Genomic DNA, 72,089 nt, shown 5'->3' with positions numbered 1-72,089 from the left:
GCATTGTTCAGCCCATCAGTTGCAATTATCTCTTATTGCTGCCGCAAGAGAAGTATCTGAGGTTCATGATTTCTTCAAAGATTTAATTTTTATTGTGAATGTTGTTAGTTCTTCTTCCAAGCGTCATGATGAGTTACAGGATAGTCAAGTAGCTGAGTTGGAGCACCTGATTGAAATTGAGGAGGTTGATACTGGAAAAGGGATGAATCAAATTGGTACATTGCAACGTCCTGGAGATACTAGATGGAGTTCACATTTTAAATCAATTTGCAGTTTACTAAGAATGTTCAATGCGACACGTACAATACTTGAGAAAATAGCCATTGATCGTCGAGCCACATATTCACAACGAGGGGATGCTAATTATGCTCTTAAAAAATTATTAGCATTTGATTTTGTATTCATTTTGCATATGATGCAAGAACTCATGGCGTTCACAGATTTACTTTGTCGAGCCTTACAACGAAAATCACAAGATATTTTGCATGCTATGGATTTACTTGTTGATACAAAATCCTCAATTCAAGATCTCAGAGATGAAGGTTGAAAAGATCTTTTGGACAAAGTACTCTCATTTTGCAACAGACATGGCACTCTAGTCCCAGATATGCAAGCTAGTTATTCTGATTTAATACGATCTCGACGTAACAAAGATAACATATCAGTGGAGCATCATTATAAAATTGATGTGTTTACAACTACTATGGATCAGCAATTGTAACAAGGCTAGTAGTCTTGGTAGGGGTTAGCCCTTGGGCTGACTTAATTTCCCAATCAAAAAAAAAAAAATGTATGAAATATATCTCATCAGAGTGCTTTTATTATATAGATTGTCTTTCTGGAGAAGCAGCTGACGGTCTTGTGTCGTATAGTGATTACATTTCAGAGACAAAAATTGATCATACGTATGCTTTTGTGGTAAGACTGCTGCTGCTCCAATGTTGTATGTTTGAAGCTGCTATTAGTATATATATATGCATTGACATTTCTGTATATTAATAATAGTTTGGCGAGCTTGCTGATGGAGACCTTAAATGTAGAAATATGCCTTGAATCATTGTGCATCGAAGTTGTTCGACAAAATGCGTCAAATAACGTCTTCGGGGTTCCGCCCGATCGGGTCGGGCGAGGCCGCCCGATCGGGCCCGCAACAGGAAGAAACTGAAGTGAAAGAGCTTTCGCCCGATGGCATCGGGCTCTCGCCTCGGGCGAAGTACCGAATTACGACTCGGGCGACTTCGCCCGACCGGCGCGCAACGAACTGGGAGGAAGTAAATTACCGCCCGATCGGGCGGCTGCCCGGTTAACGCGTTTTCGCGTTTTTCTGACGGGATATAAATTCTGTTTATATTCTAGGGTCTTACTACGAAATACATTCTTTTCTCTCTGTAATCTGTTCTTCTCATATAATAAAATATTCTCCCTCTCTCTGCCGTGGATGTAGCCAAATTGGTGAACCACGTAAATCTGTTGTCTGTTTTAGTTTTTGCATTCATAATTTGTTTCTCTCTCACGTCCGTTATAACAAATTGGTATCAAGAGCTTTGGTGATCGATCTGTGTGAGAAAGATGTCTGGGATGAATGTCAAAATTGATAAATTTACTGGGAGGAATAGTTTTTAGTCTGTGGCAAATCAAGATGCGGGCTTTACTGAAGCAACAGGGGTTGTGGGCACCGTTGGCCAAGAAGGCAACGGATTCGTTACCGCTGAGATGGAAATTCTGGAGAGAAAGCACATTCAACAATTATGTTGTGTCTGTCTGACGACATAATTACTGAAGTTGCGGAGCAGGACACTGCTGCTGGTCTGTGGTTGCAGTTAGAGAGCTTGTACATGACGAAATCTCTAACCAACAAGTTGCTTTTGAAGCAACGTCTGTTCAGCCTGCGTATGCAGGAAGGTACGTCTTTAAGAGATCATTTAGATAAATTAAATACCATCTTACTAGATCTGCGAAATATTGATGTTAAAGTAGATGATGAGGATGCTGCTTTAATTCTGTTGGTATCTTTGCCTATGTCATATGAGAATTTTGTGGATTCATTTATTGTTGGTAAAGATAGTCTGTCGTTAGAAGAAGTAAGATCTGCTCTGCATACTAGAGAAGTCCGTCACCAGGCTTCTGGGTCTAGTACAGAAAATCAGGCATCTGGATTAGTAGTTACTGGAGGGAAGGGACAAAAGAAATCTGGTAAAAAGAAAACGAACTTTAAAAATTCGAATTCTAAGGGTCCTAAAACTACTGATATCTGTAATTACTGTAAGGAGAAGGGGCATTGGAAGAATGAGTGTCCTAAGAAAAAGAAACAGCAGGATAAAAGTGAAGGTTCTGCTGCTTTGGCAGAAACTGGAGGTGATTCTGAGGAAGATCTGGCCCTAGTAGTTAATAGCCAGTCACATTGTAGGGATGTGTGGGTTCTTGATTCTGGGGCATCGTATCATATTAGTCCATGCAGGGAGTGGTTTTCAACTTACAAGCAGATAGATGGAGGCAATGTTTCTATGGCTAACAGTGCTGCCTGCAAAGTAGTTGGGATAGGCTCTATAAGGGTGAGGACTCATGATGGTACACTCTGTACCTTGAACGAAGTTAGGCATGTTCCATTAATGACAAAGAATCTGATATCTCTGAGTCTTCTAGATAGTAAGGGGTTCAGTTTTCAAGGTGAAGGTGGAGCTATGAGTGTCTACAAGGGTTCAAAGGTGGTTCTGAAAGGTATTAAAGTTGGTACCTTATATATTCTTCAGGGGTCTACTATGACAGATTCTGCTGCTGTTGCATCATCTGAGATTCACAAGGAGGAGTTGACCAAGTTGTGGCATATGAGACTTGGGCACATGGGTGAAAGAGGGATGCAAATTCTGTCAAAAAGGGATCTTCTATGTGGGCACAAGGTGCAGAGCCTAGAGTTTTGTGAACACTGTGTGTTTGGGAAGCTTCATCGCAGCAAGTTTCCAAAGGCGGTTCATACAACTAAAGGTACACTTGATTATATTCACTCTGATTGTTGGGGACCTTCCCGAGTTGCATCTATTGGAGGTCACAGGTATTTTGTGTCTATGATTGATGATTATTCAAGAATGACTTGGGTGATTATGATGAAGCATAAAAGTGATGCTTTCAAGAATTTCAAACAGTGGAAGGTTTTAGTGGAAAATCAAGTTGAAAGGAAGATCAAAAGGCTGCGAACTGATAATGGTCTGGAGTTCTGTTGGTCTGAGTTCGATGAGTTCTGCAAAAATGAAGGGATTGCTCGCCATCATACTGTTAGAAACACGCCACAACAGAATGGAGTTGCAGAACGCATGAATCAGACACTTCTGGAGAGGGCAAGGTGCATGCTCTCAAATGCTGGGATGGCTAGGAGGTTTTGGGCAGAAGCTGTAAGCACAGCTTGCTATCTGATCAATCGGGGACCCCACACAGGTATTGACTGCAAGACACCTTATGAGGTGTGGTCTGGTAAGCCTGCAGATTACTCTTTGTTGAGAATTTTTGGTTCTACTGTCTATTATCATGTAAATGAGGGAAAATTAGAACCTAGAGCTAAGAAGGGTAGATTTGTTGGTTTTGGGATTGGGGTTAAGGGCTATAGAGTATGGTCACCTTCTGAAAATCGTGTCATACTTAGTAGGAATGTAATATTTGATGAAAATTCCATGCTTAACCCTTCTGTAAAGTCTACTGTGGAGTCCGTCAGTGGAGATGTTGATAAACAGGTGGAGCTGCAAGTCACTCAGGCTGAGAGTGAATCACAGCACCAAGGTGGAGAAGATCAACATGAAGAAGAGCCATCTGAAATTCATCAACCAAGCATAGCACTTGATAGAGCTAGAAGAGTTGGTGTGGGGCCTCCAAAGAGGTATGGTTTTGAAGATATGGTGGCCTATGCACTTCAGGTTGCTGAGGAGGTGGAGGTTGAAAATCATGAGCCATCCACCTATAAGGAAGCTGTTTCTGGAAGTGAGTCTACTTTATGGCTTGCTGCAATGGGAGATGAGATGGAGTCTCTCGATAAAAATCAGACTTGGGAGTTAGTAAACGTCCTAGGAAAGGAAGATTGTGACATGCAAATGGGTCTTCAAGAAGAAAGAGGGGTCTTCACCTACTGAGGGGGTTAATATAAAGCTGGGTTGTTGCAAGAGGGTTCACACAAAGGGAAGGGGTAGATTATAATGAGATTTTCTCACCAGTAGTCAGACATACTTCCATCAGGGTGCTACTAGCAATGGTTGCACATCAGGATCTTGAACTTGAGCAACTAGATGTGAAAACAGCTTTCCTACATGGGGAGTTGGAAGAAGAGATTTATATGACACAACCAGATGGGTTCCAAGTTCCGGGAAAAGAAGACTATGTTTGCAGATTGAAGAAGTCCTTGTATGGGCTAAAGCAGTCTCCTAGGCAGTGGTATAAGCGGTTTGACAGCTACATGATTGAGTTGGGCTACAACAGGAGTGAGTATGATTGCTGTGTGTACCATAACAAGTTGAGTGATGGTTCTTTCATATATCTGGTTCTGTATGTAGATGATATGCTTATAGCTGCTAAGGCTAAGTCTGATATTCAGAGGTTGAAGGGTCTTCTCAGTGCTGAGTTTGAGATGAAAGATTTGGGTGCTGCAAAGAAGATTTTGGGGATGGAGATCTATAGGGAAAGAAGTCAGAAGAAACTTTTCTTACTCAGAAAGGTTATATTCAGAAGATTCTATCAAGGTTTGGCATGACAACTGCAAAGCCTATAGACACTCCAAGTGCTTCAAATAATCATTTGTCTGTGGCTTTTGCACCCAAAACTGCTGAGGAGAAGGAGTACATGAGTCGGGTTCCTTATGCTAGTGCAGTAGGGAGTTTGATGTACGCTATGGTTTGCACTAGGCCGGATCTTGCACATGCAGTCAGTGTAGTTAGTAGGTTCATGGGTGATCCTGGTAAGGAGCATTGGCAGGCAGTCAAGAGGATTTTTAGGTACCTAAGAGGTACTTCTGATGTTGGTCTCATTTATGGGAATGATACCCAGTGTTTAGTCACTGGTTATTCGGATTCTGATTATGCTGGAGATGTTGACAGTAGGAGGTCAATGACTGGTTATGTATTTACTCTTGGTGGTTCTGTCGTTAGTTGGAAGGCAACTTTGCAGGCTACAGTTACTTTGTCTACTACTGAAGCAGAGTACATGCAGTTGACAGCAGCTGCTAAAGAGGGAATATGGCTAAAGGGACTAGTTAGTGATCTTGGGTTGCATCATGATCAGGCTACTGTTTACTGTGACAGTCTGAGTGCAATATGTTTAGCTAAGGATCAAGTCCATCATGAGAGGACTAAACATATTGATGTGAGATACCATTTCCTAAGGAGTGAGACTAGGATTAAGGTGAAAAAGGTAGGAACTGCTGATAATCCTGCTGACATGTTCACCAAGCCGGTTCCGCAGAGTAAGTTTCAACATTGTTTGGACTTACTCAATGTTCGTGATTGTTAATTGCCCTCCTTGGGCAATTCTGGGGTCCTTAGGGACTAATCTGGTCTGGTTGTCTTTTGGGACAAATCTGGTGTTTGGGAGATTCTGGGCGTTGTGATCAATGCATCTGTTTTTGGGTTATTATGAGAGGATTCAAGTCAAGGTGGAGATTTGTAGAAATATGCCTTGAATCATTGTGCATCGAAGTTGTTCGACAAAATGCGTCAAAAACGTCTTCGGGTCCGCCCGATCGGGTCGGCGAGGCCGCCCGATCGGGCCCGCAACGAGAAAGACTGAAGTGAAAGAAGTTCGCCCGATGGCATCGGGCTCTTCCCCGATCGGGCGAAGTACCGAATTACGACTCGGGCGACTTCGCCCGACCGGGCGCGCAACGAAACTGGGAGAAGTAAATTACCGCCCGATCGGGCGGGTTCGCCACATCATGGGCGGCTGCCCGGTTAACGCGTTTTCGCGTTTTTCTGACGGATATAATAACTCTGTTTATATTCTAGGTTTCTTACTAACGAAATACATTCTTTCTCTCTGTAATCTGTTCTTCTCATATAATAAATATATTTCCCTCTCTGCCGTGGATGTAGCCAAATTGGTGAACCACGTAAATCTGTTGTCTGTTTTATCGCTTTTTGCATTCATAATTTGTTTCTCTCTCACGTCCGTTATAACATTAAAGAACTCATAGATGAAAGAGTGAAAGGTATGTATATAATTACGTACTGATAAGTTTCAATTGAGTGAAAATCTGTTGTGTCTCCCTTTCATTCATCAATCAAACCATATATATACTGTATACAATTTAAGAGTTCTAAAAGATAGAGATAAGAGATAAAGATGAAAGACTAAAGACTAAAGACTCCTAGTTCTATCTCCAATAATTAATAAACTACACAATACCAACTAATTAATATCTCTATCTTAAGAGTGTTTTTTTAACCTGCCTGAAATGAAATGTATGCATTTAGTGTATGTGTTTGTTAGTTGTATTAATAATGCATTAATGTATTTATAGTCATGTCTCTTCAAGATTTTATGATGAACTCAGATTTTTTTACCTTCTAAACTCTCTAGTTGCCGCCCTTTCCCCGGAAGAACTCTTAAGATATGAGCTTAAAATGAAAGAAAGTCGTCCATCAAGCTGCAGATATTTATGTTGGCTCTGTTTGGGGAAGCATTTTAGCTTACCTTAAATGATAAGGTGCTAACACATTTTACGTGCTAAAATGATTAGTAGTATTTTGGGAGCACCTAAAATAAAATTTCAGGTGGCTAAAATGACTTAAATGATAAGTTAAAAAATTTACCTTTTCAAAACCAGGTGACTGAAATTTTGGAGAATCTTTCCAAAATCTTGACAACAACTAATTTTGCTAAAAATTATCAACTTAATCAACTAATTTTGCCAAAACAGTTAAACTAATCAATTACCTTATCAGTTTTAGCACCTTAATTATCAGTTTCACCTTTATCTTATCAGTTTCTTATCACTTTCAGTTTATTTTCAGCTTGTATTAACCTTATAAGCTCTTCTGATTTCTAATTTCTTTTTTTTATCGAAACTATTTATTACTTCAGAAACTAAATAGATGAGAGTGAATCTAATGTTAATAAATATATATTGTTATTGATTCAATATTATTTACCAAGCCAGAATGATCTAGATCTACGAATTTTGTTCTTGCAGTTTCTGGTTATTCTTTGATGGCGCACACTTCTGCCTATCAGATTTGCATCGCATTGGGAAACAAATGGAACGTCTAACTTTCAAGTGATATGGACTGCAGCACTATTCTAGTAATGGAGCTAGCTAGGAATTTTCCTGTTATTACTACTCTTTAGCATTATGCTTAGGACAGACATTTCACTATTTCAGTAGTATGGCATGTTATGTACGAGGTTCATAACTTGATAGATGTTTCTCTGTTGGAAATTTAAAGTAGTAGCTAATCAGGCTTAGCTAGCACATTATCTCTTTTGCAAGACAACATCGCTAAAGTTGGCTAGCTATTTGCAAGAAGATTTCATTGCCAGCTCGGCTGCAATCTGCATGCATGTCTCTCCTGAGATTACCCATTTGTCATTTGTGTGGACTTAATCTTTTACACTCGATAGATCTCTTGAATTGGTATTTGGTAATACTGACAGCATTTTTAGGTTCATGCCTCACCCGGTTTGGCATGAAATATTCCGAGCTAATGACCTGCTTATAGGCTGCTATCGGAGTTTCGTTTGATGGGTTCAAAGGCGAGAGTCTATACTACTCGTACTTCAAGCCGTCAGGGTCAGGGGGGATTTGGGGAGGACGGGTATTGGTATTATTGTCAGATAGAGAGATTATGCACATAATGGGCCTCTTCTGTTCACCTTAAAGGTATCATAAGATCTAATAAGCAAAAAATAAGGTTGGATAAATTTCAATAAGTAAAAATAAGGTCTAATAAGGTTTGAGAAGTTCTAATAAGCAAACATATATAAAATTTGCAAATATCAGATAAGTTGAGTTCAGATAATAATAATAATAATAATAATAATAATAATAATAATAATAATAATAATAATAATAATAATATTCAGCTTTATTTTTTAGATAAAACATTGATTATTTTAAATACTATTATCCGTATATAAATTTTGGATGATGAAAGGGCTATGTATAAGGTGCTTAAAATGGAAATAAAATTTTAAATCAAGCATTTATTACCTAAATTGATGTGAAAATGTGTCTTGAATTTTTAAACTGTTTCCATTTAAAGAAATGTATTTAATGCTTATATGTAGCCCTAAGGGCTACATATAACATTACCCATCAATTTTTCATATATTTGTTCAAATTTTCTCCTTATTAAATTTTCTCTACATTGTTCTTTACGTTCAACAATTGGAATACGTTTTGGGTATTTGAAAGAAAGATGGGAATTTTTGAAAATGATGTCATCGATCTAGAGTAGGACACATATCAATTGGCTGTAATCGTTACTTGTTGTACACTTCATAATTTGATTTTATTGGATAAGTTAGGGATATCAATGTTGCTAGATGTTGACCAAATGGAACTAAAAGTTGATCTTCACTTGTTTGGAAAACCAAGATGAAATGCTATGAGCAAAGTCGGATATCTCATAACCAAAGATATTTGAAGATCACTAGGGAATGAAATAGTGGAGGAAACAAATGAAGAGGGTGAAATAGATTGTGATGATCAAGATGAATAGTGTTACTCACTTACCTGATATGAAGTATTATCATTTATCATTAGTATTAGTACTATTTGTATTATTATTAGTGTTGTTCTTGTTATTATTAATTACTATCATTTTCATTTTTAATTAAATTTTTTTTGTCCCAAACTCTCTTTAACTTTCAAGTTTTTGCTAGAAACTACCTTATAAAAAAAATTGTAGTCCCAAACTACCTTATTTTTACGATTTTGTTGTTGACAGCTACCTTATGCCGTTTTTCGGTGTTGACTTTTGTTTTTTCGGTTCCAAATTGTGGAAAAAATAAAATTACCTTTGTGGAAATTGCTTGAGATTCGATGAGACTCAGATGATATTGAGGAGGGTGATTGTTTTAATTTTTGTTCTAGTAAAAGAGGAATTTAATGGTGGATTGGTGGTACAAATTATCACAGATATATGAGAGAGAGAGCGTGCACACAAGAAAATGGGAAATTATGGTGGGAAAAAATAAAAAAGGGTTTGAAGAGACCAAGTGATGTAACATGACATAAAAAAAATCGAAAAAAACAAAAGTCAACGTCGGAAACCGTGATAAGGTAGTGTTAACAACAAAATGGTAAAAGTAAGGTATTTTGGGACAACAATTTTTTTATAAGGTAGTTTCTCGCAAAAACTTGAAAGTTAGAGGTAATTTTGGACAAAAAATCCTTAAAATTATAATAACGATGTCATTGATAACAATAAATAGTGAAGAATAATAATGACAATAGTAGTACTTGTATTAGTTGTAGTAATATAGTTAATATTAATAAAAATAATAAATAATAATAATAATAATAATAATAATAATAATAATAATAATAATAATAATAATAATAATAATAATAATAATAATAATAATAATAATAGTGATAATAGTAAATACTACTAATAATAGTAATATTAACACCACCACCAACAACAACAAAAACAATAATAAGGTGAAAGAGGCCTAATAAGGTCTAATAAAGTGAAATAAGGTTTAATAAGTTCAAATAAGCTTAAATAAATTGAATAGAATATGACCAATGTCATTCTTACAAGAGTTTTAACTTTGCTTCATAATAATAAAAGAGTATTTCTGAAAAGAGAGAATTATCATGGTGTTACATCAATAATGACCTGCGATATCGATGAAACTTTGAATAAAAATAGGAACGATGATCAATCCAATTCCCAGAAAAAGCCATGGCACACTCACCATATACCCCAACTCCTGATTGTCCAACTCTAGACGTGCACCAGTCTAAATTTTATTACTATCCACGCTACACTTTACATGATTTACCAATTATTATTTGTTATGACGCACAAGCAATACAAACATATATAATCAAACATTCACAACTTAATTCCTTTTGATCTTAGGAATAAATAAGTGATCATACAACTTACAACCCAAGATTAATTCCTTCTTATTTGTTGAACCTAACCAACAACCAACTTACTTTTCAAATGCATAAATTATCAACTTACCAAATGAGACCCACAATCCTCATAGAGTAGTGAAAATCTCTATTATATAAGGCAACACATGGGGGACACCAAAAAATAGAAAAAGGAAAAAAAGAAAAAAAAATAGAGGATAACTAACTCTTTCATTTGAATAGAAAAAGGGGGGGGGGGAAGTAGGACATTTAAACTGAACATCAGTTTTTTGAGAAAATAAAATATAAAGATATTTTTTCTACCCAATTAATTTTATTTACTACTTCATTTGTTATCATACGTTATCGCACGCATTGCGTGCATGTAAGACTAGTAATAATATAAGGGAACACATGATTCAAATATGATCCAACTTACTAAATATATTAATTCCCTTATGTGAATTAATAAATAAAGTTCCCAACCAACATGCTTGCATCAATATTCCATAAAAACATGATATTCAACTCATAATCAAATCTCATACTTACATGTTCGCACATAAGCATAAAACATGTAAAATCCAATCATAATAGAAATCATATATGAACTTACAAAGTTCCACTAGTAAAATAATTGCTTATTGCTGCGATGATGTTGCTGTGGTTTTACCCATACGTAGCAATATATCATGTAAAAAAAAAAAAAAAGATATTGCTGCGGTTTCGGCCTAAACCGCAGCAATATGGTATCAACAGAATTTTTTTTTGAAAGAAATTAAATTTTTGACCAGATATATTGCTGCGGTTTTTTTATAAGAACCACAACAATATATTAAAATATTATTAAAAATAATATTTTAATATATTATTGCGGTTCTTTTAAACCGCAGCAATATCATTTTAAAAAATATAAAACCCATCAGTTAGGGTTTTTTCATCACTTTCCTTCTCTCAACCTCACACGCCTCTTCAGTGTTCTCTCTCTCCCCCCCCCCCTCTCTCCTCTCTCCTCTCATGCACGCAGTTCTCTCTCATCCTCTCTTCATCGTTCTTCACCGGTCGTTCTTCATCTTCGGCTTCCGTTCGTTTTCTTTTGTTCACTGATTTCTGAGTGAAAGCGGCAGCCTCAATATCGTTCTTCACCGGCGACGCGAATGAACGAATGGTAAAGTAACACCGGCGACGCAACGAACAAAGTCAAGCGGACGGAGCGACGCGACGCGACGCGAACAAAGCCTAGTGAATGGAGCGACGCGACGAAGCCGCCAAGCCCACCGGCGTTCGATCCAGTTCGCCGCCTCCGACGCGTGTTCCTTCTTCTCTAGTGCTCGTCGCCGCCTCCGACGAGTTTCATTCTTCTCATTTTTTTTTTCTTTTCGTGTTTTAGATCTGGTCGGATCTTTTTTCTGTAATTATATTTTCGTGTAATTTTTTTTTTTCAGTTTTTTTTTTGTGTAATTTGTTTTATAATTCCTTTTTTATTTGTGTTTGTTTAATTTTTTTGTAATTTCACCAGACCTAGAAATTTTTTGTTATTTCCTATAATTTCATATTCTTTTTTTTGGTCTTTTAGTTATTCTTTGGATGGTAAGTTATCGATTCATTTACTTTTTTGATAATATTTTCTAGAAACTAAAATTTCAACTTTGTTGTTGATTATAAAATGTCAATAGTGGATATATTAATTGCCTGGTTTTAATATTTTAAATTTGATTGTAAAATAAAAAAAAATAAAAAAAATTAGTTGTACCAGTTAATATTGCTGCAGTTTGAAGTAATAACCGCAGCAATATGCAAATTTTTCATTATTAAATAAATCATATTGCTGCAGTTTTTACTAAAAACCGCAGCAATATCCTTTATTATTCTGATATAAAATACATATATTGCTGCGGTTTTACCCAAAAACCGCAGCAATATTGGAACAGATTGCTACGGTTTAAAACTGCATCAATATAATTATTACCTATTGCTGCCCCCTTAATTGTTGCGCGCCCAAAACCGTAGCAACAATAGGCCACTTTTTGACCGTGGCAATAAGAATTTATTCTACTAGTGTTCCTATACATGATACTAAAACCGCAGCAATATTGGAACAGATTGCTACGGTTTAAAACTGCATCAATATAATTATTACCTATTGCTGCCCCCTTAATTGTTGCGCGCCCAAAACCGTAGCAACAATAGGCCACTTTTTGACCGCGGCAATAAGCATTTATTCTATAAGTGTTCCTATACATGATACTACAATTTTTCCTTCCTAAAATCATGATACTACATAACATAACACATAAGTATGTACATACCTTGTGTAGACAAATTGGTAGGCCACCTTTAATCACCTTAAAAATCGCCTACAAAGTAATCTTCGCCTAAAACAACCAATAGAATTTAAAATCAATACTCCAAATAAATTCCAGCAACTTTAAAATACTTTAAATCCCCTTTAAAAATATTCAAAAGTTGTTTTTATCATTAAAACCTCAATTACTTATATTACCTAGCATAGTACTACTATACTAGTCATTAAAATCCACAAAACTCCATTAATAACAACCTTTCTGAAATTCCAGCAACTTATAAATTATTAAAAATCTTTTTAAACATATTTAAATCCATAAGTTAAATCAATTTCATAGTTTATAACATGCTACTGTGATTTTCCAATCTTTAACATCCTAAAAATTTATGCTTGGATAATTAAAAACTCAATCTAAATATAATAATCAAATCTGAAATTTTATTCTTTCAATACATATTTTATATAATCATAGATTCATCATCAAAACAGTAAATTAAAATACTAATCATAATTAGTGCTAAAACAAAACATAAAAACATAATCTTTAATCAAAACTTGAGGAGGAAGAAAAGAATTAAACCAACAAAACAAAGAGAACAAGGAGGAAAGGGCGCCGACCTAGGGAGGACAGCAGTGGCGACAATCAGTCGGCGGCGGTGGTGGGGATTTCGGTGTTGTGACGTTTCTTGGTGGAGAAGAAAGTGTTTCTCGAAGAAGAAGAAAGAAAAGAGGACAGAGCGAGAGAGAAAAGAAAACGTGAAGGAGGAAATAAAAGAGGACCGACGGTTTTGGTGAAAGGGAGGAGAGAGAAAGTTTTTGTGTGGCTAAAATATTTGGGTTCAAGGTATTTATATGTATGTTTTCCTTTTGGGCATAGGAAAAGGCAATTGGGTTTCAATAGAGTTTTTAATGATGGATAGGATTGATGATTTAAAACTCCTAACATCAATAGAAGTCCTTTTCCTAGTCCACTTAGAATTTGGATTCCTCAAGCCCGTTTAAACTTCTTTTTCAAATCCAAATAGTATTTCAAATAGTTTTCAAAGCATGCATTAACAAAATGTTTTGACTTCCTTAAATCCTTAAAATAGTTCCTTTGACTTTCAAAATAGTCAACCTTTTTAAATAAATCATTTAACCTAAATTATATTTAAATATAAATATATACATATATACTAAAATATATTTATAAAATTCATAAATTTACAGGGGATTACACTTAAAGCCAAAAATAGTGAAGGAAACATCCTATAAGCCCTAAAATAAAATCAATTTTTCTCAACATAATCAGGTTAAGCAAGATACTTTATCAGCCTCTTATGAGTCTGTCACTCAACCTCAGCATGTTCCTGAAATAACTGTGCCTACCACAAGCATACATGCCTTCCTTAAGAAGAACTACTAGAGCAAGATCAATACCACAAAAGTTTGATGATTTTGTTCATCAACTTCTGGTTGTCAGCAAACAAGAAGAAGACCATGATTTATGTAGCTCTCTCAGCGTGCATGGAGTGAATGAAATGCAACACTACTCTACTGAGTACATCAGTGGGATGCATAATATCATCCAAGTTGTTGAACGATGATACTTACAACAACATGAAGGGTGTCTAGCTGCAATGCAATTGGAGCTAGAAGCTCTTGAGAACAACAACAACTGGGAAGTTACAGTGCTACAACTAAGACACAAACCTCTAACATCTAAGTGGGTATATCAAATCAAGCATAAGCCTGATGGTAGAATAGAAAGATTGAAGGCCAGATTGGTTTCAAGAGGGGACAACAAATCAAAGACAAGGACTAGAACCACACATTCTCTCTTGTTGCGAAATTTACAATTGTTATATTGTTAATAACCCTTGCCACTCTTCTGATCTGGAATCTGCACCATATTAATATTAATAATGCATTTTTACATGGATACCCTGAGGAAGAGGTGTATGTGAAACCTCCTCAATTCTAATCAGTTCCAAAAGATAAAGTGTGTAAGCTCAAAAGAAGCTTGTACGGTTTGAAACAAGTTTTAAGAGCTTGGAATGTTAAGTTAAAGGCTTTCTTACTTTAGCTTGGCTATGAACAACTCAAAAGGGATTATTCTTTGTTCTCTAAGATTAACAATGGATAAAAATCCTTCTTCTTAGTTTATGTGGATGGCCTAGGGCCTGTTCTCCCCAACTTATTTTCAGTTCAATTCAGTTCAGTTCAACACTGGATAATACTTTTACTCTCACATATCACTATTCATTTCAGTTCAATTCAATTCAGTTCTGTTCAATTCAGTTAAGTTAAGTTCAACTCAGCTCAGTTCAGTTGAGTTCAGCTGTTTTACGCCGAAAAGAACAGACCCTTATTACTTACTGTTGGTGATCAGTCTCAACCTCCACCAGGCCCAAATCCAAGCAATAACTAAATCATCTGTCCACTTGTCTGAAGCTGAGCTGTACTTAGTTTGTTACTAAGTTTGTTATTTCGGTTATTACAATTCTTGATGATGTAATAAGTATATAAGGTGGTTACATTGTAATAACTCTCATTCAATTCATTACAGAAATAAAACTCTCTCTCTTCTCCTCTCTCTAATTTCTATTCTCTATTCTCTATTCTTCTGTAAGATGAAATTTTCATAATCATCATATGATAAACTTCAATATGGTATCAGAGCAAATTTTCCGCATTATTACAAAGATCCTTCGTTCATTTCAGATTAAAATCTGAAGATTTCTTTGAGGAATTCAGACAAATTTTCTGGCGTTTTGTTCTTATGCCAAAATAGGTTTGAACATTCTTTTTCCTCAAATTCTTATTAACTAGCTGCAGAACATGTTATTTTGGCATTCTGATTAGCTAGAGTTGATTCTTTTCGAAATAATTCAAGTGGTATTGACTTGAGTTTTGTTGATTGTTGATTAATTCAAGTAATATTGAATTGAAAATTGTTGATTCTTGTTATTTCAAGTGGTATTGACTTGAAATTTGTTGATTCTGATATAATCAAGTGGTATTGACTTGATCTTTGATGATTCTTGATGCATTCAAGATAGTTAGTTTGGAATTAGTGAAAATTTCTATCTGTTAAATCAGATTTTCTTCTCACCAATATATTCTTCACTCTAAAATCAAAATGACTGAAAGTCCTACAAATTCAATTCCTCGTAGCCTACCTCCTACACAAGATCCAACTAGTGTCTATTTTATCCATCCTTCTGAAAATCCTACCCTACCTCTTGTTTCTGAGCGATTCAGTGGAGTTGGATATGGTGAGTGGAAGAGAAGCATGATCATAGCTCTCTCTACTAAAAATAAAATGGCGTTTGTTGATGGTACACTAGTGAAACCTTGTGAAACTGATAAAACCTATCCTGCCTGGGAAAGGTGTAACAATGTTATCATATCATATATACTGAGGTCTCTTGATAACAGCATTGCTAGGAGTGTGATTCACTGTACTACAGCAAGGGAGATTTGGCAGGACTTAGAAGAAAGGTTTTCACAAAGTTCTGGCCCTCAATTATACTCTTTACAACAAACTCTTCATGATCTATCTCAAGATTCTTCAACATCTGTTGCTGAGTTTTTTACACAGATCGAGAGTATTTGGGATGAAATGAGTGCCATGAATCCTATTCCTGTTTGTTCTTGTACTGGATGTACATGTGGAATTACTAAACAGTTTTTCAAACAACAGCAAGAAGAAAGATTAATTCAACTCTTGATGAAGATTGATAACAAATATAGCAATGTTAGGAGCAATCTTCTTATGATGCAACCTCTCCCAAACATTCAGCTAGCCTATAGACTGTTAAGTCAGGAAGAAAAACAAAGGCAAACTAGTTCTTTAGCTGTTGAAAACATAGGACACATGGCCTTTGCAGCTGCTGATCAGAAAGATAGATATTCTATTGCAAAGGGACATAATGGAGGTATTAAGGCTAATTCCAACAACAAAACAAATTATTCCTCAACTGGATCCTTTTCTTGTGATTACTGTCACATGCCAGGCCACACTAAGGAGAGACACTAGTGGAAAAATGAAGAAGGGCTGCGCTAAAAAAGGCATGTAGGGCTGCGCTTTTTGACAGCAGCCCTTTCAGTAGCAGCCCTTCACTTTTTAAGTAGGGCTGCGCTAGAAAAGCGCAGCCCTTAAGCTAGAAGGGCTAGTTGGGAAAAAGCGCAACCCTTCTAGCCCAGAAGGGTTGCGCTAGTTAGGAAAAAGCGCAGCCCTTCTGAGCTAGAAGGACTGCGCTTTTTCCTAACTAGCGCAGCCCTTCCTACCAAAAAAAAAATTTTTTTTGACATTTTTTTACTCATAATCTCACATTTTCTGAAATTAAACAGAAGAGAAGAGAAACGAAACGAAAATACTAAACCCAAAACAATAAAAAGAATGAAACGAAAATGAAAAAAAGGAACAAAAACTAATATACAAAAAGAAGTATACAAGAACATTAATCAAAACAAAGATGAAAATACAAGAAATTATATACAAAGAGAAGTATACAAGAACATTAATCAAAATAAACAAAGAGAAGTATACAAGAACATTAATCAAAATAAACAAAGAGAAGTATACAAGAACATTAATCAAAATAAACAAAGAGAAGTATACAAGAACATTAATCAAAATAAATAAAGAGAAGTATACAAGAACATTAATCAAAACAAAGAGAAGTATACAAGAACATTAATCAAAATAAACAAAGAGAAGTATACAAGAACATTAATCAAAATAAACAAAGAGAAGTATACAAGAACATTAATCAAAACAAAGAGAAGTATACAAGAACATTAATCAAAATATATAAACAAAGAGAAGTATACAAGAACATTATAGATCTGAAAATACAAGAACTACCTCCAAACATTAACCTAATAATGTTTAAATACATAAAACAAAACCCTAATACATAATTTAAGGGAACAAAAAATTTCAGAAAAACTTAAAATGCCTATTTGGAGGCATAAACGAACTCGGATGGCTTAAAAAGCCTAAACGTCACGGCATAGCGGTGAGTTTGACTCGTTGGCCCGTTCCGCTTCCGAAAAGGTATCACAATAGGCAATCGGACTCCGTCGCCATGTTTAGTAAATCATTTCAAGGTTTTTGTCGCAAATGTTTATGGGAGTTTTTGAGAGAGAAGAGAGGATGAGAGAGAAGAGAGGATGAGAGAGAAGGAGGAAAGGAAATAATGAGGGACGTGAGAGAGGAGAGAGAATGAGGGATAATATATTTGACGAATCCCCGCTCAATATTTCAAAGCCCGCGATTCCGAAATTTCAATTTTTTTCAGGAAGGGCTGCGCTTTTTTAAAAAAGCGCAGCCCTACTACGCAGAAGGGCTGCGCTTTTTAAAAAAGCGCAGCCCTACATAACAGAAGGGCTGCGCTTTTTAAATAAGTGCAGCCCTTCACTTAGTAGGGCTGCGCTTTTTTAAAAGCGCAGCCCTTCTTACCTACAGAAGGGCTGCGCTTTTTTAAAAAAGCGCAGCCCTACTAGTGAAGGGCTGCGCCTTTTTTAAAAAGCGCAGCCCTTCTACTTAGTAGGGCTGCGCTTTTTTAAAAAAGCGCAGCCCTTCACTAGTAGGGCTGCACTTTTACGAAAAGCGCAGCCCTTCCTGCGCAGCCCTTTCTGTTATTTCCCCTAGTGAGATGTTACAGACTTCATGGATTTCCTGCTGGTTATGGTAATGGTAAAGGATATAAAGGCAAAGGAAAGAAGGTAGCTGTCGTGGTTCATGGAGAGAATGACAGTGATGATGTTGATGATGAAACCCCTATTTCAGTCAGTCAATACAATCATCTTCTGCAACTTATCACCCAGCAAGTTCCTGATCCTCAATCAACAAGCATTGGTCCTAGTGCTCATGTTGCAGGTACTTGTTTATTAAGTTGCTCAAACTCTAAATGGATTATTGATAGTGGTGCTAGTGATCACATATGTTCTAACCTAGAACTATTTGAGTCATATTCACCATTTGATGTCCATCCTAACACCATTACTATAGCTGGTGGCAAAACAGCTAAGGTGGAACATATAGGGACAGTTCATCTTGACAATGGTATTACACTTAATAAAGTTCTACATGTGCCTGGTTTCAAATTCAACCTTATATCTACACATAAGTTGTGTAAAGATTTATCATGTGAAGTGATTTTTTCTCACAATAAGTGCATGATTCAGGGACCTTCCATGAGTTCCCAAGTTCTTGGTGAACTTCATTCTGGATTATATGCAGTAGATGACACTCAATCCAAGCTGGATCCTCTCCCTCAGACTGGTATTGCTTGTCCAGCATCTCTTGAAGAAGCAAAACTCTGGCATATGAGATTAGGCCACATGCCATTTAATAAGCTACATCTAGTTAATGATTGCTTTACAGAGACTATTATCTCTAATACAATCTGTCAAGTTTGTCCTAAAGCAAGGCAAACTAGGATTTCTTTTCCTAAATTTTCATCTACTTGTACTCATAAACCTTTTGAGCTCTTACATGTGGATGTTTGGGGTCCCTATCATACCAAGACTCATGAAGGTTGTAATATGTTTTTAACAGTTGTTGATGATTTTTCCAGGCACACATGGGTTTTCTCAATGAAACATAAGAGTGATTATGTAGCTATTTTACAAATGCTTAATTCTCTTATAAAGACTTAGTTTGGTGCTCAAATTCTTTGCATAAGATCCGATAATGCAAAAGAATTGTGTGAAGGGTCTATGCTACAGTTTCACATAGATCAAGGCATTCTACACCAAAGAAGTTGTAATGACTCTCCTCAACAGAATGGGGTTGTGGAGAGAAAGCACAGGCATCTTCTAGAAACAGCAAGGGCTCTTCTATTTCAATCCAGGGTCCCTGTCAGATTTTGGGGTGAGTGTCTTCTATGTGCTGCACACCTAATAAATAGGATGCCTCTTAGCAGTGTTCAGTTTTCTTCTCCTTATGAACTCTTACATGGTTCTAAGCCTTCTCTTTCTCATTTGAAAGTATTTGGTTGTCTATGCTATGTTTCCACTCTCAAAGCTCATAGATCTAAATTGGATCCAAGAGCTACTCCCTGCATTTTTCTAGGGTATCCTTCAGGCCAGAAAGCTTATAAAGTGTATGATCTAGAAAATCACAAGTTCATTGTTTCTAGAGATATCATTTTCCATGAAAAACATCTTCCTTTCCATCATTCTCCTACTTCTTCTTCTATTCCTCCCATTTTCTTACCTGCCAACACACCTTTTGATATGGATTCTTATCTTGATATTCCTGACTCTCTTATTCTCCCTACACATATTACTTCTCCTACTTCCAATATTCCTTCTTCCTCCACTACATATATTACTTCTCCTACTTCCAATGTTCATTCTTCTCCTCCTACCCATTCTTCTGAATCCTCTTCTCCCATCCCTTTATCTACGTACTTCTCATATACCTCTTCCACCTTCAAGATTATCACCAGACCTAAACACCCTCCCAAATATCTTGATTCTTATGTTTGTACAGCTCAATCTGTTACATTTCACTGGTGTAATATTGTTTTTTATGACAATTTACCCCAACACACTAAAGCTCTCATCAGTCACCAATGTTCCTTAAGTGAACCTGCTAGCTATTCAAAAGCTGCTAAGGATCCCGGTTGGGTCCAAGCTATGCAAAAGGAATTAACTGCCCTAGAACAAACTGGCACTTGGGAACTTGTTCCTCTTCCCAAAGGCAAGAAACCCATAGGCTGCAAATGGGTCTTCAAGGTTAAGTTAAAGGCTGATGGTTCTATTGAAATACTCAAAGCTAGATTAGTAGCTAAAGGTTTCACACAGAAATATGGCATTGATTATGCAGAAACATTCTCACCAGTGGTTAAAATGGCCACCATTAGGTGCTTATTGGCTGTTGCTGCCTCCAAACAGTGGCATATCCATCAATTGGATATCAATAATGCATTCCTCCATGGAACTTTGGAAGAAGAGGTCTATATGAAGTCTCCCGAAGGTTACTATAACCCTGATCATTATGTTTGCAAGCTTAAAAGATCTCTATATGGCTTGAAACAAGCCTCTAGACAATGGTTTGCTAGATTGCAAACTGAGTTGGTTGCTCAAGGATACACTCAGTCTAAAAATGACTACTCTGTCTTCATTTCTACATCTCCTCACTTTACTGTTGCTGCCATCTATGTAGATGACATTATTTTAACTAGCCCTGACCTTTCTTCCATTATAGCTCTCAAAACACACCTACATTCCACCTTCAGCATCAAAGATTTAGGCCAGTTAAATTACTTCTTGGGTATTGAGGTTAATCATATCCATGAAGGTATCATTCTTACTCAGAAAAAGTTTACTACTGAACTTCTCCACACCTGCAATCTAAACACTCCAAAACCAGCCAAAACTCCCCTTTCCTATCAATCACAAACTAACCCTTGAAGATGGAGAGTTCACTGACCCTGTTCACTACAGGTGTTTAGTTGGAAAATTAAATTTCCTTACCCATACCAGACCTGACCTATCCTTTGCTGTCCAAACTTTAAGCCAATTCATGCATAAACCAAGACTTCCTCATCTTCTTGCTCTCACTCATGTTTTGAGATACATAGCTTGCACTCATGGTCAAGGTATCCTTTTGAAAGCCAGTGACACTCTCACTCTCCAGGCCTATTCAGATTCAGATTGGGGCTCCTGTCCTAATACTAGAAGATCAGTTACAGGGTATGTTTTGTTACTTGGGAGCTCTCCAGTTTCTTGGAAATCTAAGAAACAAAGTACCATTTCAAAATCATCTAGTGAAGCTGAGTATCGTGCTCTAGCTGCCACAGCTTCTGAAATAACTTGGCTAGTTAGACTCCTCAATGATCTCCAAGTTACTGATCTTAAACCTGTTACCTTGAAATGTGACAACCAAAGTGCTATACACATTGGTAAAAACCCTGTTTTCCATGAGAGAACCAAGCATATTGAGCTTGATTGCCATTTTACTAGGGAGAAAGTGCTGGATGGTCTCCTTGAACTCACCTACACACCAACAACTCAGCAACTGGCAGATGTTTTTACAAAGGCTCTTTCTTCCCCTCAGCATAATTACTTATTGTCCAAGCTAGACATGTTTTCTTCACCACATGCTAGCTTGAGGGGGGGTGTTGGTGATCAGTCTCAACCTCCACCAGGCCCAAATCCAAGCAATAACTAAATCATCTGTCCACTTGTCTGGAGCTGAGCTGTACTTAGTTTGTTACTAAGTTTGTTATTTCGGTTATTACAATTCTTGATGATGTAATAAGTATATAAGGTGGTTACATTGTAATAACTCTCATTCAATTCATTACAGAACTAAAACTCTCTCTCTCTTCTCCTCTCTCTAATTTCTATTCTCTATTCTCTATTCTTCTGTAAGATGAAGTTTTCATAATCATCATATGATAAACTTCAATACTTACAGGAGCTGATCATGATGGCACAAACAGTCTTAAGCAAGCTTTGCACAAAGCTTTCACCATAAAATATTTGGGAGAGCTTAGATACTTTCTAGGTGTAGAAGTATCCTGGATTATGGCAGGAATTCTTCTGATTCAAAGAAATACATCTTTGATATTCTATCAACTACTGGTTTGATGGATTGCAAGGAAGCCCTCACTTCTCTCCCTCAAGGTCTAAAACGTTCTTCAGAAAAAGGAGAGGCCTTAAAAGACCTTGAAATTTATAAAAGATTAATTGACAAGCTGCTCTACCTCAATCTCACAAGGGTTGATATTTCTTTTAGTGTCTAGCAATTAAGCCAGTTCATGACATGCAATCCCCGAAATTTTATGAAATTATAAATATAATTAAGAATTTTTAAATATATTTATATTTGGTTTTCTTAATCATATTGTAAATAATTAAGTCGACATTATTAAATCAAAGTCAAAGTTAACACTTTTATAAACTAAAATGTTTAATTTAGTTCAACACAATTATGAGTTGGAACCATGTGATAAAAATATGTTTATTTGTTATTATTACAACTAATATTTAAACGATTCTATTTTCAAATTAGTAAAAAGAAAATAAAGAGCTGGAGTAGAAATAAACTACCTAAGACCTATAAGTATAACATTAGGGGATCAAGGATTCTTGGGTCCAATAATATGACTTCCTATCTTTTATATGGAAGACCAAGGTTTAAATCTTGGTGTATTTTGATACTGTTGGAGGTTGGGAGGAGGAGGTTTGAGGTTTGTTGGGTCTCTTGATGAGTGACCCTATATGAGGACAACCTAGAGGAAATTCATCTTACTATGAATTCGCGAAAGCCGCAAAAAAAAGTACTCCCTTTAGTCTTTATTAGTTTATCCGTTTCTAAGAGAAACTATTATTTTATGTTAAAGTTGAATGTATGCATGATAGAAAGTTAGTGGTCTCATTTCAAAAATAGAAACAAAAGGAAGTGGGTAAACTAATAAGTGATATTCCAAAAAGAAATAGGGGTAAAAAGACGAGGTAAATATAACATTGGGGGAATTGGGGATCACTTTATCAAAACCCTTTGGTTCACTAATTTTAGGTATGAGGTATGGGTTTGGAATGAACAAAACCCATACCTAGTGTTTGTTTAAGTTATTTCTAAATTTTAAACTCATACCTCAAACCCATAAGGTATGGGGTTTAGAAACCCATGGGGGAGGTGGGTATGGCTCATACCTTACCTCTAGGTATAAAACAAAAGAAGATTTTTCATTCCTAAATGAAACCAAACACAAGGTATTAAGTATCAAGTTCCAAACCCATACCACCTTGGTTTCATTCTTGATTCCAAACTCATATCATAATATGAACCAAACGCCCCTAAATTCCCAAAAAGAAATATAAAACCCACGGTTTCTCTCTCTTCCACCACCACGCATCACCGCTCCGAACAGTGCTCGCCGCCAATCTTCGCTCCTCGCCGCTGCCACTCACCGTCCATCCAGCCGACAGCTGTCGCCTCTCTCTTTCCTTTTTCCTTTCTTTGTGCATTATTTTGGGTAACAAGTCTCAAACTTTATTTTCTGTAATTCAATTTAAGGTTAAATAAATATGAATTTCATTATTTCGAGTTTGATAAATTATATGTTAAAGGTTAATCATGTTTAAAGTTATGATCTTAAGTTTTTCAGATTTTATTTTAGACTTGAATTAATATTTGAAACATGATTAAAATAGAAAAAAATAGATACTTTTGTATAATGAAAAACATGAATTAATATGCGGTTGTTATTTTGTGTTTGATGAATTTATTTCATATTTTTAGGGATAATTTACATCTTCTTGTGACTATAAATCTATAATGGATGAGCCCTTACCCAAATAAAAAGGTGCTGTCATATTTGTTCTCGAAGACGCTTCTCTTTTTTTTTTTTTGGTGAACATGGTTTTCATTCATTAATTAGATAAAGTCAAACATATTACAATCCGAGAGTAATTGTTCCAAACAGTAACTAGGGGGGAGAGGGAAAATCCTAGTTACAATACTATTCCCATCCATGTTCCTACAATCTTTGGCCAGGAGATCCGCCACCTTGTTGTACTTCCTGCTACAATGCTTAAGCTGGATATCCGGTCGCTTAGTCATCCACTGCCTGCACATATTAATCAGATTTGAATAGAGGTCAGGTTGACCCCCTGTGAGTAGGTTAGTCGCATCCATACAGTCAGAATATACAATGGCCTTCGGGAGCTTGTGTTTTTCAATCAGAACAAGAGCCTCAAGAATTGCTAGAAGTTCCGCTTCAAGGGCATTTTTAGCAAATGTCTTCTTCCCAAACCCCCAAACCCAGTGACCACCATCCTTACGAATCACCCCCCCAATCCCAGCCACCTCCATATTCCCAACAAAAGAAACATCAACATGGATCATCAAGAAATCTTTAGAGTGGGCAAAAGGGAGTGGATCATTATTTAAAGAAACCGAACCTGTGGCAGCTAGAAACTCTTTCACCTTTTCTCTGGCCCTAAAGCAGATTACTCGAAAAGGCGACGGGTTTTGATTTTTGAAAACACATGTATTCCTATCCTTCCAAATTTCATGACACATATATGGAAAAAGAGACCCCCAAGGTAGGTCCCAGAACTTTTCGGTAGACTGCATATTCTCCTTAATCCAGCATCTAAAATATGTGTGGGTTCCAACGGGCATCCCCGTCCATCCCCACATATCCCTACTTTTGGTACACTCTCGTATAATGTGCGCACTATTTTCAAGGTGAGTTTGACATCTAGGACAAGTGTGACCATTGATCATACCTCTAATTGAGAGAAGGAGCCTATGGGGAATACGGTCGAGCCAAAGAAGCCACATAAAAAATCTAACTTTTGGTTCACAACACCCTTTCCAAATCCACGATAAATCTGGGTGTACGGAGGACTGGGTTACTTGAGCCCTGTAGGCCTTTTGGAGCATGAAACCTTTGTGATCGACAAAGTTCGGTATTAAGAGGTCAGGGGCCGCATTGTGAGGTGGCGGTATCGTGGTAAGGATTCGATTATACAGACGTGTCGGGAGGAGAAGAGACAGGGGGGAAAGGTCCCACTGGCCAAGGTTCACCACACTATGAACTTTCCTTGTGTCTTCCTCTGGAGTAAGAGGGCCCTGGACACATGTACGCAAAGGTCCAATCGACAACCAGTCATCATGCCAGAAGTCAATACTCCTACCATCCCCTAGATTCCAGGAACTATTTTCCTTGAGGAGATCCCACCCTTGACCAACACTTTTCCACACGACAGACCCATTCTGGAATTTTGTAACACGGTCTTTGTACATATATTTTGCTCTAATACACCTTTGGGCCAAGCTAGGTTGTCCTTGGGCTAATTTCCATCCTAATTTCGCCATGTATGCTCTATTCATGATTTTTTGGCATGTGATACCCAGACCCCCTTGGTTTTTTGCCAAAAAAGTGGTTTGCTTATTAACTAAATGGATCTTCTTCTTACCCCCCTCCTCACCCCACAGGAAGTTGTTGCATATCGAGTCAATATCCTGCAAGGTACTTGACGGGAGGAAAGTAGCCTGTATGTAGTAGGCCGGAATGGCTGATAGGGTTGAGGAAATAAGGGTCATCCTACCTGCTTTGGATAGGAACTTTGTTTTCCAGGTCGCAAGTCTGGTCCTGACCTTATCCACAATGAACTGGACCTGGTTACGGGAGGGGCGTTTATGGGAGATTGGAAGGCCTAGGTACATCCCCAAATCTTTAGATTCTTCTATGTTAAGAGTTTCAATGAAGAGCCTTTTGTGATCGTTAGCAGTGTTAGGGGAAAAAATGAGCTTGCTTTTAGCCTCATTAATTTTCTCACCCGAGTCCTCACAGAATCTCTCTAGAACTGTACGGACCGCAAACGTTGTGTCCTCATCAACCCTCCCAAATAAGAGAAGGTCATCTGCAAAGAGAAGGTGGGAGATGGGAACACGACCCCTCCCAACCCAGAAGGGGGTCCAGTTTTCGCTCATACAAGCTTCATTAATCCTACCCGCCAAAGCTTCCAGGCATATATTAAACAAGTAGGGTGACATGGGGTCCCCCTGTCTAAGGCCTCTGGAATGTTTAAATTCTTGTGATTTACGCCCGTTTATTAGAACACGAGATGAGGCATTGGTGATGCAGCTCATGATTAGGTCAATAGCGGAAGGGTCTAATTGAAGGTTATTAAGACAATCCCTAACAAAATCCCATTCAACTCGATCATAAGCCTTTTCAAGATCGATTTTTAGCGCAAACCATCCCCACTTTCCCTTCTTTTTATTCATGGAGTGTAACACTTCAGAAGCTACCACAAGATTCACGTCAGGCCCCCTACCCTTATATAATGTATTACACAAACTTATAGGCCTAAACTGCTTAACAGTATCGGGAGATTTTTGTTTAGGGATGAGACATATCAAGGCCTGACAAAGATCCTCCGGGATCCTACTTTGGTTAAACCACTCTTGAATATCTCTGCACACATCATTCCCTACAACATCCCACGTTTTTTTGGAAGAAAATTGGATGGAAACCATCTGGTCCAGGGGCCTTGAGGGGTTTCATGCTGAAAAGGGCTTCCTTAATTTCAAGGGGTGTTGGAACATACCCTACATTGCACACCACATGTGCCCCTTCTCTCAGATTTCTCAGACAGGCTAGTTTGTCCGTAGAATACAGGTCCTGATAAAAGGCTAGGATTAGGTCATGAATACCTTTCTGGTCAGTGATCTCATTTCCGACATTATCCCTCAACCTATTTATCCTAGACGCATTTCGTTTAATAATAACAATGAAAAAACCAGTGTTTCGATCCCCTTCCCCCACTCGTTCCTTTCGACTCTTAGATTTCCAAAGTACCTCCTCTTGGTCTAAGGTCTTAATCAAATCAGCCTGAATGTTCGATTCTAGGTCTTGGTGAAAAACAGACGTAGGGTTAGTTTGGAGATATACCTGGGTACCCTTCAACCTAGCTAAGAGGTGACGCTTTCTACGGTAAATGTTCCCTAACGTTACATGATTCCACTCAACGAGAATATCCTTAAACACAGTCAGACTTTCCTGGATTGACCTACATGGATACGGCCACTGAAGGAGAGCCCCCTCTCTAAACCTACTATCAAGAAGCCACATAGGTTCAAACCTAAACGGTTTTTCACCTTGGACAAAGGGATCATTTTCGAAATAGGACAGTGATCGGATGTGATTTTCGGTAGATGCCACAGGTTCGCATTAGGAAATAACTGGATCCACTCAGTATTCGCCCACCCTCTATCCAGTCTCTCGAAGATCGGTTTTCTCTTTCTTTTATTTGTCCAAGTATACTTGGGACCATTAAACCCTAAGTCAATGAGCTGGCATTTATCCATAGTAGAAGCAAATAAGTCCGCTTTCCGCCTAGAAATAGGTCGGCCCCCAGTTTTTCATTTTGATTGACAACATCATTAAAGTCTCCTATGACTAACCACGGTTTACCTAGATCCTGAGCAAAGTTCTCTAAATCATGCCATAGTTTTTGTCGAAAGTGAAATTTAGGACTAGCATAAACTGAAGTAAGCACAAAAGAGATGTTTGTAGAACGTACCTCGACCACGCCATACACTCCCTGAGCACCTTCTCCTATAACATGAAAATCTAGGATATGTGATTTCCACAACAGGAGGATGCCACCCACAAATCCATCCGGTTCAAGCAGATGCCAAGAATCGAAGCCCAAGTCAGCAATAATAGCGTCAGTCTTCTCACGCCCCACCCAAGTTTCCGCCAGGATGACCAAAGACAGATAATGATGCTGCATAAGAAGCCTAAAATTCGGCTTGAAGGAAGGCCTAGCCAACCCTCTAACATTCCAGAAAAGCACATTCATTCCTTTTCTCAGGGGCTTTTTTTCCAGGAGCATCTTTAAGAGCCCCTCCTTTCCTACCACCCACGGGTCGACTTCGGCTCCGGTTTGGGGGCATGTCCATGTTTTCCTGTGGGGCCAGAGAGTCACTTCGGCTTCTCGAGGGCTTCTTTGCCCTTTTCCCACGGCCCATGTTGTTGTGATCCCCAACTGCTTCATCGGAAGATGTGTTCTTGCAAGTAGTAGCGCATTGGAGTTGCTTTTTGCTATCATGCGCACGTCCCTCAATTTGACCGTTATGAGAGTTCGTACCATAGGTAGCAGGGGTATTGGATCCACCCAAGGTCCCAAACTTGCCAACAAGGCTCTTTCTTCGCTCTCTACTCCTACCTCTTTCTCTAGAAACCACTTCAGAAATATTTTCATGGTTTGGGGAAGGTGATCTGCGTCTAGCACTTGAGGGACATGAGCTGGACGGAACTCGGAGTTTGAGTACATCATGAGGTGATCATTTGACTCTGGGTTCAGTGCCGGGTTGGCTATTAGGGCCTTCACCTCTTTGAAAGTTAGTTCCGTGTAAAACTCGTTGGGATCCTCCATGCTGTCAGGCAGGTAGTACTCCACCTCGTCGAGATGGAGCTCCGGTTTGAGAGGCCGAACTGGGCGAGCGAACAGAACCGGGCTGCGTGGGCATGTCATCATGACACGGGGTTCTGGGGGTGAGTTGGGTGGTGACAAAGGCGGGGGTGGGGACCGAGATCCGGACAGATCGAGAAACTCGGGGTCGCATGGTCTCCACATTTTGAGAGGTGGGTGAACTGGTTTTTTCTCTTACAGATGATAAAATATGCAATGTAGTTTGGTTTGAAATTGGAGAAGGAATATGGGTATTATTTATAACGGATGGAATAGGAGGGGGGGTGGGATATCAGATGAATTACTGGAAATGAGCTGGGTCTTAGTACACTTAACTGGGTGATGGAGGTTGTCTGATTGGACCTGAGCTTGAGTTTGATCAGAAAGCAGCTCCTTTTTCCCCATTTTCGAAGCTGTGGTAGGGGAGGGTGGGATTTCTTCCTGCATAAACTGCGGTGCCGCATACTTATTTTCATTTTTTGGAAGATTTTCCAAATCTTCCTCAGCATTGGTAATGTGCGAATGAACAAGGGGAAAAGTCCCATCCATGCCTCCCTTTTCTCTCTCCTCATCATTACTTTTGCCACCTTCTTTCCTAGGTGTCCATCTAATTTTAGAAGGGGCCCTACCCATCTTTCCTTTCCCTAAGTCAACTTTCCTTTTATGTTTTTTATCCTTCACGTCAATCCATGCAGGATCCTTAGGCTTCTCCACTTTGGAGTGAACTCCCACTCCAATATTCATCCTTTCCGGCACCATGGCAGCAACCAATTTCATCTCAGGACATCCCTTTACATTGTGACCCACTTTCCGGCATTTATGGCACAACCAGGGGGAGTCGGAGTAGACAAGATCCTGACATGTCCCGCCAACCCACACCCGACCCGGAACGCAGGAGGAAGCGCGCATCAAAACACACACCGACGCAAACCTTTTCCGGTCCCCATCAAGTGAGTGAGCGTCGATTTTGATAATATTTCCTAAGGCATTACCTATGGAATACAAGATATCTTTTCGAAAAAATTCTAACGGTAATTCCGGCAAGCTGACCCATATGGGGTATTGGGATATGTTTGCGTTGGATGGCTTAAAACCCGGCTGCCATGTTTGAACCCATATGAGAGAACCCATTACGAACCATGGACCCTCTGCAAGGATTTTTGATTTTTCCTGGGTCGAACCACAGTTGAAGCTATAAAAACCTTTCCCCAAAGATATAAGATCAACACTTTTCTTCAAACTCCAAACCTTCTGTAATTCCTTCTTTAAGAAATCATGAGAAAATGACTTTCCCACTACTTTACATATTAAAGCTTCATTCCAAGGCTTAACAAGTTCCCGATATTTCTTCTCGGAGATAGGGATAAACACATCATCACCCTGACATTGCTGGGGCTGAACCTCTGCAAAAGGAACTTCCATCATTTCCACCGGAACAATCTCTGAGATTAGTTGCGGCACAAGCGCGGTCGAACACGCTATTTCTTTAAATGACCTTTGCGGGGAAGGGGAAGGGGAAGGGGAAGGGGAGGGGTGAGTAGACTCCGGCGACGACGGACGGCCGACATCCTTAGCATCTGCTTGAATACCGGAGATTTGCTTCGGGAGATTCTGGCTGGGCTCCTGACTTTTGGCCTTGAGGGCGGTGGGGGAAGTTTTTTCATGTGGTGTTTCGGGCAGGTTAGGGGGAGAGCTTTCTCTCTCCACTTTCTCTCTCATCTGACTTAAATTGAAGACGCTTCTCTGCATAAGGCCTTTGTTCGCAAGGTAATCCTATTATTACATCATTTACTTTTTCTTTATGTTTATCAATTTTGTTTCTGAAAATTTACGGGTAGTTGTTTAATATTGCCAGAAGCGTAAGATTTTGAGTTCCCATGAAGATTCCGGTTTTATAATCAAGCAAGGGAACAATCCCAATGATTTTCGCCCCCACATTTTTTATGAGGTGCCATTTTTATCTTCTTTTTTTTTGTTTTGTTTGTGTTAGTGGGGCATAAAATTGTTAATTAGACTACTCCCTCCGTCCCATAATATAGTGCTTGTCTCTTTTTTACTGATTTTGACTTTTGATATATTTAATTCCGTATTAATAAAAAATATAAAAAATTGATATTATGAAAGTAGACATTGTGACATTGAGACGAATCTAACAAGATCCCATATAAATACGTTTTTTATATATACAAATGCGAATATTCGGTCAAAAATTTTAAAATTTGACCCACCAAAAATGAAGTAGGCATTTTATTATGGGACGAAGGGAGTAGTATATTTTATTAATCAAAACCTATTCTTTTGGGATACTTGTCAAAGGGGATCTTTTGACTCTACGTGTCAGTCAATTAGCTTTCAATCTATTCAAGTTTTGATTTGTAAAGTTGGCATTGCCAATTCGAGGGATGCTTATTTTTTTGAACTCAGTTATGCGAAGAATGCATATAAAACGTTGCCTACTTCATTGTAATGTAATTATATGAAAAATAGGATGCCTAATTTTGTACTTTAGTGGTGGCCTGGCTATTTTGCAAATTGAAGTTGATATCATTTGATGTACAGGCACTTCGTGCAATTTTAGATAGCCCGCTAAATAAAGCTGGGATGGTTGGAGCTGTGTACGTGAAAACTGATTCTGGTGTTACTTTTGAAGTCAAGCCACATACTCGGATACCTAGAACATGCAAACGGTTTTGCGGTATTATGGGTAAATATGTTTGGAGACTGGAGTGGAAGATGTTCAAAGGGTTTTATAACAGTTTACTCTTTTTTGGCTGCTCATGTTGTCATAAAAATGAACTTATTAAAATATAACTTTGCACATTGATCTAATATGTGTGTGACTGGACTCGGGTTTGCTGGAAGTAAAATCTGATTGAAATTTTACAACTTTTCTGTTGATTTCGCGCTTTAATGCACTTCTCATCAACTTTAATGGTTGTATCACAAGTTCCTGTCAATTGATCCCTATCTTTGCTTTTCAAAGGATTGTCATTGTTCAATTTTAATTTGTAGGCCTTTTGCAATTATGTAGTTGAGCTATTGGAGAAGTCTTGTGTTCGTGCTAAGGATTCAGGAGAAGTTCTTATTCGAGTCCTTAAAGAACCTTTAGCACAGCATATGCCTGAAAATGCTCGAATTATTGGTGGGTTTATGTTTGTTTCATAATTTCATTTTCATTGTGACTCATTGACGCATAATCTTGGAGATTGTTTCAGTGACGAAAAGTTTTCTTCTTCTTCCAGGGCTATCCTATAGTTCAGAAAAGCTTGTCGATGTAGAAGATTATCTTTCTGCTATTCCAGATGATTCTGAGCTTGTCTTTGTGGTATTACTCATTGTCTTTTAATGTCTTGGCTTTGTGTCTACATTTTGCATCCTTTATTGTTCCATGTTTGTTAGTGCAAAATCAGTTCGTTGACCTTGCAAACAAGTCAATGGACACCCAAAAGTTTAGTATTGAATCTCTTGGGAGATTTAATCCCGGGGTTACTAGTTTTAATTGGAAAAAACCTTGCGAACGTACTCTATTGCAATTTAATTAATGATCAAACTACAACAAATTAATTTCAGGCGAAAAGCAATAAGTAAAGCAAACAATAATTGCAATAAATAAAGCAAACAATAATTAAACTTTTTAATTAAAGTATAGAATTTTCATACATGTCACAAATTTAAGGATGGATTTTACAACACATAAGGGATAAGCCAGTCTTAGACAAATTAAAGAGGAGATACGAAGGTTGTTACCTCTATAGTTCCTTGCTTCAATTGGAGAATTGGAGATCTAATGGCTCCATAACATAATCTATGAAACTAAACTATAACCTCATGGCTATGCTAACGCTAAGTTACACTAAGGAATTAAGAAATGTAGTTGTGATGGATTGTTCGTTTTTTTTGGCTTGATAATGATTTCTCTATTTATAGAGAATCATAATATTTAACTTCCGTGTATCTCACAGAGGGAAAATATTTGAATCATCTTTGATTCAAACCTTAACCGCTTTCTGGCGTTGAACAAATGTTGCCTTCTCACGCACGTTTGTTTTCATGTTGAACCACCCTTTGATAGTCTTCTTTTGATTGTTTTTCTTTTACTGCCTTTGACTTTCATCTCATGGTAGTTTTGATTTCTAATAGAGGATATTTTATATGCTTGTCATGTGTACACTTGCGACTTCAGGTGGGTACAATGGTCCACAGTAAAGTTAGCAAGGACTCGACTGATGACTATATTTCAGGTAATTTTTGTCATTAATTCCGGTGTCATTTTTATTGTTGTTTGTGCTTTAAGTTTGTTCATCTAAGACTGCAAATTTATCTGTATGAAAAGTGAAAAGGTCAAGTTAGTTCCGGCATGTACTAGTTAACACCTCTAAAGGACCAATGAAAATTGAAAAGTTTATGCCTGAAATGGCTATCGCGTAGTCAGAAATGGTTGAAGGGGTTATAACTTTGAAAAGTTTAGAGGTTTGCTTGGTTGCTTTATAGTACCTGATTTGTAGCTTGGATATTTTTTCGTCAAAGCGGTGTGAGTACAATTTCTCTAAGAATATGTCTTCTAATTGTTTTTCAATGTATATTTATCGGAAGTTTGGGGGCTTTTTTTTTTGTACGTGTGCGACTGGTAGTTCGTTGTGACAAGCCCTTTTGTGACCATTTTTGTTTGAGAGCTTGAGTGTAATAGTGAGCCAATTACGTGGAATTCCATCACCAATATACCACTCCTTTTCGGAATTTCAGTTGGTCGATCGAGACATTTAGCTGTGAAGTGCCGGTCTTTTTGCTGGAAGTCGTTTGTATTGCTCTTGTTCATTTTTGGAGTTCCTATGCATCTTGTTCATATAGTAGTAGAATGGTACTTTATTCTTGTTTGTGCATCAGTAGGATCAAATAGGAGACCTCCGAGCTTTCATTTTTTTTTGTTCCTTTGAATATGAGCTGCTAACAAGTATTTTATTTTCCTTCATTGAATACAATTATGCATATGCATTCACCTATAGAATTTTTTTTTAGAGTTGTATATTGAAAGTATTAGGGGTGCAGCACAAGTCGTATCAAATTTGCACCGGAGACAAATTTTGCTTTTATTGCGTGCATATGTTATTTTTTGTGGCTTTTCAGTTCATAACTCATTATGATGCTAGGTTTCATTAGTTTGTGTTCATAGTGCTTATAATGAGTTTGGTTTTTCAGTTTCTGGCTATCCACTCAGTGCAAAATACTGTCTTGGGTTAGTCTGTGAAGCATTGGAGCAGAAATGGAAACTTTTACAGGGCTAACTAGAGGCACATAATGTAGATGGAAGGTCGTCTGATAAACACCGTGCATTTTTGAACAGTTGAGTTAGGCAAGGAAAGCGTTAGTATTCTGTAGAGGATTTAATTATGTTAGTCATGGACTTATTTTGTAATTACAATAGCATCTTTAATTAGAAACTAGATGGTAAACAATAGGCGTTTAGCTTGGATTATGAAGGGCCTGTGCAAGATATCAAAAAATAGACCCTTGGAACACAATCTCAAAAAATAGAAAGACCAATTTTTATTAATCGAAAAAGAAGTCACTTTATATTGGAAAATCGAATTACAAAATCAACCTGATGAAAACACTCACGAGTCTCGATAAATAAGGTTCATCCCTTCAACTTTTCTTGAGGAGGGGTCTTTTATATTGAAAAAAAAAATTGTAATTAAACAATAGATGGATTGATTGTTAAAGTGGGAAATTAACGAAGCTGATTTTTAAAAATCGAAAATTATTTTTAAAGAATAAGGATAAAAAAATTTGAACTTGCGACTTATAATATGAGGTCCCTTCCTTACCTAGTAGCTTCTCTATGTATAGGATGGAAAATGGGAAAAATATTGACATATGGAGAGATCATTTATCGAGAGTGATGAGGTTGATGGCGTGAAGATTGTTGGAGATTTAATAGATTATGAAAAGATGGAGTGGAGAAGTGACTTAGTTGAGCAACATTTCAACACGAGAGATAAGAAATCTATTTATGTCATTACTCTTACCCTTCGGGGTGGAAGTGATGAATTTATGTGAGCATACTCTAAGGATGGAAAGTACACTGTTAAGACTGCATATATGATAGGAAATGAGGGAAACCTTGATGAGTTTCATGCTACTTGGGTGAACTTATGAAGAATGAAATTTTTTCTAGTGAGAACAGTGAGAATTGTGAGTATCACTAAAAATGACCAAGAAAATTAAAAATGATAAAAAGTATAAAATGATTAGAAAACAATAAATGTGCAAAATCCTAAAAGGAGCAAAAATGTAACATGACAAAAACGTAAAATAAGCATAAAAAAGCTAACTGAGCAAAAACGTAAATATGAGCAAAACGTAAAATGGGAAAAGTCGTCGTGAAATGAGCATAAAAATGTTAAATGAGCAAGAACACAAATATAAAATGAGTTAAAAAATTGTGAAATGAACAAAATTTTAGAAAAACGAGGAAGAATGAGTGGCTCTCACGGTTTTCAACATAAGGGTGGTTCTCATATAAACTTAAATCTCCTAAAGACTCGCCATTTCATGTGGCATGTGTGTACTAACACGCTTCCTGTGCGTGCTACCCTCAAGAGGTCCATCGAATAATCGCTGACGAAACCGTTTGATTTCACGCTCAATTCTCCGATGACGAACCGCATTGACATCTTTCTTTTGCCTCGTCACGAAAACTCTCGCCGAAAACTATCCGATTTCCTGATCTCCGGCGAAAATTGTCTCTCCTCATCGCGAAAACTCTCGTCGGAAACTCCTCCATTTAAGCCGTTCACTCGTCGGCTTCAGATCTGAAATATTTTTTTATTTATCCAGTCTATATATATGTTCATTTTTCGATTTTTTAGATTTTTCATTTGTATACAATCAGATCTTGATTTTCGATTTTGAGATATGTTTATAACATTTACATTTTTATTTTACGTAGGTAGATTAGTTTTATTTTAAAGGATCTAGTTAATTTTTTCTTTTTGTACTTTTTGATTTGTAATTACAATTTGTTTCTATGAAGTGATATATACTTTTATATTTAATCTTTTGTATATTTAGTTGTTTGTTGTTTTTTTCATCATTTATATTAGATTTGACTCTTGGTTTTTCTATTTTATAGTTTTTTATTTAAAATCATTCAACTTTGATGGCAAAATTTTAAAAAAAAAATCACTTGTACAGTACTTATTGTTACGATTTTGGAAAACAACCGCATCAACAGCTTGACATTTTTACGCTTTTGAGAGCCCGTTGCTGCGATTTTGAGCAGGAACAGTAGCAATAGGTTACGCTTTTGCGTCCTTAATTGTTGCGCGGCCAATACCGCCGCAATAGGCCACTTAATGACGCTGCAATTAGCATTTATTCTACTAGTGTAGCCAAATAGGGCTAAGTAACAATCAGTGCCACTTGGTATGTTTCAATGGTTTCCCAATGAAGGATAACCCGGTCGGCCAAGCGATACCCTCCGTGGAAGGTGATTCAGTCGGCTCTAATAACCCTTAATGCGGGGTGACCCGGTCGGCTAAATAGTTTCCCCAAGAAGAGGTGATCCGGTCGGCCAAGTAGCTCCCTCAAAGGGAGGTGACTCGGTCGGCTTCAACAACTTTTGAAGAAGAGGACACGGTCGACCAAGAAATCCCTTCAAAGGGAGGTGACCTAGTCGATACCATTAATAATCAAAGGAGAGTAACCCGTTTGGTCAAGTAGTCCCTCATGGGAGGTAACTCGGTCGGCCTAGGGGAATCCTGCGAGCCTCAGAGTGCTTGTACTGCCACAAATGCACTTCACTAGGTCAAATTGCAGTATTCCCACCTCCATGGTGTGGGGATAATTTTTTGATCTCAATAAAGGGCCAGCCCAATGCTTATGCCATGCCATCAGGAGTTACCAAACAGGTGACAAGATGGGCCCCACATGTGATTTGACCTAGCTCTTGGTTATCTAAGGATCCACATATGGGGCTGGAAGGGCTAATTGCGTGAAAGGCAACATAGCCATTGATCACCAGAAAGCCCATCCCATCAAGGTTGTCTTTTTCGGAATTCGCAATGCTATAAATACCAATTGTCTCATCCATGAACAAGTATTAAATTCTCACCTAACAAACTATAACATACCTCTCTAGACTTTTTCTCTCTATCTCAACTGACTTGAGCGTCGGAGGGGAGATCCTTGAACAACCCTCAGGATAGTCTAACATTGTCTTTCAGGTTTCCGACGTACCGAAAGATCAATTCAAGCAAACGTTCTTGGGGCTCACTCCTACTCGACACACTTCAGCAATCCTCAAAATCCAGACAGGAACACAATGCATTGACGTCATTCCTTCTGAAATATCCAAATCGTTAAATAATGCCAAACGAACTCGAACAACAAAGATGAATCTACAAATGGACATCCAAAAACAATATGAAAACGGTCTTACTCGTCAATAATGCACAAGCCAAACATGAGTCTTTACCATCATGCAATTCCAAAATACCTAGATGGTCCATAATAAGTTGATCTCGTTTATCATATTCTCACTAAGAGAACACAAATATCTAGTGTGTGCTCTTGCTCGAACCAACCAAACCCCATTCACCCAATTCGAATTAGTGTAAAAACTTCAAAAGTGTGAGTCTGTGACACCTTATTTAACTTTGTTGATTTTTAGATTAAATTTTTAGGAATGAAGATACTACAAACTACTTAATTGTTTCCTTGACATATATATACATTGAAATTTGATCTTCTTAGAAGATATGAGCAATGATTTGGTTGGCAAGAATGTAAAAAGTACAACCTCCTAAAAAGTTCTATATCGCACAAGTGAAGGAAGTTGCTTATCTAGTTCCCTAAATAGGAGGAAGAATTTCCTATAAAATAATTTTGGATTTTGCTATATATTGCCATATTGGTACTGTGTATCTCCTTGAATTTTAGTATAAAAGTATGAGATTTCCCTTCTCTTTCTTCTCCATTTCCCCATTCCCTCCTTTATCCCTTACCATTCTCCCTCGCTTCCTCCTCACCACTTTCATTCCCTCTCATCTCTCATCTCTCATCTCTGTTATCCCTTTGATTTTCTTCCATTTCCTCCATTGAAGGACCACAAGATCTCAATTTTCCCAACAAACTCATATTTTCCAGCGATTTCAAGTTCCTGATCCATCTTGTCATATCCCGCAAAAAATGCTAATGTAATTCATATCCCGCAAAAAATCCCGATCCATCTTTCCTTTCCATAGTAGTAAATTTATCAGGAATTCAAACTCTAATAGTGTGTTTCAGCACACGCCAGTTTAGACCTACCCAACAAATTGGGTATAATATTCTCTCAGCCGTTTTTCTCTCAAACCACACACTCCAGCGACACCCTAGCGGCGCTTGAGCCATAAGGGGTTCGACGACCGCCTGAGCCGCTTTGGCAAGGTGGCCGTCGAGCCCCTCCCTCCTTTTTTTCCTCTTCTATTTCTAGTTATCGGGTATTTGTGTTCGAAGTAGTTTTAGGTTGAAGGCGGTGTCCGTGTTCTGGTGTCTTTGCCTGTGTCGAGCGTCGCCGAACGTCGCGGTGTTCTTGTAGGCTGCGCCGCTGGCTTCTTTTCCTCCTTTCCTGGTTTGTTGCCTGTTTCCCTAGTTTTTCTTCACTCCCTTTCCCCTGCTTCCCTGGTTTCCGGTTGCTTCTAGGTTTAGGAGTCCCGTAGCGTCTAGTCTTCCCCTCCCCGTTCCCCCTGGTTTAGTTTAAGTATCCCCTCCCCATCCGCCGGTTCTCGATTGTCGAGAATTTTACGTTCCGAGTCCCCCCTTCCCCGCTCCCCTGTTCTAGTGTTAAGGTGGTTCGTCTTAGTGTCCCCCTCCCCATTCCCCTTGTTTAAGGATCGATTCCGTCGTAGTATCCCTTCCCCAATCCCTGCTTGTGTTCGTTCTCAGTTTGGTTAGGTTATCCAGGAAGCTTTCATAAGGTACATGTTGTTTTTGTAGGTAGGACAGTGTAATTCCAAGCGTGGTGTTATGCGACTTTTGGTTGTTTGGTTGGTTTGTTGCGTTTATGCTATTTGTTTTAGCTGTTGTTCAGGGTTATCCAGTCTCAACTATGCCTATGTAAAGGTTCGCGTGTTGGGTTCAACGAGAGGCGATTGTCAGTTTAACAGTGTTCTGGTTCGATCTTTTGGTTTAGAGATTGCTAGGTTGGATCTTAGGATCCGTAGTTTGGGTGAGGTTCTTAGTTGGAATTCACCCTCAGTTCATGTGTTGACTTTCGGAGTCATTACAGTTCAAAAATGCATCTTGTGGGAGGCCCTCCAATTTATTTTGGGGCAAGTTTCGACCTCCACTCATTTTGAGTTTCAGTCTCGTGAGACTGAACTCTGGAAACCCTATCAGAAGGGTCTGAAGTCACCAAAGGACGTGACTTCGTTCTTACTTCAATCAGTAGAATCCCAAGAAGCTATTTTTGTTCAAGGGCCTTGGGATTTATTGTCTAGAAGACATCGACATCTACTAGATGAGTTGCGGCAATCTATTTCTGCAGATCCTCTCGGTTTTATCTTTCAACAAGTTCCCTCTTATACCGGGTCTTTTTCAAGACATTCAACCCATCATTACCCACACTCGTTCGTGGCAAGTTTCCGTTGGACTAGATTTGTAATAGTTTGCTTTTGTTTAATAGAGTTTGTAAGAGCAAATGAAGCTCCTTTAGTTTTGTTTGCTTGTGTTATGTGTGGTAGTATTAGCCTTAGGTTGTAATTCCTTTCTTAAATTAATGCAAGTTTTCTTGATGTCAAAAAAAAAAAAAAAAAACACACTAATGTAATGTCTTGAACCTACAATCTGACATTTCGAACAACTTAGTACAGAGGTCACGCCAACCGATCAACGATTTAGGGTACAGGGGCAACCCCCCCTCAAACCTGCGATACATGAGGTTTAGTGTAACAATTTTTTTTGTTTAGTCTCTATTTCGACCAATTTTTTTAAATTTAATTAGATTACCTCGGACTAGAGTAAGTGAGTAAGACTTATAGGACATTGACTTGGAATTGCCCAAAAAACACTTAGGAGCCTACCATACACCCTTGGCCATAGGTTTAAGCTCCCATTGTACACGTTTAGGTAATTTCTCGGCAATTTCAAGTCATTATAGACCGAGGTGTTTTCCACGAAAAAAAACTACACTAAGCTTTTCAGGTGATATAAAGAGGTGGTCGGAATTGGGGTGTTAGCAACAAGGTGTCGAAAAACTTTGAAGTTGCGGGAAAATGTGAACTCGTTGGGAAATGTAAGTACTCTCGGAAAACTTTGTGAGAAGGAGGAATGAAATGGGGTGGAGGGGGAATGGAATGGGGGAATGAAGGAATGATAATAGTTTTCATAGAAGTGGGACCTTTATGTATTTAGGGCGTTAGTAAGAAAAACTAGGAAGATGTTTAATCGTTCAAATAATTTTTCATGGACACTGTAACTTCTTTGGGAGTCATAGTTCCCGCATCTAATCGAACGATCACTTATTACTTCATCCACTATTAAATAAATGACCCAGAGAGAAGTTGGCGGAATACTAGAGAGTCTAAAAATAGAAAGTTAGGACCATTTGTTCAACCAATTAAATTTGATACAAGATAAGTAGGTGAAACAATTAAATGATGACAAATATGTAATAAATGAAATTTATTTTTACCACTTAAATTGTATGTCACTTAATGTGACATTTCCCTAAAAGAAAAATGTGTCACTTTTTTAAAAAATAGAAAAAAGTGTTAAATAAAAGGAAAAATTGACGATAGAGGTCTCACATTTGGGTAATAATTTTTAAAAAGTCTGAACTATTGATTAACCTGTGTAGGTCCCAACTTTAGGAGTATTTACTTTTAGCGGGCCTTAGTGACTTGAAACTGGCTTAATAGGTCATAACTTATAAAACTTGGGTCACACCAGAAGGGTTAATTGAGGGAGGGAAGTAGGAATTACGTGAGATTTTAAAAAAAAATCGTCAGTATTAAGTCACCGAGACCCGCTAAAAGTTAAGACCCCTTAAAGTTGGGACCTACACAGGTTAATCAATAGTTCAAACCTTTCAAAAATTATCGCCCAAAGTTCAGACCTCTATTTTTTCCTTAATAAAAATAAGTCTGCTGATTTCCCCTGTATCTAGTTGCAGTACATAGATTTGAAGCTATGTATGTTGTAAAGTGTTTAAGAATGTGAAAAAGCTAACCGAGTGATCTTGATATAATGATTGCTCATTTTGTCTCTTGACCAATTGATCGAAGTTCGATCCTTCAACCTTTGAAAATTGAAAGAGACTATTGATATGCCTTTTACCCCTAAGAGCAATCCCAATGGTGACCAAACCCATTACCAAAATCAGAAAATTTGGATTGAACAAAAAAAACATGGATCCCATTGGTGACATAAAACCCATCACCAAATGACAAAACATGTCATTGTTCACATGGTGAACAAACTCATCACCTCATGACTGCTGCCACGCAGCTTTGTTACACACAGCCAACCAGTGGCAAGCTGCTGTGTAATTTTGGGAAATTTTGTGGAAATTTCCACGGAATTTCCCAGAAAATCCCTATTTTTTTTAAAAAAATACCAAAATTCATATTTTTTCCCCTCTATAAAATGATACCCGTATTGATATATTTCAGAACAAAAAAAAAACACTTCTCCTCCTCACCTTTCTCTCTTTAAAAATATTTATACATCATAATTTATACTAATAACCCAATAATGATAATTAATTTTTGGTAATTAATTATTATAATTTTAAGTAATCATAAGATGATTCATTTTTATTTTTAATATGTAAATTATATTATTAATTGAAGTAGGAAAGAGAAATAGGAGAGAGAAAGTTGAGGTGGGGTAGTGAAAAGTAGGAGAGATAAAGTGGAGTTTGTTGGTTTTTTTAATCATGAGTGGAGTGGAGGTGATACATTTGTTCATGAAATGATCAAAAAATGAGTAAGTAGGAAAATTTGGTGATCAAACCCATCACCAAGGGAATACTCTAAGTGAAATACTCATAGTGAAGGAATCCGTCACTGCTATGAGCGGCATAATATTGGGTAGTTTAAATATCCACAAACTCATCAATCTAATACACAATCAATCAAAACAACATATCACTCAATACAAATTCTCATAATTCCTTCAAAGTTCCAAAGTTGAGCTATATATAAAACATTAAATAATCCCAAAACAAAACCATTCAAATCACTTGAAAACTCTTAAATTCACATTCATACATGATACATTAAAGCCTCATCTCCGGCGAAAATTGTCTCTCCTCGTCGCGAAAACTCTCATCGAAAACTCCTCCATTAAAGCCATTCACTCGTCAGCTTCAGATCTGAAATATTTTTTTTTTATTTATTTAGTCTATATATATGTTCAATTTTCGATTTTTTCAGATTTTTCATTTGTATACAATCAGATCTTGATTTTCGATTTTGAGATATGTTTATATCATTAACATTTTTATTTTACGTAGGTAGATTAGTTTTATTTTTTTGGATCTGGTTAATTTTTTCTTTTTGTACTTTTTGATTTGTAATTACAATTTGTTTCTATGTAGTGATATATACTTTTATATTTAATCTTTTGTATATTTAGTTGTTTGTTGTTTTTTTCATCATTTATATTAGATTTTGAGTCTTGGTTTTTCTATTTTATAGTTTTTTTTATATAAAATCTTTCAACTTTGATAGCAAAATTAAAAAAAAAAAAAAAATCACTTGTACAATACTTGTTGTTACGGTTTTGGAAAACAACCCCATCAATAGCTTGACATTTTTACGCTTTTGAGAGCCCCGTTGCTGCGATTTTGAGCAGGAACTGTAGCAATAGGTTACCCTATTACTGCTGTGCAAAGCCACCACAATAGGTAAATTACCTATTGCTGCGTCCTTAATTGCTGCGCGGCCAAAACCGCCGCAATAGGCCACATAATGACGCCGCAATTAGCATTTATTCTACTATTGTAGCCAAATAGGCTAAGTAACAATCGGTATCCACTTGGTATGCTTCAATGGTTTCCCAATGAAGGATGACCCGGTCGACCAAGCGATACCCTCCGTGGAAGGTGACTCGGTCGGCTTTAATAACCCTTAACGAGGGGTGACCTGGTCGGCTAAATAGTTTCCCCAAGAAGAGGTGATCTGGTCGGCCAAGTAGCTCCCTCAAGGGGAGGTAACTCGGTCGGCTTCAACAACTTTTGAAGAAGAGGACCCGATCGACCAAGAAATCCCTTCAAAGGGAGGTGACCCAGTCGATACCATTAATAATCAAAGGAGAGTAACCCGTTTGGTTAAGTAATCCCTCATGGGAGGTAACTCGGTAAGCCTAGGGGAATCCTGCGGAACCTCAGAATGCTTGTACCGCCACAGATGCACTTCACTAGGTCGACCGCGGTATTCCCACCTCCATGGCGTGGGGATAATTTTTTGAGCTCAATAAAGAGCCATCCCAATGCTTATGCCATGCCATCGGGAGTTACTAGACAGGTGACAAGATGGGTCCCACATGAGATTTGACATAGCTCTTGGTTATCTAAGGATCCACATATGGGGCTGGAAGGGCTAATTGCGTGAAAAGGCAACATAGCCATTCTTTTTAGGAATTCGCAATGCTATAAATACTAATTGTCTCATCCATGAACAAGTATTAAATTCACACCTAACAAACTATATCATACCTCTAGACTTTTTCTCTCTATCTCAACTAACTTGAGCGTCGGAGGGGAGATCCCGGAACAACCCTCAGGGTAGTCTAATATTGTCTTTCAGGTTTCCGACATACGAAAGATCAATTCAAGCAAACGTTCTTGGGGCTCACTCCTACTCGACACACTTCAGCAATCCTCAAAATCTAGACAGGAACGCAATGCATTGACGGCATTCCTTCTGAAATATCCAAATCGTTAAATAATGCCAAAAGAACTCGAACAACAAAGATGAATCTACAAATGGAAATCCAAAAACAATATGAAAACGGTCTTACTCGTCAATAATGCACAAGCCAATGGGAGGAACTGATGAATCAGTGTGGTGAAATTCAAGCCAGTCTACCTGGGAATAATAGTGGAAAATTGGACGAGGAAACTAGACAAGCCAATTTTAAAAAACTGGAAGTTCAGTTAAAGTTCTGGCAGCAGCGGGCAAAGAGTAAATCGAAGGCTTGGGAGGACACAAATACCAAATGGTTCTTCAGAAAGGCTAAAACCAGGAAAAATAGAAACGAAATTCTAATGCTTAAGACTCCGTCTGGGAGAACGGTCACCTCCAGCAATGACGTCAAGCAAGAATTGGTTCGACATTTCACAAGCATATACTAGGGAACCCAACGTGAAAATGACTATTGGGAAGAGCTTTCCACCATTCAGAATCTGATACCTCACATTACTCCTGAGCAACAATCGGATTTAGTAAAACAAGTCTCGAAGGAGGAAATTAAACATGTGGTGTTCCAGATGGGGAGTCTCAAAGCTCCAGGACCTGATGGAATCCCTGCCAGCTTCTACCAAAAACACTGGGAAATAGTAGGAGAAGATATCTATAAAGTCGTAAACCACTTTTTCTCCTCAGGATATATCCTCCAACAATGGAATACGACACACATCTGCCTAATTCCCAAGACGAAGCGCCCAGAAGAAGCAGGTCAATTCATACCAATAAGCCTATGCAACGTGATATACAAAATCATATCAAAAGTTATCACCAACAGGCTCAAACCTATCTTACGATCCATTGTCTCTCCCTACCAAAATGCTTTTGTCCCAGGCAGGCTCATGTCAGACAATTGTCTCCTCGCTCATGAAATAATCAATACTACTAATCAGCGGAAAAAAGGCAAGCAAATTTTTGCAGCACTAAAGATCGACATGTTTAAAGCATACGATAAGGTAGATTGGGATTTCCTTTTTTGGCTGTTGGAGCAGATAGGTATACCCGCCATATGTCGACAATGGATAATGCAATGTGTCACCACCGTGTCATATTCCATCATTGTGAATGGAGAACCTACGGAACGCTTCAAGCCTACCTGCGGACTCAGACAGGGAGATCCCCTTTCCTCTTATCTATTTATCCTATTCATGGATGTTTTATCTAAGATGCTCTCTAACGGAATTAACAAAAACCGGTTTCAAGGAATCAAATGCTCTAGGCAATGCCCGCCTTTGTCACATTTGTTTTTTGCAGATGATTCCTTAATTTTTTTCAAGGCTAATCCAGAAGCTTGTGCGGAGGTGAAGAAGACTTTATCAAAATTTAGCAGGCTTTTAGGCGAGGTGATAAATTATAATAAATCCCACATAATGTTCAGCCCTAATACCCTACAGGTTCAAAAGGTTATGAGAAGCATTATTGGTACACATCGGAGAACCTTGGGGAATATTTAGGGTGCAATATTGAGGTAGACGGAAGAAGCTCTCGGAAATTCCAACCTCTGATGAAAAGGTCGAAAAAAGAATCTCAAGCTGGCACCAATTTCGTCTCACATCAGGCCGTGTTATACTCATAAACAGCATACTGTCAATGCTCAGTCTAAATATACTAAGCGTTTTCCTCATCCCAAAGAAGACAGCTGATAAAATAAATTCGATATTTGCTAGATTTCTCTGGAGCGGGTCTCGAAGCTCCAATCCCATTTTCTGGAAAAGTATGAAAACGCTTGAACTTCCAAAAGGAGGAGGGCTCGGAATCAGAAACATCCATTTGTTCAATAAAGCACTGCTAGCAAAACAAGCACTAAGAATTCACGACTCGCCACAGTCTTTAATCTCTCAAGTCTTATGTGCCAAGTACAAGAACTCTCCTGTTAACGCAGCGCTGAATAAGATAAAACTGGGAAGAGCCTCCTAGGGTTTCCGAGGTCTTTACAGATCTATTCAAGATTGTCGGGAAGGATTTACTAGGCTCATTGGAGATGGATCAAACACTAATATACTAGATCAGATATGGCTCCGCGGGGAACCAATCCAATTCAAACAAGGGGTTACACTGGAGGCAGTTAGCGGTCAAAGGGTAAAGGACTTAATGTTCCCAAACCAAAAACGCTGGAACCACATCCGACAAATCTTTACCCCGGACACAGTGATGAGGATCCTCTCCACCCACATCCCTAATGAAAATATTCAAGATCGATTTGTGTGGAGCGAATCCAAGAATGGAGGTCTCAATGTAATAGGAGTTTACGCATTTTATCTTGACCAAAAAGGGTCCTTAGTGAATTCTCAAGATGCCAGGAAATTATGGAGCAAATTCTGGTCATCGGATATTATACCTAAATGGAAACTCTTCACCTGGAGATTACTTAACAATGCTCTTGCAACCAACAACAATCTTCAGAAAAGACAAATCCTGATCCAGGAAAGCTGTTACCTCTGTAGGAAGGATAACAAAACAGAAAGTTATCTGTTTCGAGACTGCAATATTTCATCACGAGTGTGGGCTTGCTCAACGTTAGGAATTAATGTAGGTCCAAGTTCTCAAATTCCCATAGGAGAATGGATAAGAAACTTCCTGCTTCTATTCTGGAAAGAGGACGGGATAAAATCAGATCGTGCTAAGGATTATGTAGCCACCCTCTCGGCTATCTGGATCCATAGAAACAACATTGTTTTCAGAAATCAAAAAGAGCACCCTACGACCATTCTAAAACATAAAGAGGAGCTTATGAGAGAACTAGAGCAAGGTGCCAAAATTAAAGAAAACGTTTACAATAGCCACGCTTCCAAGTCCAAGCAAGCAAATGAAAACACGGGGTCAAACTCCACATGGCCAAGAGATCTCTGTATCATTCTAGTGGATAGGGCTTGGAAACGATATAATAAGCAATTTCCAAGGTCAAGAATAGGGTGGGCAGCATATATGAACAACATCAAAATCTTCGAAGGAAGCGACCGAACCCTCTCAATATCCCCACTACAAACGGAAGCTCAAGCGATGTATCGAGGACTCAGTGAAGCTACTAACAAAGGAATCAGACAAGTTCAGATCCACTCGGATAATGCAGACCTTGTTCGAGCCATTAACAACAAAGATCAACCATTCGACATTTCTTCCTTAGACCAAGACATTAAAGCCATATGTAGTAAGTTTAGCTTATGTAAAATACGAAAGGTGAGTAGGACAGAGGTTATCCCAGCGCATAATCTAGCAGTAGCAGCTAGACAAGGTAGCATAGTTACTTAATTTGTTTGTTTGTCCTTGTCGTCAAAAAAAAAACACACGAGTCTTTACCATCATGCAATTCCAAAATACCTAGATGGTCCATAATAAGTTGATCCCGTTTATCAAATTCTCACTAAGAGAACACAAATATCTAGTGTGTGTTCTTGCTCGAACCAACCAAACCCCATTCACCCAATTCGAATTAGTGTAAAACCTTCAAAAGTGTAAGTCTGTGACACCTTATTTAACTTTGTTGATTTTTAGGATAAATTTTTAGGGATGAATATACTACAAACTACGTAGTTGTTTCCTTGACATATATATACATTGAAATTTGATCTTCTTAGAATATATGATCGAGCAATGATTTGGTTGGCAACAATATAAAAAGTACAACCTCCTAAAAAGTTCTATATGTCACAAAATGAAGGAAGTTGCTTATCTAGTTCTCTAGATAGGAGGAAGAATTTCCTATAAAATAATTTTGGATTTTGCTATACGTTGCCATATTGTTACCGTGTATCTCCTCGAATTTCAGTATAAAAGTATGAGATTTTCCTTCTCTTTCTTCTCCATTTCCCCATTCCCTCCTTTATCCCTTACCATTCCTCCTCACCACTTCCATTCCCTCTCATCTCTCATCTCTGTTATCCCTTGGATTTTCTTCCATTTCCTCCATTGAAGGACCACAAGATCTCAAGTTTTCCCTGCAAACTCATTTTTTCCAGCGATTTCAAGTTCTCGAACCATCTTATCATATCCCGCAAAAAATGCGTAATTTTTTTTGGAATAACACTAATGTAATGTCTTGAACCTACAATATGACATTTCGAACAACTTAGTACAGAGGTCACGCCGACCAATCAACGATTTAGGGTACAGGGGCGACCCCCCTCCCAAACCTGTGATACATGGGGTTTAGTGTAACAATATGTTTAGTCCCTATTTCGATCAATTTTGTTTAATTTAATTAAATTACCTCAGACTAGAGTAAGTGAATAATACTTGTAGGACATTGACTTGGAATTGCCAAAAAAACACTTAGGCGCATACCATACACCCTTGGCCATAGGTTCAAGCTCCTATTGTACACGTTTAGGTAATTTCTCGGCAATTTCAAGTCATTATAGACCGAGGTGTTTTCCACGAAAAAAAAAATTACACTAAGCTTTTCAGGTGATATGAAGAGGTGGTCGGAATTGGGGTGTTAGCAACAAGGTGTCGAAAAACTTTGAAGTTGCGGGAAAATGTGAGCTCGTTGGGAAATGTAAGTACGCCCGGAAAACTTTGTGAGAAGGAGGAATGAAATGGGGTGGAGGGGGAACGAGGGATGAAATGGGGGAATGAAGGAGGGAATGAGAGGAATGGAGGTAAATTTCATAGAGGTGGGACCGTTATGTATTTAGGGTGTTAGTAAGAAAAACTAGGAAGATGTTTAATCGTTCAAATAATTTTTCATGGACACTGCAACTTCTTTGGGAGTCATAGTTCCCGCATCTAATCGAACGATCACTTATTACTTCATCCACTATTAAATAAATGACCATGAGAGAAGTTGGGGGAATACTAGAGAGTCTAGAAATAGAAAGTTAGGACCATTTGTTCAACCAATTAAATTTGATATTAGATAAGTAAGTGAAACAATTAAATGATGACAAATATGTAATAAATGAAATTTATTTTTACGACTTTAATTGTATGTCACTTAATGTGACATTTCCCTAAGAGAAAAATGTGTCACTTATTTTTTAAAAAAAAAAAATTGAAGAAAGAATTAAGTAAAAATGAATATGATGATTTCCCATGTATCTAGTTGTAGTACATAGATTAGAAGCTATGTATGTTATAAAGTTGTAAAGTTTTTAAGAATGTGAAAAAGCTAACAGAGTGATCTTGGCATAATGATTGCTCATTTTGTCCCTTGACCAATTGATTGGAGTTCGATCCTTTAACCTTTGAAAATTGAAAAGGACTATTGATATGCCTTTTACCCCTAAGTAAAATATTCATAGTGAAGGAATCCGTCACTGCTATGAGCGACATAATATTGGGTAGTTTAAAAATTCACAAACTCATCAATCTATACACAATCAATCAAAACAACATATCACATTAATACAAATTCTCATAATTCCTTCAAAGTTCCAAAGTTGAGCTCTATATCAACCCATTAAATAATCCCAAAACAAAACCATTCAAATCACTTGAAAACTCTTGAATTCACATTCATACATGATACATTCATTCATTCATGTTTGCAAAATCTTGTCCAACAAAGCAGTAGCAAGATGAGCAAACCCATCAACCTGAGAATAATTCATTATCAGTTCAACAACATTGTCTTTCGCCTTCAAACTTTCTCTCACCTCATTCCCCCCGCACTCCCATAGATAGAACAAACCCGTAATCGCATACTTGACGGTATTTCGCACAGGACTAGAAAGACACCCAATTAACGCCGTAACTCCGTCGCAATCAAAAACAATCTTCGCATTTTGTGGGTCGGCGACGGCGTTGCAGATTCCGCCGGCGCCGAACTCAATGAGACGCTCGTTAGGCTCAGTGAGACAGTCGAGAAAAAGCTCCAAAATGTTGAGATCTCGAAGAATGGCGAAATTGTAAGGATCGTAAGCGAAGTTGGCTAAATTTGCTACGGTTTTTTCCTTGGTTTCTTCGGATGTTGTGGGATTTTGGAACTGGGTAACTAATTGTTGGAGGTATTGTTGTCTGGAAGTTCCGTATTTGCCTGTTCTCTCTTCTTGACGTTTATCGTTCGTGAACATATTTTGGTTTGATTTTCCGGTGATGGGATGATGATATTGATAAGAGTTTTTTTTTAAAACTAGTAAGCGCTAGATCCTCTGCTTCTATTGTTTTCCTACTGTTTTTTATTTATCTTCACGGTTCCAAGTTCCAATAATGAACTTTTTTTTTGCCGATGTTGTGATCAAATTGTGGGCAGGCCGCCTCAAAATAAACATTCGACCTATATTAATTGGGGTGGTCCGGGCCGGGCCAAAGTTTGCGTCAATATGTTGTGTCCAAATCCGTTATTTTGGGCCAAATACAGCGGACTTTTCGGACCAAAATGACCTTAGTAAAAGTTCAAACTAATTTTCGAGCTACCCAAACCTGTCTTAGAAAAACTAAAATCGAACTGAATTAAATTGGACCAGACCCAAAAATTATGCTCAAGTTCGGGCTTTTTCCCGGGGATAGGTCGACCTTGATCAGCTCTAGGCTGATCAATCAAATTGGTATTAAAAAAAAGAGAAGTCTTAGATGGTGATTTTGTGTGCTTTAACAATAGCAAACTCAATAAAGAGTTTTTGTACTCTAATTTTCTCTCCCTTTTGATTTCCTTTTATACGACATAATAACCCAAACTATAATTATAATCTGTGTTAAGAAAATTTAAAAAATATTGAGGCACTAGAAGGGCATAACCATATGGGTGGGAAGGTTTACATTAATACTAGTCATATATGTACGATGCGTACGAAGATATATAAAAATCTTGTGATATATATTTTTTCTTTAAAAAAATCCAAAAATTAGAAAAGATGTAAATGCAATTCTTCAGTTTACGATATTTATTTGTCCTTTTTTATGTTATAAAAAACCAAAATTTGGGGAAGTTATAGCTATTTTTATAAACGAGGGTAGACATTAAGTCCTCCATTCTTCCAATGTATAATAAAGATAACAAATTAATAATATTATGTTTGAGTTTTAGAAAAATACAATATCAAAAGTTAATTTTTAACAAAAATTTAGGCCTATATGATCCCAAAGCTTTTTTATACCAATTTGTTAAAAAAACCTCTCTTTTTAATACTTGTTTGTTGCTTGTGACTTTAATTCATGAAATGCAATAAGAAAAAGGCATAGAGGAATTAGGATTGACTTAAGTAGTGAGTTTTCTCATCTTATCTAGCGAAATTTAGGATTAAATTCCTACCTCCAAATATTTGCTTAGAATTTAGGATGTGGGGGAGGGGTTGGGGGTCTTTGGGGTGTTTGGCTTATAATAGGCCTCTAGGTTCGACCCCTGTACTTGGACAACCAAGAGGATTTTTCTTAACTTAAAAATAAATTCGAAAAAGAATAGTCCCAATATACACGTTGGGAAATTGGGGATAGTCACTCTACTCTTTTTTGAAAGGAATATTCCTAATTTTATTTTATCTTTTTAAAATAATTCCATATCCGGCCAAACTATATACTTTATAGTACATAGAAAAATTAGCAATATGGGGTACTTTGTGAAAGTCCTCATAAAAGTCTCGATTATTTCAAAAAAATCCAAAGTCGGTATTATTTTGATAACATAAGTCTTTTGACAACATTATAGAATAACTGTCATTAATTTATCTTATATTATAGGATCTTACTATCCTACGATTCGATACTACTGATTCGAACCTACCAATCCTTCCGATCCAAATTAGAATCTCGATCTTGATAACATTGGTTACTATGCTATCATATATGTCTTTTTTTCATTTGGTCGAAAATAGATTTCTACAATATTATTGTATATAAACACTTAGAGTTGGTCTTATAAAAGACCGTCTAATTTTAATTTAAAATTAGGCAACATATTAAGCTCAATAGAAAGAAGATAAGTAATGGGCTTTTTGAATAAAGTGATGGGCTTTTTGAATAAAGTGATAAACTTAAGTTAGTCTAATTTTAACATAAAATTAGACCGTCTCTTTTAATAACTTGTGAAACAGTTATGACTAAGACCTTTACCACATTGATAAGACTTTAAAGAAAACAATATTTCCTCGGTCTTAAAGAAAAATATATTTATTCTGTTTTTTTAATTGTACCATGCATATCTCTATTACATAATGGAAGGGGGAGCAACAGTGTCCTCTTTTGAACTGACTATTTTACCCCCTTCCCTTTCTAAATTACAAAAAGAATCTCAATACCAAAATGGGGGTCAAACAAAGCCACCGGAAATTAATTTCAACAATCACTCAGAAATCACTTATATGAGGAAACTTTACAAATCACTCATAGAATTGAGAAAATCACGTTGTAAAAATCATGCAAATCACTCAAATGATCAGAAAACTTTACGAAACCTAAAAATTAACGTACAAACTAAAACTAATACACTACGACGTCAATACATACAAAAACATTCACAAAATTCACTTACAAATCATTGTTCTCAAAAACCATTCACAGTTACATACTCACATACAAAAATTACCTATAAACACAAATCTGAGAAAAACATAAGATTTTTACACTGATATCACACATTCGTCCATCGTCGATTTGCGAACTTTCAAACAGGTACATAATTTTTTTAATCTTCAAAGTTATTTCACATTAGTCGACTGTTATGTAATTGAAAAAATGGAGATAATAGAAATTAGTTGAAAAGGGCTTTATATAATTAGACTTAAATTTGATTCATTTTCATATAAAATCTGAAAACAAGAAGTGTATGAAATTTGATTCATTTACGACACTGATGAAGAAGTTACAAATTTAGTTCTTTTTTTTAAATTCCAATATAAATTTTTGCCCAAAACTTTTGCAAAATATCCATGTTCAGAAATAAATTTTGAAAAACAAACAATATCAAACCTTTTTGCGAACAACTTTTGCAAAAATCCATTTTCAAAAAAAAAATTACATTAATTTGCGGAAACAAATTGTGTATGAAAAATTTAAAATATCACTTCACCTATAATTGAAACTCAAAGTGTTAAAATTTAGAGAAGGAAAAAAATAAAAAATGACCATTTTATGCGAAATCAAATTGTGTATGAAAAACTTAAAATTTTATTTCAAATATAATTGAAACTCAAAGTGTTAAAATTTAGAAAAGGAGACAAATTAAAATGACCATTTCATGCAAAATTAAATTGTGTATGGAAAAAGTTAGACAAGAAAAAAAAAATTGAAATTGTCTTATACTTTTCGGTTACATCTTTGGGATCATAAAGAAATTACTGAAATCCATATCAAAAACTATTATAAATTACAAAAATGAATAAAACAAAAAAAAAGAACATAAAGATATTTAGTAAAGAACATCATACTGATTATAAAAGAACATGCGCATATAAGACTTGAGAAACAAAAAAGTATTCAAAATCACAAAAATGAATAACAACATAAAAAGAACATGAAAAAAAATCTTATTCACAAAATGGAGGTGAACTTAGGCTCCGTTTGGTAGGGCGTAAAACATTTTCAGTGTAAAATGATTTTCATGGAAAACAATTTACAATGGAAAACACAATTCCTAAATTAGTTTTCCGTTGTTTGGTTTGATGTAAGAAAAATGATGAAATGAAAGGAAAATAAAAGGGAAAGTAAGGAGGTAGTAAGAGGAGTGTACAAGAGAGATAAGGAAAATAGTTTTCCCTTCATTTTGAAAGGAAAATGGTTTTCCATCATTGGGAGAGTAATTTTACCCCAAGGAAAAATGGTTTTACACTCTTTTGCCAACCAAACAATGTAAAATCGAAAATAGAGGAAAACAGTTTTTCGGGAAAACGTTTTACGCCCTATCAAACGGAGCCTTAAATACTAACTTGCATTTTCAGTTTGTTTACTACTTAGTATTAGGCCTAAAAATATCATCGCACTCATCGCGTGCACAAAAGGCTAGTTTACTATAAACTTGCCACTATCGACATGATTTATTTTGACTTTTCTCTGTATGGTTTAATTATACGTAACACAAGTATTTTCGAAATTGTTAATTGGTCAATGAATTAAAATCTCGGGTATCTCGCGTCAAAAAAAATCTTGGGTACCCTAACAATATAAATAACAATCCACAATTCCACAATAAAATGAATTCAATGTTGCCAAAAAGAACAAAATGAATTTAAAGTGGAAGTTATTACACAGCATATATGTTTAATTTTCAACAAAAAAACAAACAAAAAAGCATATATATTTAGGACCTGTTCTCCCCCAGCTTATTTTCAGTTCAGTTCAATTGAATTCAACTCTACTCTGGACAATACTTTTACTTTGACATATCACTATTCATTTCAATTCAATTCAATTGTTTCATGCTGAAGAAAACAGACCCTTAATGGGGTAAGGGAACAAGTATTAAAGAGAAACCTTGAAAGAGTGTCCACTATTGACTATACTCCTAAGCTATTGCCTATTGGTTTGTTTGTGAGAAAACCAAATTCCAAATAGAGAAATTTGTTTGGATGGGGTAACTCCTTTTTATGTATATACAGTAGTTCTTTATTACCGAATAAAGGTGAGAAGACACCTGATATCAATATAACAGTTTCAACTCCTCAAAAAAAATGTAACAGTTCAAAACGCAGTAATAAAACCATGGACGGAGATAATTTTCCTAGCTCCAAAACGATACATTTATGTCGAAGCAAGGCCTCGTATTAATATTAACGTAAATACTTCCTCCGTTTAGAAATAGTTGCACCATTTCTATTTTGTGCACTATTCACATCTTACACTTAGATTGTCTTTGGTGATTTATATCTTAGGAAAAACATAGTCATGTGGGATCTTGTTAGATTTGTCTCGATGTAAATTTTTTTAATATAAACTTTTTATAATTTTTACTTATTGATAATTAAAGATATTAATGGTTGAAATCATACATCGGCATGCGTGAAAAGTAGAAATGGTGCAACTATTTCTAAACGGAGGAAGTATACTATAACAGATTCGTACTTGTAGAAGCAATACACAATGTTTATAAATTGACTTTCTTTGAATTCACTACACAAAAATATCTATTGCCAAAATAATATCTAACATAAATACTACTTATTAGACAAAGTAATATAAGCACGATCATCTCCTTTTCTCAAATGCGAGAACTTAAACTATATGATCAAGTATCTTCAAAGAGCTTCATGATACACATGTGCATACAAGTTCAGTTTGGTGGGCATCAACAGATGTTTCTTGCTAATTCGAGTACTTGGATATCAGCTTGTCGACATGGATGATGATGTCATCAATACGTGGACGAACAGCAGCTTGAGGCTGAAGCATCCAGGTCACAAATTGGTGAAGTGTGTCAGGATACGGCGGCTTTGGTCCTGCTGGCCATTTTATTTGCACATTTACAATCGCCAATTGTAGGCTTCCTCCAGCTTCTCCCAATGCATACTCAAAGGGGGAGACACCATACCTACAATCAGCAATGCAAGTAAGAAATATCACCATCCTCCTTTCAAAAAAAACAATATCATCATCCAAAATCACATCACTGAGTTGGGACTTGGGATTTCTCTATCTCCCCCCCCCCCCATTTCTAGGGGAGTCAAGCTAAGTGTTCTGAATTTTACCCAACTACTCGACAGAACACTAACCCGACTTAGCTAGCCATAGTAATCTTTTTCTTCATCCGCACACTACAGCTACCGCGCTCTCCTTCTCTTACTTCCTCTAGTCTCTCTAATGTATTTCCCTTTGTCTAGGCAACATGAATAGGGATTTTCTTTTTTCTTTCTTCTCTCGGCATAATGGCATTTAATGGTTGTGTCATCTTCCACATCAATCTAGAATCTGAACAGAGAGTGAGAGAAGGAAAGAAAACCCAGAAACCCCTTCCATTGAGCAATTATATCCGATATATCTCTGAAATTCAACCATTGCATATCCTTAATCAATTCCTTTATTTCCAGATTTACAGAACCTCCACCTTTTAGAAATCAACATGAAACCCAAAGGCCCCAAAATGTCAATCTGCTTTTCTTAAAATCAAACATCGCAACCCATGATTATCAACAACAAAATATCTCAAGAAAATCAACCAACCGCAATACTAAATTAATCTCTTAACTCAACCAGATTATCACAATAATTTTAGATGCACTCTCATGTCTCTGTAATGAATTAAGGTAGATGACAGATCAAAAACGTAGATTATGAGAGTGAGAAGGATGGTTAAAAAGAAGAACAAGCAATTATATGATTGAATTGATGATCAAATTACCGATTACAACCTAGCCACTCTTTCGAGAGGAATGGCACTCTCCCAAGCTAACACTACTAATTTCTCACCACAATTTTCAACATGTTTTCTTTCTCCCTCATATACCCTATTTATAGAGTTTCTTCCCTTCTAGCCCTCTAACTTACTTCACAAGCTACTATAAAATTAACTAATTATGTAATACCAAAAGTACCCCTCTCCCTAAGTTGATTCATCAGTCTCATCCCACTAAGAAATGTGTAAAATAAAGTATGAAAAGACAACTATCTCCGCCAAAACACTTGGCGACAAGGTAAGGCGCTGACAACAAGAAATATAGGGCAGCAGTGCTCAGCACATCACCTGAGAGAGGGAGCTGGTAATTGGTTTGGTGAAGACTAAGGGGTGTAAAACCAGGCAAGGAAAGAGAGAAAATGGCAACTACTATTGAGCAATAAAAGTAACTCTAGTTAGTTTGATATGTTTGTGAGGGTAAATGGGCCATTAAATCTGCTTGGTAAGGGTGTAAGGGTCAAAGAACCAGCTTGTTAGTTGGCTACATATTTTAGCCATTTAGAGTTTTATATTTGGTGTAGGGCCATAGAGGAAGGGAGATGGAGGAGAGGAAGTGAAACATTGAAGCCAAAGGAATTCTAATTTATCGTACTTTTGGAGATTAGTTTAGGACTTGTGCATGCACAAATTTAAACTTAATAGAAAATAGCAGAAAATTTCCGTTGCCAGTAGATTTTCAATTGTGACTGAAGATCCTCTCTTGTCCCATAAAATCAAGCAGCAAATATTGAAATAAAAAAATGACTCCACGAATAAAGATTATAACAGACAGAACAATCTACAGTACAATTGAATAGGTTGCACTAGGGCAAGCAAAGTTAAGATGATAATATAAGATGCAATATGATCTTCACAGAAAAGGCCGCAACTATATTTTCAGAAATAGTACTTACATTATTCCATATAATGTGCATCCCAGCGACCAAATGTCAGTTCTTTCATCGATATTGCTCTGACTTGGACAATCCCAAAACTCAGGAGCGCGAAATGGGGCAGAACAGTGCTCAGCTGCCCATTCCTGCAAAATGAAAGACCAAACTTTAAAGCCAATTTACCAACTCCCACGATGAAAGTGACAACTGTAGATGTCAAATCCTTAATACAAGAAAACCATCTCAGTTTGGTATAAACTATAAAGCCAGGAGGTGCCAGAAAAGGTAAGCATTGTCCATCTCATGAAATGAATAAATATTCATGTACAGTTGTGACTTGTGAGATAGACACAACGGATACAAAAACAGCCTTCCAATACATGCAAAAAGTTGCCTCAGAAAGAAGACCAAGGAGTCAGTATGTTTCAAGTCATTTACTTCACTCAATTTTGCTAAAGTTAACAAAGATTAGGTTATCAGAGAACAAAGTCGAATTAGTGTTGGAACTTCAAGAGAGAGAACCAAAATAGATTCAACAGCCAAGAAAAATCAAATAGAACCTGAAGCTGCAGTGCTTCTGCACGTGACTGAATTTGCCTTCGAGCAGGGCGAGCACTTCCAAAATCCATCAATACGGCTAGTGGTGCCTGTCCCTTTCTGTGTTTGATTAGAACATTGCCAGGTTTGACATCATTATGTGCATATGGAGGATCAAAACTGTGCATGTGTTTCAACCCTGCACAAAGCTGACAAACAAGGATTTCAATATAAACCTGTAATGATGGTGCCTTGTATTGATTTCCAATTTGTGCAACCATAGTCAAGCTGGAATTTCCAGGTTTGCTATCAATATAGGCAAAAGGCTGAGACAATGTATTGTGAGTTTAATTTAGACTTCTACCGGTGCACAACAGACAAATGGAACTTATATATTTTTGAACACTCAGCTATTAAGAAAAGAGGGGGAGAAAAAGGAAATAAGGTTTTTTTAACAAAGTTTGTACCTAATATGACATATGTTCAGCAGCAGCTCTAACATTGCCAGTCATGCTGAATCTCGAGAACACCCTATCTAAATTATAATATATTGTTTGCATTACACTAAATATAATAAAGAGAATGAGCTTATATAAAAAAAAAATGAAGAAGCAGCCAGAACTTCTCTCAAGACGGAGATGTTAAGGGTAACTGGCTAACTGCTATGATACGGCTCAGAAAGTAGTTCATGAATGTAATTATCATCACCTGTCGAAATATTTGGAGGACATCCACAGTTGAAAAAAATTCCTTTTGAGCTTTCATAGCTGTCGTGTTATCCAGCAAAGTACCATCCAAATGAACTGGAAATAACAGATATGCTTCATGTTTCCAAGATTGTTCCTGAGTGGCCTAACAAGGTGAAGATTTAATTTAAAGAACAATCTGCGCAGATTTGATCCAGATGCACAAAATGCAAAACAGGGATAACATACGCTGTTATGAGGTAAGAAAACCATCATAAGCAACTTTATTGAAACAAGCAGATATGATCCAGATGCACAAAATGCAAAACAGGGATACCATTACACTGTTATGACTTTATGAGGTAAGAAAAGTAGAAAACCATCATAAGCAACTTTACTAAAAAGCAACCAAGCACCAAAAGTTGAGGACAATGTGATACTAAGAGGAAGTGTACTTGAAATGAAAGTGTGAATTTCCCTTTGTAACAACTAAACAACCCAAAAAGGAAAAGTAAGAATTAAGGTACAGAGGGAGTGTACAATGCTATAACAGATCTTCCATGTTACCCATCAGATTAGCTAAAAGTAGGTACCACCTGGCTTATTCTCTACACATTTGACTTTTTTTTCAATAAGTTTATATTATTCAAGTTCGAATAAGTTTGGTAACACTATTCAGGCAAGTTCACATAAGTAATTTACCCATGAGCAAAAAATGCCCACCCCCCCCACTTTCACCAAAACACCAAAGTATAATCCTATGTAGATTACAAATAGGATCATGCCATCTGAGGAACATTTACAAGGTAGTGACCTTGCTGATGCAGACCTTACATAAGAAATATGTAACTTCTCATAACAAAATGCAATTATGCACTAGAAAGAAGAAGACAAATCCTCTTTGACATATCAACATTACGGGACACTCGAGGTAAGCTAGACACCGACATCAGCATTAACTCACATATAGATTTTTAGCACTGAGAACGATATCCTCCAAAACTCAAAAACACTAGTAAAAGTTTGTGAACAATAAAAATTTGCAACTGTATTTCAAACAGCGAATCTTGAGTCTTGCTTCATGAGAGTTCCCATAATCAAAACAGATGTATTATAAGACCTCATGACTCAGAGTTAGAGATTCACACTATTATGACATCAGAAGTACAAAAGATAAGACCATGACTTATACAGTCAGTAGTACTTATGATATGAAATCATTCAAAAGTTCTTACAGGTAATTACTGCCAGAAGTAAATAGGATAGAGAGTAAACTCAGGCAATAACAGTTTTAGAGTCTTTAGGCTGCTGTCAGAGAGAAAAATGATGTTTAATCCTTCTAAATCCCACTTATAGGCACATTAAAAGGCCATAGACCACCATTCCCACTCACTACATGGAAGTCACGTACATAAATTCTATTCCAACTAGCTAAATGATAATACCTATCCTCAATTTTACTGTTGAGCAAACAACCCTATCAAAAAGGAAAGAAATGGAAAATAGCACCCCCAGACATTAGTTTTCCTTTAGAGACAATCAAGGAATAGCAGAAGAGTACAACAAAACTTGGGCAGACCAACATCAACAGCTATTGTGGTCTCCACCGTTAAGATGAATCAGTGATATTTTCTCAAATCGGTACCATGGATAAACAGTACTAATCACCACAACAGTTGTCCTGGAGTTGTTGAAAAAAATTGACATCCCTCAAAGCATTCACAAAAGGTGCAGCTAGTGCAGCATTGTTTGAATAACATTCTTATATTGACCATGGTTTCATAAACTTTGTTTTCATGTTATACATGCATATATACTTCCAACACCTTTTCTTATTAGTTTAAGAAGAAATGAGCAGCTCTAAGCAATTGTAAACACAAACACGTGAGTCAACAGAGCACTGAAGCTTACAACAGATTATTCAGTCACGTCATAGCTTACAACGGACACTGTAGTGAGATTCAGGATTCACGCTACACAAAGATTCAACATCTAGATTTATCAATGTGATGTAATTTAAGTCCACTACATATTGGCCTTTACATAACATGATGCCTTAACTTGATTTTATGATATCAAGAGAGCATCAAGTATCCATATAGTTAAACCAGATGTCACATACTCGACCAGGCCTGCATCTCATGATGGATTGATTAATCAAAGCAGATAAAAAAATATCAAAACCTTTGGCACGCGATATAGAAATATAGAACTTATGAAGCAGGTTACAAGTTGGGCAAGTGTGTTCATCCAATAACATAGAGAGGCTTAATAGACAGCTATTCACAAGAGTGAACCGCAATGTCGGTCAACATACTACAGACCACCATCAGCATGATAAAAGAGAAATCCAACACTAGAAGCACGGGAATCCGGACACAACTTGTATTAAGAATTGCGCCATATATAAACCTTGTGGGACGGGAATGGGAACGAGCTAAAAGGCAGTTAATTTACCTTGACTTTGATAATAGCATGATCAAGAAGGGGTAGCAAATTGGGATGATTAAACAAAGAAGAAACACGGATCTCTTCCCTCACCAATTCCAGCTGCTCAGTGTTCTGAATCAACACTTTCTTCATAGCATAAGTCCCATCATCTAAAACAAAGCTCATTCCCAATTCACATCACATATCACAAAGTCAAAATCAAACAAACACATCTCCAAAACCCAAACCCCATGAGAATCATCCAAAAAAAGAACCCAATTCCTCAAACATCCACAATTCCAAAATCAAACAACAAAAACTCAATCAATCCAAAAACTAACAACTACCCACAAAATCCCATAATTCATACTATCAATCTCAACATCCCATTTCATAAAAATACATGCAAAATCAAAGAAATTGTCCAGAAATTTGCATACCTGAGAGAAAAGAAGGGTCTTTGAGCTTGTTAGAAAGGCCAGCAGAAGCAGCAGAAGCGTCGGTAACAACTTCTTTGACCAAGTAGACATAAGCGAACCCACCTTCACCAAGCTGTCTTACGATCTTGAATCTATTTTCGTTGATCCAAACATCCCCACCTCCATTAACAGCATCATATAATGCATTTAACCCAGAAAATGAACATCCCATGTTTTTTTTTTCTTTCTTCTTCTTCGATTTATTTTTCTTTGTTGCGACTCTCAGTGTTGGGATCACACAGTTTTTTTTAATTTTTTTTGTCTCTTTCTCTCTCTTCCCAAGAGCCTCACTGTGAGAATGCACAGATCTTCTTGGTCCTATGAGTAAAATTTTCTTTCAGAATTGACGGGTTATTCATGTGCTATAGTAGTGATTTTTAATTGATTTGGATGGGTTTTTGAGGTGATTAATTATAATTGGATGATGATGAATTGATGATGTGTTTTCAAGTTCAACTGTTTATTAATGTTCAAGATCTACGCACAACACAACCCATGTGGGTGAAATGGGTAAACGAAAATGACGCTATCCCCGGAGTCCAACAACTTGGGGTCTTAGCCCATAACTAGAGATGGACAAGAATCAGGTCTGGGTCGGCTCCAACTGAATCTTAAATTCGGACCCTAAATTTTTTGTGGACTCAGATCTAGGGTCCATGTCTATTTTATTTTTTTGTCAAATTTTCAGCATTATTAATATTTCATGACGAAAAATTATTATCTAGAAAAAGGACCAACATTAAGGAAGCAAAATAAATATGAAATTTTAGTGTAAAGTCCACATAAACTAATCAGTAGTATGCATTACTTGTGTTTTCTTGTTGCATACTTAATCAGTAGTTTAGTTACTTCAGTACAATGTGAAGAGAATCACAACATTCACATGATTATGTCGCCTATTAAAGGAATTCAAAATCATGTCTTTTCTGCAGTAATCTCGACTTGATTTCTTTTGAGATTTCATTAGCTGAAAATTGGAATTAAGGGTAATAATGTAGTTATTGACATGTGAAATTAATTATTTAATTTTAGGAAAGTTTGTTAATAAATACTACACTTTAAGCACTTTTTTGAAATAAAAATTATTATCAACTTTATGCCAGTTCTTTTGAAATCATTACCACTTAATAATTTTTCGCAAACCCCACGAAACTCACTACCCTTGCAATCCCCTTCTCTCTTCTAACCATCATTACGAGATGGTGGTAGTTTCATAGTTGGTTAGTATTGTGGTGTAGGTTGCTTTTTTTGGTGAGCGAAGGTGGTGGTTGTTTCGTAGTTGGTTAGGGTGGTGTGGTGGGATGATTGTTGAGTGGGTGGAGGTGGTGGTGTGGTTTGTAATTGGTTATAGTGGTGGGTGGGTCGATTTTTGGATAGGTGTGGGGGGGGATGGTAGTGGTGGCAACGGTGGCAAGCATGATTTTGCATGTGGTAGGGGCGGTGCTGGTGGTAGGGAAGGGCTAAATCGTAATTTTACGTGCCACTAACAGAGCAAAACTAACATTTTTTTCCAATATTCTGTTAAGTGGTAGTGATTCCAAACAAATTTAGTCAACCTTGGTATTTATATAAAATTTCAGACACCTAGGTATTTATTTTAAAAAGTGTCCAAAGTATGGTATTTATTAACAAATTTTCCTTAATTTCAGGTGTGCCATGGTCGTTGTTCATCAAAGAATCAGGTATATCTATGCAATTCCAAATCCAAGTGCTGGTGCTTTGGGCAGTGTTTACTGATTCAACAACAATTGTAACACCCCTAGGTGTGCAGGAGTCCACTAGTAGATATTATCCTCTTTGGGTCCTAGCCCGCAAGGATTTGCTTTGGTGCAAAACCGAAACCCTACCCAAAAGACATCTACTAGGTTGAGGTGTCCACATCTTAATAAAAAAGGCTTCGTTCTCCCTCAATTTTCAATGTGGTATAGCCAAGATCTTATGCATCTTCCCCCCGAATCCCCATGGGTGTTACAGATGCTATCAAAGCCAGGGGTCATTCCGGTGTCTTGTAGTGCTTACGGGGACGTAGGCTCCTTAAATGATGGAAGAAGTTGCTTAAGATCTTGGCTATCCCACATCGAAAGTTGAGGAGAACGAAACCTTCTTTATATTAAGGTAGACACCTCAACCTAGTAGATGCCTTTTGGGTAGAATTTCGGTTCTACACCAAAGCAAAATCCTTTCGAGATAGGGTTCAAAAACGACAATATCTACTAGTAGGTTCCTTCACACCAAAAGTTAACAGTCGAGAAAGATGATGTGATTGTGCCCTAGGGATAACGACTCAAACAAATCAAAATCTTGTGTATTCCCTCATCCATCGCTTTAACAAATCCAGATCGTCTAATTGCATAGAAAGAAGATTCGTTGATCTCATGTGCTATCCGCAAGGATGTGATTATATAGACATGTTCATCAGTTCAACATTTCTTAGGTATGCAATACTCCTGTAAGTCAAATACTCCTATCAGTTCAACATTTCACAGTGGCGTGAAGATGAGGAGATAATGTCGAGTGGCGTGAACTGTTATAACGGACGTGAGAGAGAAACAAATAATGAACTCAAAAGCAATAGAATTAGACAACAGATTTACGTGGTTCACCAATTTGGCTACGTCCAGGGCAGAGAGAGAGAGAATATTTTATTATGAGAAGAGAACAGATTACAAAGAGAATGGAGTGTTTTTCGTAGTCTAAAGATTAGGTATAAATAACCTATTTATACTTCCGTCAAAGAAAACGCGTTTCCGCGTTTACCGGGCAGTCGTTCGATCAGGTCGGGAGATATTTCACTATCCCAGTTCTGTTGCGCACCCGGTCGGGCGAGACTGGCCCGAGTCATAGTTCGGTAGTTCCCCCGATGGCATCGGGCGCCTTTCCCTTAGACTGCATTCTTCAACTCGTCCACGGCCCGATCGGGCGGTACTCAAAAACTTGCCTTCGACGCATTTCGTCGAACACATTCAAGGCATAAACTCTTACAAATTTCCACCTTGACTTGAATCCTCTCACAATAACCAGAAAACCAGATGCATTGATCACAACTCCCAGAATCTCCCAAACACCAGATTTGTCCCAAAAGACAACCAGAACAGATTAGTCTCTAAGGATCCCAGAATTGCCCAAGGAGGGCAACTAACAATTACGAACATTGAGTAAAGTCCAAACAATGTTGAAACTTACTCTGCGGAACCGCTTGGTGAACATATCAGCAGGATTATCAGCAGTTCCTACCTTCTTCACCTTAATCCTAGTTTCACTCCTTAGTAAACGATATCTCACATCAATATGCTTAGTCCTCTCATGATGGACTTGATCCTTAGCTAAACATATTGCACTCAGACTGTCACAATACACAGTAGCCTGATCGTGATGTAACCTGAGATCACTAACTAGTCCCTTTAGCCATATTCCCTCTTTAGCAGCTGCTGTCAACACCATGTACTCTGCTTCGATAGTAGACAAAGTAACTGTAGCCTGCAAAGTTGCCTTCCAACTAACGACAGAACCACCAAGAGTGAAAACATAACCAGTCATTGACCTCCTACTGTCAACATCTCCAGCATAATCAGAATCAGAATAACCAATGACTAAACACTGAGTATCATTCCTATATATGAGACCAACGTCAGATGTACCTCTTAGGCACCTAAAAATCCTCTTGACTGCCTGCCAGTGCTCCTTACCAGGGTCACTCATGAACCTACTAACAACACTAACGGCATGTGCAAGATCAGACTAGTAGAATAAATGCTATTTGTTACGGTAGTATTGCTGCGGTTTTACCCATACACAGTAATATATCACGTAAAAAAATGGAAAAAATAAAATAGACATATTGTTGCGGTTTCTAAGTAGAAACCGCAGCAATATTGTTAACGTGAAAATATTCAAACTTAAGTTGACTTTCTGACCAACTGTATTGCTGCGGTTTTTAGTTAGAACCGCAGCAATATATTAAAATATTAATTTTTTATTAATATTTGAACCTATTGTTGTGGTTCCTTCAAAAACCGCAGCAATAGGATATTGTAAAATAAGATGCACATCCCCAATTAGGGTTTTATTTCTCCTTCCTTGTAAAACTCTTGGACAACCGTTTTTAAACCCCTTCTCCCCCCTCTCTCTCCTCTCTCTCCCTCTCATTTCCTCCTCACCATTTACCAAAAAATATTACGTTCTCTCACTCCCTTCTCTCTCTCTCCTCACACTCTCTCTCTCCTCACTCTCTCTCATCTCCTCCTCATCGACCTAAACCCTAAAACCAAACCGCCAGATTTTTTTATTCTCATCGTTGAATACAGTCATCGTCGACTGTCAGAGAGGAAGCAGCGTGTAAGGTCTGTCGTTCGAACGTGCTCCATCAACGTCTTTTGCATTCGTTCGCATCTCTCCATCGTTCATCTCCGACGTTCAAACGTGCTCCATCAACGTGGTCTGTCCATCTCCATCAATGGTAGCGGCGACGTAGGCGGAATCGAATCTCTGAATCGTCAGAAACATAGGCGGCGACGTAGGCATCAATGGTACCGATCGTTGGCATCAACGTGGTGGTTCGTTTGCGTTCCGTTCGTCTCCACCGGCGAGTTGTTTCAAGATCTAATGATATTTTTCCTTTTTTCTTTAGTTTTTAATTTTTTTTGTTAATTCTGTACTTCTGTTTCATTGTATATCTTTGTATATCTCTATTTTTTTCTTTTTCGTTTTTTTAAAATTTTTCATTATTATTCTGTATTCGTTTTTTTTATATATTTTGTAATTAGGATTTGTAATTTATTATTTTTATTGAATATATGACAGTTTGGGTGAGTTTCTTTTGTGTTGTTATTGTATTGTAATACTCTTTGGATTTAAAAATGTTTATATTATAAGTGTCTTATAACTATCGAAAAATTACACCTCGATTTTTTTTTTTTTTAAAAAAAAAAATTTTTACCTGCCATGCTTATATTGCTGCGGTTTTTGGAAGAAACCACAACAATATACCTGCGTTTTTAATATTAAAAAAGGAAATTATTGCTGCGGTTTGGCCTAGAAACCGCAGCAATATCTGACATATATTGCTGCGGTTTAAAACCGCAACAATATAATTATTACCTATTGCTGCCCCCTTAATTGTTGCGCGTCCAAAACCGCAGCAATATGCCACTTTTTGACCGCAGCAATAAGCATTTATTCTACTAGTGGGCCTAGTGCAAACCATAGCGTACATCAAACTCCCTACTGCACTAGCATAAGGAACCCGACTCATGTACTCCTTGTCCTCAGCAGTCTTGGGTGCAAAAGCAACAGACAAGTGATTATTGGAAGCACTTGGAGTGTCTATAGGCTTAGCTGTTGTCATGCCAAACCTTGACAAAATCTTCTGAATATAACCTTTATGTGACAAGAAAAGTTTCTTCTGACCTCTTTCCCTATAGATCTCCATCCCCAAAATCATCTTTGCAGCACCCAAATCTTTCATCTCAAACTCAGCATTGAGAAGACCCTTTAACCTCTGAATATCAGACTTAGCCTTTGCAGCTATAAGCATATCATCTACATATAGAACCAGATATATGAAAGAACCATCACCCAGCTTGCTATGGTACACACAACAATCATACTCACTTCTGTTGTAGCCTAACTCAATCATATAGCTATCAAACTACTTATACCACTGCCTAGGAGACTGCTTTAGTCCATACAAGGACTTCTTCAATCTGCACACATAGTCTTCTTTTCCCGGAACTTGGAACCCATCTGGTTGTGTCATATAAATCTCATTTTCCAACTCCCCATGTAGGAAAGCTGTTTTTACATCTAGTTGCTCAAGTTCAAGATCCTGATGTGCAACCATTGCTAGTAGCACCCTGATGGAAGTATGTCTGACTACAGGTGAGAAAATCTCATTATAATTTACTCCTTCCCTTTGTGTGAACCCTCTTGCAACAACCCGAGCTTTATACTTGACCCCCTCAATAGTTGAAGACCCTTCCTTCTTCTTGAAAACACATTTGCATGTTACAATCTTCCTCTCCTTAGGACATTTGACTAACTCCCAAGTCTGATTCTTATCTAGGGACTCCATCTCATCTCCCATTGCAGCAAGCCATAAAGTAGACTCACTTAGCTTCTCTATAGGTGGATGGCTCATTATTTTCAACCTCCACCTCCTCAGCAACCTAAAGTGCATAGGCCACCATGTCTTCAAAACCATACCTCTTTGGAGGCCCCACACCAACTCTTCTAGCTCTATCAAGTGCTATGCTTGGTTGATGTATTTCGGATGACTGATAGCTAGAAGACTCTTCTTCAGTAGCACCATGTTGTTCTTCTCCACCTTGGTGTTGTGATTCACTCTCAGCCTGAGTGACTTGCAGCTCCACCTGTCTATCAACATCACTACTGATCTGACGGACACCACAGTAGACTTCACAGGAGAGTTAAGCATAGAATTTTCATCGAATATTACATTTCTACTAAGTATAACACGATTTTCAGAAGGTGACCATACTCTATAGCCCTTAATCCACTCCCAAAACCACAAATACACCCTTCTTAGCTCTAGGTTCTAATTTTCCCTCATTTACATGATAATAGACAATAGAACCAAAAACTCTCAGCAAAGAATAATCTGCAGGATTACCAGACCACACCTCATAAGGTGTCTTACAGTCAATATCTGTATGGGGTCCCCGGTTGATCAGATAGCAAGCTGTACTTACAGCTTTTGCCCAAAACCTCCTAGCCATCCCAGCATTTGAGAGCATACACCTTGCTCTCTCCAACAGTGTCTGATTTATGCGTTCTGCAACTCCATTTTGTTGTGGCGTATTTCTAACAGTATGATGGCGAGCAATCCCTTCATTTTTGCATAACTCATCGAACTCAGACCAACAAAGCTCCAGACCATTATCAGTTTGCAACCTTTTGACCTTCCTTTCAACTTGATTTTCCTATAAAGCCTTCCACTGTTTGAAATTCTTGAAAGCCTCACTTTTATGCTTCATCATAATCACCCAAGTCATTCTTGAATAATCATCAATCATTGACACAAAATACTGTGACCTCCAATAGATGCAACTCGGGAAGGTCCCCAACAATCAGAATGGATATAATCAAGAGTACCTTTAGTTGTATGAACTGCCTTTGGGAACTTGCTGCGATGAAGCTTCCCAAACACACAGTGTTCACAAAACTCTAGATTCTGCACCTTGTGCCCACATAGAAGATCCCTCTTTGACAGAATTTGCATCCCCTTTCACCTATGTGCCCAAGTCTCATATGCCATAACTTGGTCAACTCCTCCTTGTGAATCTCAGATGATGCAACAGCAGCAGAACCTGTCATAGTAGAACCCTGAAGAATATATAAGGTACCATGTTTAATACCTTTCATAACCACCTTTGAACCTTTATAGACACTCATAACTCCACCTTCACCTTGAAAACTGAAACCCTTGCTATCTAGAAGACTCAAAGATATCAGATTCTTTGTCATTAATGGAACATGTCTAACTTCGTTCAAGGTATAGAATGTACCATCATGAGTCCTCGCCCTGATAGAGCCTATTCCAACGACTTTGCAGGCAGCACTGTTGCCCATAGAAACATTGCCTCCATCTATATGCTTGTAAGTCGAAAACCACTCCCTACATGGACTAATATGATACGATGCCCCAGAATCAAGAACCCACACATCCCTACAATGTGACTGGCTATTAACTACTAGGGCCAGATCTTCCTCAGAATCACCTCCAGTTTCTGCTAGAGCAGCAGAACTTTCATTTTTATCCTGCTGTTTCTTTTTCTTAGGACATTCATTTTTCCAGTGTCCCTTCTCCTTACAGTTTTTACAGATATCAGTAGTTTTAGGACCCTTAGAATTCGAATTTTTAAAGTTCATCTTCTTTTTACCAGATTTCTTTTGTCTTTTTCCTCCAGTAACTACTAATCCAGATGCCTGATTCTCTGTACTAGACCCAGAAGCCTGATGACGGACCTCTCTAGTATGGAGAGAAGATCTCACTTCTTCTAACGACAGACTATCTTTCCCAACAATAAAAGAATCCACAAATTTCTCATATGATACAGGCAAAGATACCAACAATATTAAAGCAGCATCCTCATCATCTACTTTAATATCAATATTTCGCAGATCTAGCAAGATAGTATTTAATTTTTCTAAGTGATCTCTTAGCGACGTACCTTCCTGCATACGCAGGCTGAACAGACGTTGCTTCAAAAGCAACTTGTTGGTTAGAGATTTCGTCATGTATATACTCTTTAACTGTAACCACACACCAGCAGCAGTTTCCTGCTCCGCAACTTCAGTAATTATGTCGTCAGACAGACACAACATAATTGTTGAATGCGCCTTTTCCTCCAGAATTTCTATCTCAGCAGTGACTGAATCCGTTGCCTTCTTTGCCAACGGTGCCCACAACCCCTGTTGCTTCAGTGAAACCCGCATCTTGATTTGCCACAGACTAAAAGTATTCCTCCCGGTAAATTTATCAATTTTGACATTCATCCCAGACATCTTTCTCACACAGATCGAACACCAGAGCTCTGATACCAATTTGTTATAACGGACGTGAGAGAGAAACAAATAATGAACTCAAAAGCAATAAAATTTGACAGCAGATTTACGTGGTTCACCAATTTGGCTACGTCCACGGCAGAGAGGGAGAGAATATTTTATTATGAGAAGAGAGCAGATTACAGAGAGAATAGAGTGTTTTTCGTAGTCTAAAGATTAGGTATAAATAACCTATTTATACTCCAACGTCAAATAAAACGCGTTTACCGGGCAGCCGCCCGATCGAGTCAGACGACATCCGTCCGATCGAGTCGGACAACATCCACCTGATCGGGCGGTATTTCACTATCCCAGTTCTGTTGCGCGCCCGGTCGGGCGAGACTCGCCCGAGTCGTAGTTCGGTAGTTCGCCCGATCGGGCGACCAAGCCCGATGGCATCGGGGGCCTTTCCCTTAGACTGCATTCTTCAACTCGTCCCGGGCCCGATCGGGCAGCCTCGCCCGACCCGATCGGGCGGTACTCCAAAACTTGCCTTCGACGCATTTCGTCGAACACATTTAAGGCATAAACTCTTACATGAACACTGACTGGTGACTAGCGAGTGCCTGTGGTGGCACACTGGTGCATCGGTGAGTGGTGACCAACATAAATTATTTCCCCTCTCTCTCACTAAGCTACTGGCCGTGAAGTGAAGTCAAGAGTGAAAATAGAATTGTCAAAGTGAATTGTTTTGTTTTAGTGTTTAGGAAACAATAACAAAATGCATATACATGAATATAAAACAATACAAATATGAAGATCTAGTTAGATATATTGAACATTAACTAAAAAAAAAAGGACCATCTTAGATTTTTAATAAGGGGACCTAACTCTGAAATGTTTCTTTACGTAATGCATAATGTTTTTTTACGTAAGACACATTTTTTTAAAAATAAGATCCAATGTGCATTTAGAATTGAACACTATAATAATCACTGCTGTAACATATGTTTTTTTTTTAACCTAAGACATAAAGTTCAAAAGTTATGACCAAATGAACATTTTAATGAACTTGAAATTCTTTTGTTTTGCCTCACTTTGTTGACGTTTGATTTTTGATAATAGGACCCAAATTTAATACTTTATAAGTATTCAAAATGTTCATTTGCGTAAGAAACAACTTTCAAATTTAAGATCAATTATTGTACATTTAGAGATTAACAATAATAATATTTAGAGTTGCAACATATGTTCTTTTGCTTAATACACAAAGTTCAAGAATTAAGACTAAATATACAATTTAGTGAACTCATTATTCTTTTGTTTTGCGCCACTATATGGTTTATTGTTTAATAATATGATCTAAATTTGATGCTCTTTTTTAATTTCGTAAAATGTTCATTTACTTAAGACATAATGTTCAAAATTATAATAAATTCATTTACAATTCAACACTATAATTATCAGCATTGGAACATATAATGTTCAAAAACGAAAACCAAATGCTACATTTAGTAAACTTTTTTAATCTATTAATTTGTTCCACTTTACTCACGCGAGTTTCATTTCTATTTTCAAGCGTTTTGATTTGTGTGCATGATCCTATTTTGTAAAATTGTGCAATATCAAATTTACGCCGTAGCACATGCGAGCCAGTATGTAGCATCTAAGGAAAAAGTAGCAGTGAGTATCTATTAGACTCATATCCAAACTCAATCTCTAGGAGTTACTTAAATTTCATGTCCATGTTATAGATATAGTGATTTGACACATCAAATGGGGGAAATATTATCATTGTACCTCATCAACTTGGTGAATGTGATTCTTTTTATTACGTGTTTGAATCTTGTAGAGACTCCAATTGTTCAGCACCAAGAGTTTCTCATATAGAGACTCCAATTGTTCAGCACCAAGAGTTTCTCATAGATACATAACCCTGGAAAATGTATTGTTTACATTGATTTAAGACTCATTTTTATATTTTAAATTCATTTTAGACCATTAGAGTTTTTTTTTTGTTTTGAATTGAACTGAACTGAATTGAACTAAACTGAACTGAAATTGCAGAGAGAAACTAAATTTAGGGCCTTTTCTCCCCATCTTATTTCCAGTTCAGTTCAGTTGAGTTCAGTTCAGTTGAGTTCAGTTCAGTTCAGATCAATTCAGTTCAGACCAGTTCAGTTCAGTTCAGTTCAGCTCTTGACAATACTTTTACTTTCACATATCACTATTCATTTCATTTCAGTTCAGTTCAGTTCAGTTTAGTTCAGTTCAGTTCAGCTGTTTTATGCCGAAAAGAACAGGCCCTTAACATAAGTACAAAATACAGGGCCAAGATTTTCCATGTTCTTATTTATCACGACCAAATAATAATTTTTACCAATTGTAATGACCAAAACCTCTTATTATTCTTGTACTTTTATAAGTTCAAATTTTCATGAATATTAACCATATCTTTTACAGTTTTACTAATATTTATTTCATTATTCTCAAAAGTAAGAGTGTTCCCAAAAAAAAAAAAAAATTAAGAATGAAGCATGCCAATAAAAATTGACTTAATGATGTCAAATTTTAAATTTCCAAGCACTAAACAATCAAACATTAATGAGTAAATCTTCCAGAGTTTCAGTGCGTCATCGTTAGGAAATTCTCTTAGCATTCGTATTTTAAATGCTTGAATTTCTAACTTGGACATCTAAATTTGTTTTTTCATATAGTTAAGATCTCAAACTGTAATTGTACATTTATTTGATGGTTTATAATTCACTAGTTTATTCTAGTTTCCTTTTTGATAACAAGATCAAATAATTTTTTTATTGATCCAAAGCCAAAGGTCTTAAATTTCATTCAAAAAATAATTCACAAAACAAAATTAATATTAGTTCAATTCACAATGAGTTAGTCTTGCGTGGACCTAGTCCACAATAATATTATTGTAGATCAAAAACACTTATTTAACATAGTGAACTTTTTTTTCTTATAGTGACCAAATATACTCTTAATTGTCTGATGTCTAATCCTTTTTTATTTTAACTAGATTAGATGGCTAATCATGGAGTTCTCTAA

At 37.3% G+C, this 72,089-nt stretch overlaps 6 protein-coding genes across 7 annotated transcripts in view; 3 read left to right on the top strand and 3 right to left on the bottom strand.

Annotated features, from left to right (window-relative positions):
• LOC125497702 (uncharacterized) overlaps positions 1–547 on the top strand; it is a 1,005-nt gene extending 458 nt beyond the window's left edge. Inside the window, exon 1 of the mRNA XM_048645361.1 lies at positions 1–547. This exon is cut by the window's left edge and continues 458 nt beyond it. Within this exon, the coding sequence (XP_048501318.1) occupies positions 1–547 (547 nt within the window).
• A 23,207-nt stretch (positions 548–23,754) lies between these two features.
• LOC130591451 (uncharacterized) lies at positions 23,755–24,504 on the bottom strand. Its single transcript, XM_057394775.1, has one exon. It carries the CDS (start codon positions 24,502–24,504, stop codon positions 23,755–23,757), a length of 750 nt encoding a protein of 249 aa, XP_057250758.1.
• A 424-nt stretch (positions 24,505–24,928) lies between these two features.
• LOC109134972 (uncharacterized) lies at positions 24,929–33,890 on the top strand (the record flags this gene model as incomplete). The annotated part of the gene is made up of 8 exons (XM_057394774.1): positions 24,929–25,054; positions 30,042–30,077; positions 30,166–30,258; positions 30,870–31,014; positions 31,342–31,452; positions 31,553–31,635; positions 32,494–32,551; positions 33,507–33,890. Coding segments are annotated over 8 exons (738 nt in total), but the record flags the coding sequence as incomplete, so codon positions are not given.
• Positions 33,891–45,412: 11,522 nt separating this feature from the next.
• On the top strand, positions 45,413–46,510 carry LOC104893961 (uncharacterized). Its single transcript, XM_010680104.1, has one exon. It carries the CDS (start codon positions 45,413–45,415, stop codon positions 46,508–46,510), a length of 1,098 nt encoding a protein of 365 aa, XP_010678406.1.
• Positions 46,511–48,570: 2,060 nt separating this feature from the next.
• Positions 48,571–49,441, bottom strand: LOC104893949 (uncharacterized). Its single transcript, XM_010680091.4, has one exon. The coding sequence runs from the start codon at positions 49,270–49,272 to the stop codon at positions 48,739–48,741; it is 534 nt and encodes a 177-aa protein (XP_010678393.1). The 5' UTR covers positions 49,273–49,441; the 3' UTR covers positions 48,571–48,738.
• Positions 49,442–54,190: 4,749 nt separating this feature from the next.
• LOC104893950 (uncharacterized) lies at positions 54,191–60,989 on the bottom strand. Of its 2 annotated transcripts, none has more exons than XM_057395170.1 (6): positions 60,483–60,989; positions 60,070–60,212; positions 57,635–57,769; positions 56,950–57,135; positions 56,411–56,535; positions 54,191–54,656 (listed from the first exon to the last, which is right to left on the bottom strand). In XM_057395170.1, exons 1-6 carry the CDS (start codon positions 60,691–60,693, stop codon positions 54,431–54,433), a joined length of 1,026 nt encoding a protein of 341 aa, XP_057251153.1. In that variant the 5' UTR covers positions 60,694–60,989; the 3' UTR covers positions 54,191–54,430. The 2 variants fall into 2 exon arrangements, with proteins under 2 accessions (XP_057251153.1, XP_010678394.1); XM_010680092.4 differs by having other exon boundaries at positions 57,635–57,778; positions 60,483–60,980.
• Between the last annotated feature and the right edge of the window lie 11,100 nt (positions 60,990–72,089).

The sequence above is a fragment of the Beta vulgaris genome, chromosome 5, assembly GCF_026745355.1.
Source record: "Beta vulgaris subsp. vulgaris cultivar EL10 chromosome 5, EL10.2, whole genome shotgun sequence".
NCBI classification, from domain to species: Eukaryota; Viridiplantae; Streptophyta; class Magnoliopsida; order Caryophyllales; family Amaranthaceae; genus Beta; species Beta vulgaris.
This window is presented reverse-complemented; position numbering and strand designations above follow the sequence as displayed.

Coding starts and splice junctions, on each gene's coding strand:
- LOC104893950 (XM_010680092.4), bottom strand. CDS start 60,693: ATGGGATGTTCATTTTCTGGGTTAAATGCATTATATGATGCTGTTAAT. Junction 57,779..60,069: donor ATGCTATTATCAAAGTCAAG/GTAAATTAACTG, acceptor TCACCTTGTTAG/GCCACTCAGGAACAATCTTG. Junction 57,136..57,634: donor TCCTCCAAATATTTCGACAG/GTGATGATAATT, acceptor CTTGTTTGTCAG/CTTTGTGCAGGGTTGAAACA.
- LOC130591451 (XM_057394775.1), bottom strand. CDS start 24,504: ATGCCCGTTGGAACCCACACATATTTTAGATGCTGGATTAAGGAGAAT.
- LOC104893949 (XM_010680091.4), bottom strand. CDS start 49,272: ATGTTCACGAACGATAAACGTCAAGAAGAGAGAACAGGCAAATACGGA.
- LOC104893961 (XM_010680104.1), top strand. CDS start 45,413: ATGAGGATCCTCTCCACCCACATCCCTAATGAAAATATTCAAGATCGA.